This window comes from Trichechus manatus, unplaced genomic scaffold (genome assembly GCF_000243295.1).
Source record: "Trichechus manatus latirostris isolate Lorelei unplaced genomic scaffold, TriManLat1.0 scaffold00006, whole genome shotgun sequence".
NCBI lineage: Eukaryota > Metazoa > Chordata > Mammalia > Sirenia > Trichechidae > Trichechus > Trichechus manatus.
In genome coordinates, this window is record NW_004443942.1 from 10,340,531 (window position 1) to 10,408,063 (window position 67,533).

Here is a 67,533-nt window from a genome sequence, read left to right on the forward strand (position 1 = left end):
AAAATGTTATTTAGGAAACATTGCATTAATACTTGAGCTTATTAAAGGGCTACATAGTTGTTACTATGAGCAAACACTGTTTAGAACTTTAGAACCTTTTTATTCTAAAGTCACTACAGTGACTACAAAGATGAAACAGTTTGAGGAATAAGAAAAACGCCACCCTAGTTAAATACATGGCTCTTTTCCACAGGTGAGTTTGTTTTTTGCTTTTTCTTAATCATTTGACTACTTCATTTTTAGTTATATTTTCCTGTGATTAATAATAATTGAAATAGTGATTTAACTATACCTAGCCTTAGATTTCATCACAAAATGCAAACATATTCATTATTTGCACAAGCAATTACAGATCATAAAAAACACAAATTAGGAACTTTAGAAATTTATACCTATGAAAAATATTTGAGAAAAAATAGATAAAACAAGGAGTTAAAAAGCAAAATTCAGGCAGAAACAGCCAATAATGCAAATAATAGAGGAAAAAGAAAGGACACCTAAAAGGGGAACATAAGACTCTTGCCTTTAACACTGATTCATGAGCCCCTACCTAAGGAGCCCTGGTGGCACAATAGTTAAACGCTTCACTGCTAACTGAAGGGTTGGTGGTTTCAACCCACCCAGCGGTTCCTCGGGAGAAAAGACTTGTCGATCTGCTGTATTAAACATTACAGCCTAGGGAACCTTATGGGACAGTTCTACTCTGTCATATGAACAAGACACAATCTGGGACTTCTAGGAGTTAACATTAACTGATAATTAGAAGACTATCTGGTAAGTGCTTATTAGCAATACGCATGAATGCCGTGGGAACTCAAAGGAGAAACTCATAATCCAGTGTATGTGAAAGAGGATAGTGGGTCTCTGAAAGCCTTCCCAAAGACGATCCCTGAGCTAAGAGGAGTGGAGACAGCAGGGTGGAGGATAGAGATGACAGAACAAACAATAGCACAGAGATGAGAAGCCACACATAGTGCCTAAGAAAATACAAACAAATGTTGCTGGAGCTTGGAGACTGAGGTGGAGCAGGTCAAGAACTAGTTCCACAGCCAAACCAAACCAAACCCACTGCCATCGAGTCAATTCCAACTCATATCGACCCTGTAAGACAGAGTAGAACTGCATCATAGGGTTTCCAAGACTGTTAAATCTTTTAAGGAAGCCACTGCCACATCTTTCTCCCGTGGAGCGGCTGGTGGGTTCAAACCACTGACCTTTCAGTTAGCAGCCGAGCATTTTAACCACTGCACCACCAGGGCTCCCTTGAGAACTACTAGTTAGGGCCCTGTTAATTAAGGCTCTGTTAAGGAGCTTGGATTTTAGCTTTTGAGTAATGGGAAGCCATTGGTGACTTACAAAAAGTAACAGCTTTATTGGAATATAATTCACATACCATAAAATCACCTCTTTAAAGTGTGTAATTTAATAGATCTTAATATATTCACAGAGTGGTCCCGCCATTACCACTATAACATTTTCATCACCCCAAAAAGAACCACTACACCCATAGCAGACACTCCCCTTTTGCCCTCACCCCCCTCATCCCCTTCACTCACCAGTTGTTGTCATTGAGTCAATTCTGACTCTTGACAACCCCATGCGTGTCAGAGTAGAACTGTGCTCCATAGGGTTTTCAATGGTTCTCTTTTTGGAAGTAGCTCGCCAGACCTTTCTTCCGAGGCACCTCTGAGTAGACTCGAACCTCTAACCTTTTGGTTAGTGGACAAGTGCATTAACTGTTTGCACCACCCAGGGACTCCCTCTGCCCCTAGTAACCAGTAATCTACTTTCTGTTTCTATGGATTTGCCTATTTTGGACATTTCATATAAAAGAAACCATATAATATGTGGACTTTTGTGACTGGCTTCTTTCATTTATCATAATGTTCAAGGTTCATTCGTGATTAAGCATGTATTGATACCTCATTTCTTTTAATAAAACCCATCGCCGTCGAGTTGATTATGACTCATAGCAACCCTATAGGACAGAGTAGAATTGTCCCATAGGGTGTCCAAGGAGCGGCTGATGGAATCGACATGCCGACCTCTTGGTCAGTAGGCAGTTAGCAGCCAAGCTCTTAACCACTGTGCCACCAGGGCTACATTTCTCTTAATGGCCAAATAATATTCTATTGAGTCTACCAATTGCTCCTTGGAAACCCTATTGGGCAGTTCTACTCTGTCCTACAGGGTCAATATGGATTGGAACCGACTCGATGGCTACGGGTTTGTTTTTTTCGGTAATGCTTCCTGAAATCAGCATTAAGACAGGATCCCATTTAGTCTAGAATAAGCATTTTCTCAGAATTAAATTGCCCTTAATTTTTAGTTTTGCTTTAAATTCTTTTTATGAAAATATTTATTAGAAATATTTACAGGATGGTCCGCATCTAGTTCAGATCCATACATCAGAACTCTATTGGCACAGTAGTCAAGGTCAGAAATCTTCTTTGGAAACCAAGGAACAGTTTCCATACCTGCAAAAATACAAAAACCACTTAAAGTTGAAGAGACAACCTTAAATAATGCAGTAAGAAATTAAGAAAGACTTAAATGTATTTGGATGAGATTTTTTGAGTTAGGTTGATTTTCAAAGTGTTGGGGGAAATGCTGTATTTTAGTACCAGAGCAAAAGTTCCCCCCAAAATTTTTAAGTCATGCATTTAGTTATTCTAAAAGAAGGAATAAGGATGTACAACTCTATTTACAGACCAAGGTGCAAATTTAATAAGAACTTCGAACGTTTGCTTATTTTTGTTGCTGAAAGGATCTTAGAGGTCATTTGTGTCTCTGCCACCTAGATCGTCTCACCACTCCTCAGACATATAAGTCTTCATAAGACTCTGGGTTTTTGCATATGCTGTTGGCACAGACAGTTTGCACTCAACTACTAACCTAAAGGTTGGCAGTTGTAATTCACCCAGCAGCACCACTGAAGAAAGGCCTGGCTATCTGTTTCCATAAAGATTACAGCTAAGAAAGCCCTATGGAGCAGTTCTACTCTGTAACACCATGAGTCAGGATTGACTCAATCAATGGCAAAGGTTTGGGTTTTTTGTTGTTCTTGTTGTTCTGTCTGGAAAACCCATCCCTGCCTCACTTTAGTCTTCTGTTTTCCTGAGAATATTCTTCTCACTCTTCAAGACCCAAATCAAACGAGACCTCCTTATTTGGCAAAGCCCTCCCTGACCCTCTAGGTGAGCCAATTCTCTGTCTTCTGAGTTCCCAAGACACTATGTTTCTAACTCTCTAAAGGCTTTTACTGGTCTTTTAATATATCTACTTGTATATCTATCTGACTTGCAAGACTGGAAACTAGGGAAAGGATTATACGTATTTTTGTATTCTCATTTCTTAGCAGAAATATCTGACACAAGTTGGTGTTCCTTAAATATCAACTGAACCATCTATCCAAACTCCTCATTTTAATAATGAAGTAGCCAAAGTCCACGGAGGTAAAATAATTGACCCAAGGTAATTCATTTCTAATGGAAGAGGGAGGATTAAAATCCAATCTTCATGTCCAATCTAACACTCTTTCTAATATATCCAAGAGTGACGTTCAAGAGATTTAACAACAAATACAACAGGGGCATGAAACACTTAAAAATAGACACAAGCAGAGTCCTAGGCTCCTTCTTTGCCTTTAGTTGCTTATTGTGGACATGGGACTCCTAGGAGAGGACCTGGCACAACAGTGGGGAGGGGGGACTTCAGGCATTGTGGGGAGCATTCAGGGGACTTGGGGAAACAGCTATCTGCTAACCAGAATAGAAGTGTATCAATATTTTAATAACTGGTACAGCCATATGAATACATGGCAGATGAATATCAGTGCAAATATTGTGATATAATCTGAAGGAATTATTTTAAATTGAGTACCATATATAAAATATGGTTGAATTATCCACTTGTTTTTCGCCCCCAACTAAACTACAAAAATTTTTCACAAATGGAAGATCTTAGCCTATGTCTTTGCTATCTGAGTATCTGAAAACTTAGAAGGCTTTATTGCTTTTCATTTGCTTTTGGTGGGGGACAGAGAGGAATGCTGTACATAGTGTATTTCACATTATGGTTGTCAGCAACTGTCAACATTCTTAACAAATTCAAATATTTCCCTTAATATCTGCTAGATGTAAATAACTATGATAAGCTCGGTGAGAGTTATTACATGTTTAGGAATTGCAAAATGGAGATTTTATAAAATGAAGAAATGGATGACAATTTGGAAATAGAGAAAGAAAAATTGATTGCTAATGATTCTGAAGTCTTTTTCATACTCAAGGTTTCTTTCTCACCCCTCTTGCACTTGATCAAATATTGGTTTATAATTTTTCTTCAGTATTTTGAGCAATTATATTTTGTGTTCCCTTCCCTACCTGACTGTAAGTAAAAGACAGTGTTTTATGATTCTTTAAATTGTACTTTAGATGTAGGTTTACAGAGCAAACTAGTTTCTCGTTAAACAATTAATACACATATTGTTTGGTGACATTGGTTGCCAAACCCACGACATGTCAACATTCACCCCTTTTCAAACTTGGGTTCCCCATTACCAGCTTTCCTGTCCCCTCCTGCCCTCTCATCCTTGCCCCTGGGCTGGTGTGCCCATTTAGTCTCATTTTGGTTTATGGGCCTGTCTAATCTTTGGCTGAAGGGTGGACAGTGTTTTATTCTTACTTCCATACCTTCAACATAAATATAAGACTGGACACATTAGATACTTAGACTTTTTTTTTTAAGTACTTAATCTTATGAGTAGTATTTTCACTTTTCAAACTTACCATCTTCCTTCACAGTAAAATTATCTGATGGATTCACAGAGAGAACATTAGTATGAGACTTCAACAGATGAAATATATCATTCAATTGTTCTCTGTTGGTATCACAGTCAACAAAAATATCAAATTCTGAGTTTCTTCTCTTTGATTTTCGTGACTCGATATGTAACAGGTTCACATGCTTCTCCTGTGTAAAGCAGAGAGTGAAGATTGTATGTAACTTCCTCAAATGTTAGTAGTCTTTGAGCAGATTAATTTCATTACCATGAAAAATCAATTTCACAACAGAACCAACAGAATGGAAATAATCAGAATATTCACACATTGTGAAGAATGTAACCAATGTCACTGAACAACTTGTGTAGCAATTGTTGAATGCAAACCTAAACTCTGTGTAAACCTTCACCAAAAACACAATAAAATATATTTTAAAAAAAAATCAATTTCCCTACTGCGGAAGCCAGCACAACTTGTACAAGGCAAGGTCATGGAAGCTCCATAGACACATCCAAACTCCCTGAGGGACTGAATTACTGGCCTGGGGGTTGTGGGGACTGTGGTCTTGGGGAACATCTAGCTCAACTGGCATAATATAGTTTATAAAGAAAATATTCTACATTCTATTTTGGTGAGTAGCATCTGGAGTCTTAAAAGCCTGTGAGCAGCCATCTAAGGTACTCCACTGGTCTCACCCCTTCAGGAGCAAGGGAGAACGAAGAAAACTAAAGATACAAGGGAAAGATTAGTCCAAAGGACTAATGGACCACAACTACCATGGTCTCTACCAGACTGAGTCCAAGTACAACTAGATGGTGCCCGGCTACCACCACCGACTGCTCTGACAGGGATCACAGTAGAGGGCCCCGGACAGAGCTGGGGAAAAATGTAGAACAAAATTCTAACTCACAAAAAAAGACCAGACTTACTGGCCTGCAGAGACTGGAGAAACTCCGAGAGAATGGCCCTTGAAAACCCTTTTAGCTCAGTAATGAAGTCACTCCCGAGGTTCACCCTTTAGCCAAAGATTAGACAGGCCCACAAAACAAAATGAGACTAAAGGGGCACACCACCCCAGGGGCAAGGACTAGAAGGCAGGAGAGGACAGAAAAGCTGGTAAGAGGGAACCCAAGGTCGAGAAGGGAGAGTGTTGACATGTCGTGGGGTTTTTAATCAATGTCATAAAACAATATGTGTACTAACTGTTTAATGAGAAGCTAGTTTGTTCTGTAAACCTTCACCTAAAGTACAATTAAAAAAAGAAATCAATTTCATGCTTGTCATAATAGCCAAAAGGAAAAAAGGCTATTTTTAGCGAAGCCAATAGCAAAAGAATTCCCCTTAAATACTAGGTACTGTTCAAAAAACTCTGGAAAAATTATCACACCCTCCAGAAACCAATAAAATAATATCCACTAGAGTTTTTTTTTTAGAGGTCATCAGATTGTCAGAATTGATTGCCAATCAAATCAAAATACCAAGTGTCCTGAATAAAAAGAACTTTTTGAAAATTCTCACAAGTAAAAGCTAGTTTTCAGAGACATGATATTAAAGTTATTCCTTTAGAAAGAAAAGTTTACTTTGCACAAAGGCATTTAATACATTTAGATGAACAGCATGAACATAGTGTTTAAGACCTCAAGTCTCCTCAACCAGAAACCTAGCAACCAGCTGCACCAGATGGCCTCGTCCCATCTCTTCCTGTGTCCATTTGAGCTGTGGGTCCCATGTGAACACGTGGGAGGAGGAGGGTATCTTCTCTTACAATTTGGGTAGTTGAGATAAGGCATTGGTGAAACATGAGGACCAATCACCCAACACTTTTTTCATTTAAAAAAAATGAGAGGGTTGGGGTAGACAGGAATTATCAATGAGCCAACAAGAAAGGAGGGTGAGTGTTAGTGGGTATTGGGAAATTGGAGTAAGCAGGGATTGTCCTGGAACAGAGACTTTATCATAGAATCAATAAATGACAGCCAGTTAGAAAATATACAGGGATTGACTGGGAGTAAAGGAGAACTTCTTTTCATCTATTTCTTATTAATTTTTACAAGAATTCATTCATAACATTTCCTGCAATTAGAAACATAATTTTAGAAAACAGATTAAAATAGTGATATGTATATTAATATATAAGTAAAGATTCTATTTAAAATAACAATAAAAATTGTAAAATAACTAGAAAATTCTAAAGAAATGTATAGGACACATAAAAAATAACTCTACTAAAGACATAAATGACTTGAATAAATATGGAGCTAAACTATGTTTTGGGGAGAAAGAATCAAAATATCAATTCTTCCTAAATTTATCTATAAACTAAATGCTATCAAAATGAAAATCTCAGAGGAATTTGGTGAGGAAATGTAACTAAATAATTTTAAAGTTCATCCAGAAAAAAATTTATAGTAAAAAAATCCAGGAAAATTCAGATAAATTTGGAGAAATAAATGAGACATTCCCTATCAGATATTTCCATTTACAGAAAGAAACAAAGGCACAGAGAAGTTAAGCCGTTTGCCCAAAGGCACACACACAGCTAATAAGGGTCAGAGCTAGAATTCAAACTCAGCTGTCCAGCTCTATAGTCCATGCTTTTAAACACTATGTTGTAATCTTCTTGAACAAGAAAGAGTCAAAATAGTGGATCATATGGCTCTTCTTTGAACAATATTTGCATAAACTTAGTAATGAAGATATTGAAGGCTAATATAGGCAAAAATTGGACACAACTACTTCTGGAGGATGGGGGGAAGGGAAACTGAGGGGATTGTGTCAAGAAAGCTAAATCTTTACTTCCATTGTAGGAAGCCAATAGATAATATCTACAATTGAAAAAAAAAAAGAGAGAAACAGCAGCAGAATAAATATATTATTAAGAAATATGGAAGTAAATGCTAGAAAAAAGAGTTGCAAAATGGTTGTTGCATCTAGGTGTCCATTATCGGGGTGAGGATAAGTAAAATGGGGTGGTGGCACCCCCAGAACACTGTGCAGCAGTTAGAATGAATGAGATGTACACATGGTAGCATGGGAAGGTTTTAAAAACATACCGCTTAGTGGAAAAAAAACAGTCCTTACAATAACATTTATATAAATTCCTAAGGTATGTACATACAAAAACGCTACATATTCTACAAGTATACATAAAAATGGATGTACATATCAAACGTATTAGAGCAGCTGTCTACGGTGGGGGCGGGGGGAAATAGAGCTGAAAGGGAACAGTTAAATAAAACAAGAGGAGATTATATGGGTCAATGATGATGATGATAGTGTACATGTAATCTAATAAGTATGATTAATTCAATCCCCAGCACCCAAAGTTAACAAAAAACTTCAGTGGAATTTGGGGATGAAGAGAGATGGAGAAAAGGATTGCTGGGGGGGGGGGCGGTTATTTGTTTATTTTTGTTTTTTAATAAGTTTTACAGTTTGGATTGACTTTTTAACCACATACAAGTATTCTCTGATTAAAAATAAAAAAGAAAGTTGACGGAAGAAGAAATATAGATAATTTAAATACCCAATGGTAATCAATAGCATAGCTAAAAATAATAATATAATTATTGAATTTTGGGAGGAGGAGGGGAAAGGGAGGGAGGTGTTATCAATAAGTATCAGTATTCCTAGAAGGGAGTAAATGAATATTGTGGTGTGAAGTTGATAACTTAAATAACTTAAAGAGAAATGTAAGAGCAATATTAAGATTTTTAAAATTCACCACTAAAAGAACTAAAGAACAGAAATAGTTAAAAGAGGCTGCCTCTAGAGAGCAGGACTGAGGATATGTTGTGTTGAGTAGGAAAACCAGTGCTTTCCATCACAAACTCTTCTAGACCATTTGAGTATATAATCTGTTAAAATTTATTTCTTTGAAAATATGCTTTTAAAATAGCTATATATTACTATGTCATATGGATCATAAACTTGATGTTTTTTAAATAGCTAACATTTACGATCATTCACTTTGTACTATCCTAAGCACTTTACATATATTACCTCTACTAATCCTCACAATAACCCTATGCGGTAGGTAAGGTCCTCATTTTATGGATGTAAAAACTGAAGCACAAAAAGATTAATGAATTTGTCCACAATCACCCGGCTAATATGTGACAAAGCCAGGATGTGGACGCAGGAGGTCTGCATCTGGAGCCCACAGCCCTAACCACAATGTCACTCTAGTAGCATAATTTAACCCACCCCCTATCTTAGCACAAACCTGGACCCTGACTCATGGCAACCCCATGCACAACTGGATCAGATTGTTGTGATCCATAGGGTTTTCAACGGCTAATTTTCAGACATAGATGGCCAGACCCCTCTTCCTAGTCTATCATAGTTCAGAAACAGCATCACAGCAACTGGCAAGCCTCCACTGACAGACGGGGAGAGGCTGCACTTGAGGAACATTGGTGAGGAATTGAAACGGGTCTCCTGTATGGGGAAGAACTCAACCACTGAACACCACCGCCCTCATCTGGTACATACACGCCGTCGAGTCAATTCCAACTCATAGTTATCCTGTAGAACAGAGTAGAACTGCCCCATAGGGTTTCCAAGCAGCAGCTTGTAAAGTCAAACTGCCAACCTTTTTGTTAGCAGCCAAACACTTAACCACTGCGCCGCCAGGGCTTCCATCTTGTACATAGCAGGTACTTAATAAATGCTTACTATTAATAAAAAAAAAAACTTGCCTGACTGACTCCTATTTCCTTAATATAGATTTATACTGAGTCAAAACATATAAGCATTTTAAGGTTCATAAGGAGCCCTACGGTGCAGTGGTTAAAGCACTCATCTGCTAACCAAAAGGTTGGCAGTTCGAATCCACCAGCCGCTCTCTAAGAGAAAAATGTGGCAGCCTTGGAAAACCTATGGGGCAGTTCTACTCTCTCCTATAAGGTTGATATGAGTTGGAATCGACTCTACAGCAGCAGGTTTGGGTAATAATATCACCAGATTGTTTCCCCATATGGTTGCACCAATTGATCCTCACACAGAAAGGTGTATGTGACTACCAGATGCAATAATGGTAGGGAACGTATAATCTCTGCTCTTTTACTATATGACAAACGGTATCACAGATTTCTTAAAATTTGTTTCTTTGAAACCTATGAAGTCAATCTTTTCTCCTCCATTTCTTTATTAGCTTTTTGTAGCTCCTCTTCTGTAAATTGTTTCTATCCTTTGCCCAATTTTTAGAATCAAGTAATATTTTAAGTTCTTAACAAATTGCTGTGCTCCATTGCTAAATAACTTATATCTTAAATATAATTTTAGAGACTCGTGTTTAGGTGTCTTATGCAGAAATATGGGAAGTGTTTACCTGGAAGATTTTCAGTGCTTTTATAAGTCCTCCAACTTCATTCTTCAAGGAAAAAATGAGAGTTGCTCTTCCCCTTTCTAGGGAATGGTCTCTGTTCTCCTTATTGTCTTCAATCATGATGAATTTGTTTTGCTTCTCTAAAATTAAAGTATGAAAATATAAAAGGCTAAATAAGCTGTACAGTGTAGACAGTATTTGGTAACTAAAGGACACATTAACTTCTTCTGGCCTCAGTTTCCTTATCTGTAAAACAAGGATATGCAGACATGTTTTGTAAGACTGTTATGAGACCAAAGTAAGATGAAATGCTGCCTAGCATAGGGCCCAGAAGTAACAGGCATACAACACACATAGTTCTCTTTTCTTTTTTATAACCCAATCCTTCATTCAGGGCATGATTCAAGCCAACTGGCTTCGTGCAGGCTCCCCTGACTATCGTAGCCTGAACTGAGCTCTCTTCCTCCATGAAGTTCTACCCCTTACACAGTTTTAGAACTTGATTATATCAGGTCCTCGAATTGCTCTTCAACTGTTTTATTCATGCTTGTCTTATTCATGCTTTTTCCCCCAAGCCAATTAGAGTACAACATCAGTGGGGAGTTAATTTTAAACCTCTGAAAATCAAACTGTCAGAGTCAAGGTTAAGTTTACCTGGACTACACACTGGATCTGATCTACTAGGACCTGTGTCTCTGCAACTGTAACCTTGTGCCCAAGCTCTTAAGGAGCCCTGGTGGAGCAGTGGTTAAGCACTCAGCTGCTAGAAAAGTTGGCAGTTTGAACTCACCAGCCACTCCACAGAAGAAAGATGTGGCATTCTGCTTCCGTAAGGCTTACAGCCTTGGAAACTCTGTGGGAGGTTCTACTGTCCTATAGGGTTGCTATGATTCTGAATCCACTGACGGCAACGGGACACAAGCTTAGTCCTTGTGTTGGAATGGAGGTGATGAAGTTGGGTGTGATGCTGCAAGGTTTTGCATCTGACACTCCCTTTTTTGGGCGGGGGAGATGTCTAAGGGAGGGGTCCCATCTATGGGGGGAGAAGGAAAGAAACAAAAATGTTGTCCTTTGATGAAGAGGAAGGAGAGGAAGAAGAACGTGTCTGCTTCTGCTAACACAGAGGAGTCACACGGACTTGGGTTCAACTCTGAACCCCAGTTTCCTCATCTGTATAATGCAGGAAATATCTGCCTCACAGGGTTTGCTGTGAAGGTAAAATCAGAGGACGTGTAAAGTGCCCTCAAAAAATAGTTTTTTCCCCCCAAAGAGGGTAGGAAGAAAGAAGAGTGAGCGACGCAGGGGTACAACTCACAACTCCCAGACTCGGCTCCGCATGGGCGTCTACCTGCTGGGAGGATGGCCCTGCCCCTGCCCCTGCCCCTACCCCGTGCCAGCCTAGCGCCCCCAGCTCCGCGACAGTGGTCCCTGATCCCCGCAGGAAGGGGCCACCCACTCACCTCAGGCGCCTGTAGCTGTCAGCTGGCTCAGCCAGCGTTCGCGCGCTGCCTGCCTTTTATAGGAGCGGGGCGCTTTGGAGCGGGCCAATGGGCCCCAGAGGCAGCCGAACAGTGGCCAATGAGAAGGCAGGACCGACGGGCGGGGTTGGGGTTCCCTGCTAGCCGGCAGCCTCCACTGTAGCGACCTCCGCTCGGTGCTGACGGCCCCGCCAGCCTGCGCCCTGAGACTCACCCATTAGGTATATCTGACCGGTGTTTTTAATTAAGCTAACGTTAGGCCATCCTTAACTACAGAAGTCGGACTAATACTAAACAGTGCAAAGGTGGAAACTCCCTCCAAACCAAGATAATATCTATTATCAACAGAATGACCTCCTATAGGCCTGTACTGCCTCTCACGGTTGGTGACCAAAACAGGAATCCCCTACTCCCCTGCATAAGGTCACCTTGAAGGAGTGAGCAAAGCAAGAACCTTCTCTAAGCCTCTCTGAACATGCCCAGGCCACCAAGACCTTGGGAGACTCCAAACCTGTGAGCTTTCCCACTTCTCTGACAGAATTTTAAGAAGACTCCGACCCTTCCCAAAACATCTTCAGCATTGTGGCTGGAATTCCACCAATTAAGAATTTTCACATACTCTGGGAAGGCTCAGGGAAAGGACCATCCTTTAGATAAACTTTGCATATATTTGCCTAATTAAAAGTGTTTAATTACCTCCTAGTCCCAAACTGATATTATAAAGTGGAAAAAAAAATTCCATGGAAGTTATAGAAAAAGCAAATTAAGACATTTGAAGAAAAGAGGGCAGTCCTTAGGGAGTGTATTATTTTCCTATTGCTGCTGTAACAAATTACCACAAACTTAGTGGTTTAAAACAAACCAAATTTATCATCTTATCATTCTGGAAGTCAGTTCACTGGTCTAAAATCAAGGCGTCAGCAGGGATGCATTTTTTTCTGGAGGCTCTAGGGGAGAATCCATTCCCTTGCCTTTTCCAGCTTCTAGCAGCTGCCTGCAATCCTTGGCTCATGACTCCTTCAAAGCAAACTGTGTAGCATCTTTAAGACTCTTCTGACCCTCCTGCCTCCCTCTTTCACTTTAACGCCCCTAGTGATTATGCTGGATGGACTGACATATTCCAGGATTATCTCCCCATCTCAAGAAAGAGATGTTCAGAAGATGTACATGCTACAGTATGGATGAATCTCAAAAATGCGTCATGCTAAATGAAAGAAGTCAGACATAAAAGGTTACATATGGTATGATTCCATTTATATGAAATATTCAGAATAGGTAACAGAATGCAGAGTAGTGGTTTCCAGAGACTGGAGGAGAGAGGAATGGGAAGTGACTAATGGGCAAAGGCTTTTATTTTGAAGTGATGGAAATGTTTGTAACTGGATAGAGGTAGTGGTTGCACAACACTGTGAATGTACTAAATGCCACTGAATTGTTTCCTGGAAAATGGTTAACTTTATGTTAGATGTTATATGAATTTCACCTCAAAAAAGTGAACTTGATCTCTTCAGCCTCCAAACCCTCCTTGCATGTCCACTTCTCTCACCTCCTACATTCCATGAATCATCAAATTTGATCCACACTACCTCCAATATGTACTTGAATTCATCCACTCCTCTCCATCTTCTCAGCCACTATGCTAGTTCAATCCACCATCATCTCTTCTCTGAAATACTGCAGTTTCTCCTCACTGGTTTCCTTTTTTCCATTCCAGCCCCTCCTCCTATCCATTCTGATTTTCAAAATATGCTAAAAACTGTGGTGTAGAGTTTACACCAAAATTTTGTCGTATTTTAAAAATGCAAACATGATCACATCACTCCTCTGATTAAAACCATACAATGGCTTCCCATTATCCATAGGATGGAGTTTGAAATTCTTTACATGACCTGTAAAGTCCCCAAATCTGCCTCCTATGCACTTTTCTGGCCTCTAATCCTATCACTCTCCCATTCCCCATTGCATTCCATGCCCACTGGCCTGTCTTCTGTTCCTCTAATCCAAACTCCTTCCCACCTCAGGGCCTTGCCATATGATCAGATCTAAACATCGCCACCCCTACACACCTCAACTCTGCCTCTTCACCTGGTTAACTCCTTCCTCATTATTTAGGTTTTCATTTAAGTCAATTCCTTCCCTGAACTAAGACTACCTCCCCAGGCTAAATCAGGTTCCCCATCAACCTCCTTTGTACACTCTGCCCTTTTACTTTAGAGCACTTATAACAACTGTTATTACACGACTATTTGTGTGATTATTTGTTTATCTCAGTGCCCCTCACAGATAAAGAACTACCTGTTTTTTCTTTCTTTTCGTCATTATATCTCCATTAGCCAGTCTAGCACCTGGCACATAGGCATATAGTAGTTTCTCAATCAATATTTGTTGAATTACAATGAATGACAGAACTTACATTCTATGAATGATAGAACTTATGTTCAAATATGTGTGTATATATGCATTCATTTTAGCATTTCTATAGGACTGATTTCCAGATGTGGAAGACTGCCAAACTGCCTTCCGAAAAGATTACACCAATTACGTTCCTACTCAAAAGAATACAAAACAGTGTCCTTGTCCTTACCAACAGTGGATGTTATTAACCTCCTTAATTTTTGATAATCTGAGTAACATAAACAAGTACAGTAAAGCCAGTGAAAGCCAGTACCTGTGTAAGGCAGAAATCTGTCAGAGAAGGAAAACTAAAATATTTTTCACTAAAATGAGTGATAGAAAAGTGGTAAGACTGCACCCTGTCGAAGGTGGAAAACTTGCGAGACCCGGAAAAACACGGTAGTCCTGTTGAGTTCTGGCTCCAACAGGTTTCACTGCACTTGTTTTTTTAGTTGGCATTTCCTAAGTATTAGCAGAGATGAGCATCTTTTCATTTGTTCACATGTGAATATCTAATGTCACCGCTCATTTTTCAATCATTTTTTTCTCACTGATAAGTAGGCACTTACTAAATGTTATAGACATTACTCCATCTGTTATATTCATTGCTGTTATCCAAGTCTTTCATTTGTCTTTAACTTCATTTAAGATTTCTTATACTTTCCAACTTTTTTTGGTTTGTTTTTATAAAGTCATAGCAATCTTTGATATTGGAGTTTAAGTTTATTTCTAAACCAGACAGATGGAGATTGTTTGGGGTGGGGGCAAGCAAGGAGTAAGAGTGGAAGCTGAGACTGGATGAAAGGCTATTGAAGGAGTATGGGTGAGATATGATGGTGGATATGGGGTAAGTGGAGATGAAGAGAATGGAGATGAGAATCTGGAGATGTAGTCAACAGCATTAGCTAATGGCAGGGAATGGTAAGAGAAAGAGGTTTCAAGGATGATTCCTAGACTTTTTATCTGGCAATTGGGTAGGCTGTGGTTTCATTTACCGAGAGGGAGATTAGGGAGAGAGCAGGTTTCACAGAAGAGGGGAAATTAAGAATTGTTTCGGCTTGTTAAATTTGGCGTGCCTCCTAGTTATCCAAAAGAAGATGTCACTCAGGCACTAAGAAATGGGAGTCCGAGTTACGAAAGAGGCCACAGGCAGAGATATAAACGTAGAAGTCACGGGCATAATGATATATAAAGATAGTACATAAAACCACAGGTCGGATAAAATTTCCTAGGGAAAGAATTATCAAGAGACTAGAAGCAGGCCCAGAACTAGGCTCTTGGGCACACCAATGTTCAGAAGTTAAGAAGAGGAAAAAACCAAAAAAAACAAACCCACTGCCATCGAGTTGATTCCAACTCATAGCGACCCTATAGAAGAGGAGAAGAAACCAGAAAAGGAGCTGAGCAGGCGTGGACACCCAGGAGGGAAAAAACTCAGGCAAACATGATGTCACAGAAGCCAAGAGGACAAAGTGCTTTAAGAAAGAACTTCAAGTTGAGGACAGAAGTGTAACCACTGGATTCAGCAACAGGAAAGTCATTGGGGTCCTTGACAAGAGGAATTTCAGTGGAGGGGTAGAGGAAATCCAGTTTACCTGAGCAAAAGTGGAATTAGGCCATAGAAATTACATCAGTCTTTTAAGGAGTCTTGTTGTGAAGGGAAACAGAAAAATGTGGCAGTAGCTGGAGGGGTCAAAGGAGGGATTTTTTTTTTTTTTTTAAAGAAAAGAGACGCTACAGAGAGAATGATCCAGTAGAGAAAGGAGTGATTTAGGAAAGTAGGAGGGAGTGAAGTCCTTCCTACTGAGCTCTTATTAGTTCTAATGGGTCAGTCAGGTGAGTCTCTTGATTTCCTAGGTATATAATATAACAACCTGAAAAAAAAAAAAAAAGAAGGCACTTTTCAAATAAAGGATTATCATAAAAGTCAGGTTGGTGATTTGCTTTAGGCGAAGAGGAGGCATATAGAGGGGCTTCTGGCTGGCTGGCAGGCAAATTTCTATTTCTTGACATTGGTGGTGAATAAAGAAATATTAGCTTTTTAATAATTCAGTAAGATGTACATATGTTTCTTGCAGATTTCTGTTTTATTTTACAAGATTAATAAAAAACAAAATAATGAAAAAATAACAGTATTTTTTATCCTTTCTTCTTAATACCTATATCTATTTGTTTTTCATTTTATTGTATTAACTAGGATGTCAGAACAATATTCAATAATGACATCTTCGTTTTGTTCCAGCATTTAATGGGAATGTTTCTGATATTTTAATTAAGAAGCATGTGTGCTATAGGTGTTTGGAGGGTTCCATTTATCATGTTAATGGAGTTTTCTTCTATTCCAGACTACAAACAGGTTTTTCTCAGAAATAGATATTAAATTTTATCAGATGAGTTGGTGGCATTTATTGAAATAATCACGATTTTTATTTTTTAAAACCTATTAACATAGCAAACAACATTAAAAGATTTCCTAATATCCTTACATACCTGGGTTAAATGCATCTTGGTCATGCTGTTTTTTAAATTTATATTTTTATTACATTTTTAATGTCATACTAAACTTTATTTGCTGGTATTTTGTTGAGAATTTTTGCGTTCATAATAATAGATGAGACTGGCATTTTGTTTTCCTTTTTCGGTAAGACTGTTTATATCCGCTTTGTTATCAGGGTTATGTTCTTCCTGTAGAGTTAATTCAGAAATTTCCTACAATTTCTTGTTGCCTTGCGGTAGGGATGGAAGTGGTTCTTATACTACATTTTCAATGTCAGTGCTAGCCTTTTAGTGTTTTCTACCTCTTCCTGGGTTACTTTTAGTATTTACTATCTTACCAGAAAATTATGTTATTTTAAAATTTCCATGTGATTATTTTCTTTTGGCTTTCCTTTTTTGATTTCTTCCTTTACTTCCCTGGAATTGAAGAATGTGCTTGTATAGTTTCTACTCAGGAAAATTTATTAGGATGTTCATTGTGGACCATCCTATCTTCTAATTTTATGGATGTTCCATTTACATTTGAAAAGAATGTGAATTCTCCGTTTTGGGGTATGTAAAAATCAGGATACAAGTAAGCAATCCTGCAATAGCAAATTAGCCCTTTATAATGTTAACACAACAAAGGTTTATTTCTCTCTCGCTCTAAGACTAGCACATGTTGGATGACTCTCCAGGACAGCTCATCTCCATCCAGTTTTTTGCTGGATTGATGACATCTTTGGTTCCTTTTTTTATCTAGTGGTTTGAAAAGTCTACATCTTTTTTCTGTTTTAATAACGATTACCTTTAAATGCTTAAGAAGCATATTTAAATTCATATAGTCCTATCAACAAGGAGCCCTAGTGGTACAATGGCTAAGCACTCGGCTGCTAACTGAAAGGTTGACAGTTCAAGCCCACCAGTGGCTCCACAGAAGAAAAGACCTGGTGATCTGCTCCTGTAAAGACTGCAGCCTAGGAAACCCTAATAGGGGGCAGTTCTACTCTGTCATATAGAGTCACGATGAGTAGGAATCCATAGGGTTTCCTAAGATCATGTTCATGTCTTAGAGCTGTAGGAAAGGAAGCATTGTTAGGTAAGAAAATGGGCTTTATAGTCAGACAAATCTGAATTCAAATTCCAACTCTTCCAGTTATCATTTGTGATCACTGACACACTTCTTAACTTCTCTGAACCTTTCTTCATCCAAAAAATGGAGATGATATTATCTCCCTTGTAAGACTGTTGCATTAATGAGATAATCTATATACATTTCCTAGATAAGGTCCTAGCACAAAATGACCAAAAACCATTGCGGTGGAGTCCAATGAGCACAAAGTAAGCACTCAGTAATTGCAAGTTTCCTTCTCCTTCCCTTTCTTTATGGCTTTTCAGTGAAATGCAATAAACTGTAATATCAACATAGACAGAAACATTTATTTTAAATATATGTTTTAACCCCAAATCCTTATATAAATGCCTTATCAAGGTTTGAAAAGCAACACTAGCATTTGTGACCTACACAATTATTTTCAAAAGTTATAGTCCCCAAGATATGATACTTCTATAATAGCAAAAGCCATACTGAATTTTAGTGTTGAGTCATTAAATAATATATCAAATGTGGCTATATACTGTATGAAAAGTATGGCGAACTTTCTGGTTTTCTGTGCAGTAAGACCAACCTAAAGTGCAGCCTTGCCACTCAGTATGCATGCCTCAGAAAGAATCATTTTCTGCAAAGTTATCCTCGGGTTGATCTATGGGGACTTTAATACCATGTTACACACAAATTAAAGGTTTAAAATACATGCTTTCTAATTGTCTTGTGACTGCACACTTAGATAAAAGAAAAAAATTGTTCTGGATATCACAAAGTGATTTACGTGTATGATAAAGAAAAAAAAGGCTTTCAGGAAAAAAAGTTAGGCTCAAAGTAAAAGTTGTACTTATTAATTTTTCAGCGTTATGATGCATTCCTGTGTACATGCAGCAAACTGAGGTTTTTCCTAATAATAATCTCTTAAATTTATCCAGCACTTTACATTTTACGAAGTCTTTTTATTTAGATCATTTAATTTAGTCTTTAAAGTAGCTGAGACTCAGTGACTTGTCCAAAGTTACATAGTTTATAAATGGTATGACAAGAACTTGAAGCCAGCTGTTCTCTCTCAGTCCTCTGCTGTTCTATCCAACACCATGCTACCACTTCTAAGAGGAAATTTAGTTTGAACTCTAGTGAATGAATATGTGCTTAGTTCAGATTTTATCATTTAATTGAAGAGATCCCTGAAACAAGCTACAACCATCCTTCAGAAACCACAATAGCAGTGACAAAAAAGCTTACTTTTGTCTATGGCATTGTGATTATTTGTTTCCTTTTTTCTCTCCTTGACCAATGATAAACTCTTTGAGGTCAAGGACTGTGCCTTTCATGTCTATGGCCCAAGATCCAGTACAGTGCCCCTTACAGAGAAGGTGCTCAATAAATCATTATTCAATACGTTTGCTGAGAATGAATGAATCCATAAATGAACAAGTCTACATGAGAGAAATGAAAGATGTGATAACAAAACAAAATGCTCTCTGTAATCCTTAATCTGAAAGGTCAAAGCCCCATTTATCTAACTATTCCTATGAAACAGGGGCTGCTTCTACAAGAACTCAGATATTAGAGGTCATATGGGATTCTATCCATGTTCAAATGGAAATTAATTTGATGAGGCAAAGGGATGGCGGAGAGAGATCAGGCCAGAGCATAATCTCTTGAATCCCCAAAATCCAAATCTACTAAATCTTCCTCCAAAAACCACACTAATCTTCACAACATGATGCCTTCGGTGAGAAGACATCTACAAATAGCACCTGAGAGGCTTTAATCAAGTTTCATTCCAGATCTGCGTCCATGCACAATTACACTTTTAAAAATTACAATTGGAAACTGTTTATCATGCTTTGCTTCCACACATTATCCCAAGAAATGCTGGCTTGTAGTCATTTCAAGCACATTGGGCAAAACAGCCCGATTAATATGTCATGACAAAGCCTTCCATTTGCTGTGCGTTACCATTTGTCTAAGGTCACACAATGAGAGAGAAGAACCAGAATCCAAGGTCTCACTTACCCCAGGGAATCTTTTACCTTGTTGTACCACAAAACTTCAAAAAATGGATGAAGGCACCCAAAGGATTTGTTTCATTTTTAGTTTCTTCATTAAGGTTGGCTTCTGAGTCACATGGAAACCTCCCAGTCCATTATTAAGAGATAATTAAGAAAACACCCAGTACTATTTGGAAGAGTCAAGACATTTTAAGTCAGGGAGCACCATTTACATAAAAGTTCATGTGAATGGTGGCCCCTGGAGTTGTGTGATATTATGTTCCTGCTGAAGTTAATAAAGCAAATTTTCTGAAATACAGAGACTTCTGAATCATTAGAAGTGCTCGTTATTAGGATTTTTAGGATGAGGGAGACTATCTTACACATGAGAAACAACTGTGCTTGGAGAAAAAGGCCCCGCTCCTTGGACACATCTGGTTAACCTCCCCAGTGTCTGCTGTTTTAATGTTTGCTTTGTGCTGTTTAAAGAAGCACACTGGTCATTCAGTGCAACTGGTCCTTATTCCTACAAGTCAAACAGCATTTGTTGGGTCTGCAGAAAGCAAAGCCAGTTCCATTTGTCTAACTAACAATCTCTGAAGCTTTTATGAAAGGGTATCACTAAGTCTGCATCGGGGAAATGAGCAAACCTGATGATTAACCTTCCTCCTCCTTTGTTTTACCAAGCTGAGCTAAAGGTAGTGTGGCCAAGCTTTCACAGTGATCAGGAAGAGTCTAAGAAAATCCAAATGTGACCACCTGGAAAAGTCAAGGCAAGAAAATAAATCTGTGGAGAGACAAGGAATGCCACTTCTGGAGTTCTACACGGACAGATAGATCTCCTCTCATCTTTGGCAAAGTTCTATCTACATGACATTAATGTCCCAGGCCCCAGAGGTGCCAGACATTAGAAGACTTTACATGTTCCATTGTGGTAAAAATCACTCAACAAAGCCCTAGTCTTTCCCTATAAACAGCCATGCCCTTAATCTGCTTTTAGTCATCACTTTATTCATCATCTGGCTTATGTATGTATTATGCAACATTTTCCTCAGTGGAAAACAAAGTCCTGGATAATTAGATGTGTAAATAACCTGGATGTGACTTGCTATTGCAAGTGTCTGATACCCGGAAGGGGCCAAGAGGACTCACAACAAAGTGTGGCCAGGAATAGGAAGCCTCAGAGACGCCTGGAGCGGCCTTTGTACTTTGCAGATGATATGGATAAGCACTCCTCACACAGTTACTTAGCTAGATTGTAACTTGGCCCAGTTACACAGCTGAGAGCGTCTTGTCAGCTCCTGCACACTGGGCTCCATTCTTTCCTCTTCAGGCCGTATTCATGGTCACCCCACTGAGTCACTGAGACACAGTCCCAGGTGTGCACCTGGCCAAAGGCAAAGAAGAGGAAATTCTATACATGGCCATCCTGTCTGCCAACCTGCCCACATCTAGTAGGAATGGTTATTGTTTGCCTCTATAATAAAATCATTGAATAAACATTATAGAGCTTTAAATTAGCCTCGTAAGAGTCACTAGGCAACTCCTCCAGGGAAAGGGAGTTGCTGATAGTGACTAGAACTCCAGGGACACAGAAAAGGGCCACAGTGTATCTCTTTTGAAGGCCTTGCACAGAAAATGCTATGAAATTATAATCAATGACCATGAAATCCCATCAATACAATGCCAATCCAATAAAACTATAGAATCCTGCCACTTGCAGCAACAAATTCTTCCACTCTACAGTGGAGTTCCTTCTGGGAGCATGGCAAAAATTACTATTGAGGTCATGGGCCAAAGAAAGAGAGGCAAGATCACAAAAAGTGACATCTGTTGTTTGTAATGGTTTAGCTTCCCTGTGGTGGTAGCCATGAGAGAGGACGGTTAATCAGCATCTTACAGCCAAATTACACTTCTGAAAAGCTATGAAACCAGCGGGCAGAACTAAAACTGCCTCAAGGATAGAGAAGGGCAAATCCAGGTTTCGTGGTACCGAAGTTTATTCAGTTTGGGGTCCTATTCGAGAAAAAGAATACAAAATGAATTCAAAATTGCTAGGCCCCTTCCAGTAGCTTGGAAGGGGTCTGAGCAAGTGAGAAGTCCTTAAGTCAGAGGTTCCCAAACTTTGCTGTACATCAGAACCACCTGGAAAGCTTTAAAAAAATTTGATGCCCGGTTTGCTCCCCATACCAATGAACTCAGAATGTCTGGGGGTGGGAGCCAGGCATTAGTATTTTCTGAAGATCCCTAGGTGATTCCCACGTGCATCACAGTTTGGGCGCCACTGCCCTAAGTTTAAGATTTATTAGCTTCAGGTGAGTCTGCCTCTGGGTAGCGAGCATAGTTCTCATTCATTTATTCAGCTAACATGTGTGGAGCAATTGCCGTACGTCAAGCACTGTATCCCCAGTGCTTAGCACTGTGCCTAATGTGTAGCTGACAATCAGTAAATGCTTGTTGACTGTATAAATGAACGTTACTGGCTAGGCAATCTCTTGTGTTTCACACTGGAGACTGGTTTATCTCTTCCTTTAGATATGTCAGCATTTTAAAGGAACACTCTGGGTTTCCCCCAAGATAAAGGTGCTTCATGGTTCCACTGTGCATATTAGAGGGTCCTGATGGATTTTGGATTTAAAAGAAGCCAGTCAGCAAATCCTGATTTCTGAAAAGTAATGAAATCTTTTTCATCTATTGTCCTCCTCTTTGTTTTCTTGGAAATGAAACCATATATGTGGGAGGAATTCTGAGTATATTTGCCTGCAGAGATTCCAAAAGAAGTCTGTAAGGGCTCTCACTTACCTGCTAAAACATTGGCAACTTCATCTCCTCTTACCCTTTCCCCATATTGCAGGGTCTCAAAATTCAACTCACTCTGTTATTCACATACGGAGAGAAAAGGCAACAGCTTCATTTTGTCCATAATGAATCTGATCTTTTTCTGGAACCCACAGCTGTTAGTAGCAGAGAAATAAATAAATCAAAGATCTGATTCAGTTTAAATTTACTCTGGCTGAAAAATTGCCCAGTTTCTGGTTGAAAAAAAAAACCATCAAAAAGTTTAGTGCCTTAAATGGCCTCCATTTGCTCTTGTATCTCTCCGTAAGATGGTGTTCGGGTATATGGAGGAGCAGTGTAGCTATGAGACTGCACGATGGGTGTAAAGAGAATTGTGTTCTTTCCAACTCTGGCCTTTACTTTCCAGTATTTGAGGCTGTATCCTGCAGGTAAGGTAAACTCAGGATTTTGTCTCTTTTGGCGTCGGTGAGGCCTCATAGTATAACCTGAGATGAGTGACTGTGCCTCATCTCAGCTTACATACACCCCATTCCTCCAGCCTCCTGGACCAGCACCTCCCCTCCCCTTCATCCTCTGCTGTGGACCTATCTTGCTCTGCTATGGCAGGCCTGTTGGCATATACACTAGCTCTCAATTCAACATTGACAGTACATGGGGACTTCAGGTAGCTTGAGAAAGCTACAAGTAAGTCTCTCTCTGCAGGTGGGATACGGCCAAGCCCTAGGTTGGAATGGGAGGTAAACTCCCACAAGAGGATTGGGGCCAGCATTTATTTGTCCTGTCCTTAAACGTCATGGAGGGTGGGCAGTGGTGGAAGAGTGCTGTTGGGATTGCATATAAACTGCAGAGATATCTTCCCACAAAAGGACCTACACATCTCTTACTATCAATTCGGTAAGACTGAAGAGAGCCTCAAATCTCAACTGGATTGTAACTTTGACCAGTGAAAGTACATCACTTCAGGGGAAGTGACATGGACTTTGACTTTCAGAAGCTGATGAAATGAACAGCTATTAACTAGCTCCCCCTACCCTTTTTTTTCCCCTCCTACTTTGAATTTTCACCTTTGTATTCCCATCAGCTGAGTACAGTGGTGAGCTCACAGCAGCTTCTCTGCAGTAAAAACCAAAAAACCAAACCCGTTGCTGTCGAGTCAATTCTGACTCATAGAGATCCTATAGGACTGCGTAGAACTGCCCCATTGGGTTTCCAAGGAGCTGCTGGTGGATTTGAACTGCCAACCTTTTGGTTAGCAGCCATACTCTTAACCACTGTGCCACCAGGGTTCCTTCTCTGTAGTAAATAAAAATAAAAATGATTAGGCCAATCTAATTCTTCTGATGACAATCACATCATCTACAAAACCCCCTTTCCACTCCCTCTGCACTTATTTCCAGGACCAGATGTCCAGGCTCCACAGGACGTCCCTCCACATGTGTACTGGGTCCACTGCCCAGTTTCAATTCTCTTATCAATTATTCAAGCATAGCTGGACCCTTCTCCCTGTGCCTACCTCCTCCCCATCATCCAGTTGCTTTCTTTGGTTGCTTTCTTTGGTTCTTTATATCTACATTGCAAAAGAAAATAAACATGTGGGTTCCCACTGGCAACTAATCTCTGAATTGCTTTCTCATCACTTCTCTAGATGAGAGGCTTGGAGAGGAGACAAGAGAGGAAGAGAGTCCTCCCCCACCCCATTTTCAATTAACTTCACTTCTTTCAAGTTTGAGTAAACTCTGGGTACAGAGCAACCAGGATGATATGATTATGGAAACTATTAATCTTCATCAAAGGAGAGCAGCTAATGGTTACGGAGCAGCTAGCACGTTCTTCCAAAGGGCTTCTGCAGTACGATCCTCCTGGTTTTCCTCGGGGCCACAAGTACACAGGGTGCAACCTATGGTAACTTCCTAAGAGACAAAATAACCCTTAAGTCCCTCATGAGCTGTTCTGGGAAACTGCATGTTTTCCCACAATTGCTCTAAAGAGAGAAATGGCTAAGCCATATTAAAACATATCCAAATAGAATAAATAGAAAAATCAACTAACAGATTTTCAGGTCACTCAATACTCATCTAAAAATGTGAAAGTTGGATCTTTTAAGACCATTCAGATATCACTTGATGTAGGCAACTAGCAAAGGGGTGCATTTAGAGCAGGAAATCCCTAAACAGTGTTAAATATTGGATACTATACTCCTACAGATGTAAATAACTCCTAGAGATCATTTAGGACAAGCAGGACAGTTATCTGGTTTGTTCAAACATGAGACAACCATTAAAAAAAAAAAAAATTAGAGAATTTAATTTAGAGACTCCATTCCAAGGCTCACAACAACAGATTGTTTTTTTCCCTTCCAATGATGAGAGTACAGAATTGTCTGTGAAGGGAGAGTTAAAGGACTTAGGAGTTTCCTCCAGAGGTGCCTGCTAACTGGCCAAGAGAATGCTTATTCCTGGGATATAGGTAGGAAAAGCCCAATACCAACTGCATTTTAAAGAAAGCACACCTCAAGGATTTACAAATGCCACCAGCCTTCCCAAATACAGTCCCAAACGTAGAGTGCACTTCCAGAGATGCCAAACTCCTCAAATGGTACAGGGTCAACAGGCAGCACTGAAAACAACACGATGCTACGTTCATTGAATGACATAATAAAGTCACTGTATATACATTCTCTTGAACTGGGGACTATGATAAATATGCACTCCCTCTCACCCACCCACCCACCCACTATGCCTTCAACATTCACTCCTTCCTGGAAGCAAGCCCATACTTTAGGAAGTCAAACTCCCCCAGGAAAACAGAGAAAGCCTTTTCTTTCTCTCTTTCTACTACCTCACTGTTGGAGTCTGTATGCACATTGCGCCTAAGCAGGAAGGTGTCACTTCTGTGAAAGGACTATTCCCCAAACTTTTCCATCTCTCATGCAATCATATAAACCCTGAATGGTAAGGGGGAAAACCCATTAAACAGATTTCCATGATGTCAAAGGAAAAACAGCTAGAGAAAGGTAGTTTAATAAGCAGCTTTCTTTTATTACAGTAGGCTTGACGTCACTGATTATTATTTCCAACACTAAAACACAAAGCCGTGTGCTTACATTGTGGAGCAGGATAAAAAGGATGTGTGGACTTTCCTGAGTATTTTAATATCCTCCTGTTGACAGTAGATAGAAGATCTGAACAAGGACAGGGAACAGGAAATGATTTTAGTGATTACAGTAATAGAGAAAAGCATTTCCAACACTGGGTCTGGCAGATGGTCTGGTAAGGCTTCAACTTCTAAACAGCCTTCAGGTCAACAAGCCCAATATTGATACACGCGCAGTATGTAATCAACAAGGTGTCCTAGCAAGCAGAAAAGTTTTATAAATGTATGCTGCAGCCCCAGCAGTGGGACACAGGAAGCTGGTGTTTAAAGAAGTTAATTTAAAACCATTTCACAAGGACGGTTATTATTTAGAGGGACCATGAGGTATACAGTATAAGACCACAGCTAAAGAGCCCTTGATGTTCTAGTACAAATCATGATGTTCTAGTACAAATCAGGTTTGCAAGGATATATCGAGTATGGTACATCTTCTTCGCTTCGTTCATCGCTAGTGAAAAATGAATGTGGTTGTATAATTTTCAGATATTGTTCAAGCAGACTTCTCAGCTCTCATTCAAGACGATCTAAATAGCAATCAGTCCATTCTTTTAACAAACATCAAGCATCATTTTGGTGAGGTCCCTGAAAATCAGATTTCCCTGGAACAAAACATTAGCATTTGGAAGCTCCTTAATGTTAGATTTGTACAGACCTTTACAATTTCTGAAGTGCTTTTATATGATCTCATTTAACACTTATAATAATCCAGTAAGGTAGGCACAGTTTAACACCACCGGTAGAGGATGCTCAGAAAGGCTAAGTGACTTGGTCAAGGTACTAATGACCCTAATCAATCGTTTTTCATTTTCACCATTAATATGTGATGAATTTCTAGTCAATATTCTATGCATTTTAACATAATCGAAATCATACTTCATAGACAACATGCTACATCCTTTTTAAAAACATGATTTCCACTATGCTGTAACTAACTGCTTAAACATGGGTATAAAATGTTAGATCCTTATAGGAAAGTCGTTCTGTAAGAAGGTTGGTGGTTTTGAGTGCCCAATGCCCCTTCATCACTCAGAGCTGTTTTTATTGAGCTCTTGGTGGAGCTGTCACTCAAAGGTGGGAGTGGCTGATGGGGAGTACAGCTTTTTATTATACTGTTTCCTTGAAAACCCAGTCAGCTGTACACCTCCTCCAATTTAGTCCAACGTCTCCCTGCCAATTCCTATTTCTCGTGTCGACATTGTCAGTCCTTTAAATGTTTGTGCTCCTCGGGGCTTTGTCCTTAATCTCAAATGTGTATCTCTAGTCCCACTCTCTAACAAGAGTTCCAGGTCCACATGTAAGCTGGACATCTCCATTTGGATGTTTAACAGGTTAAAACCTAACAAGTTCCAAAAAGGACACATCTTCCACCCATCCTCCTCAGTTACTTCCCAATTAGAGTGAGTGATACCATCATCCAGTCACTACAGCCTGAAGTCTGTGAATTATCTTAGACTCCTCACTCTCCCTTGCCTCAAATCAACCACCAAAACCCATTGATTCTACTGTTTAAATTTCTCATCAATTCTCTCCTCCTTCATAAGGGTTCCAGAGCATGATCATGACACTTTAAGCTTCACATCCGTCAACAGCTTCTCACTGCCTTCAGGGTCAAACTCTTAGCATAGTGATGTGCCACTGATTCCTGGAGAGTATCTTTGCCACCTCCATCAGCTATTACCACCTACATAACTTTGGGCAAGTTATTTAACCGCTCTGAAATGTCACTTCCCCATCTGTAAAATGGTAACAATTACTTTATGGGATTATTACCGGGTTAAATAATAGATATAAAGCCCTTCATCGAGTACCTGATACATAGTAAGCCCTCAATAAATGGTGGCCATTTCTACTTAGCATGGAGGTCTGGTGTATACCACACCCTTCTGTGTCCTTAGGCAGATTTTGTATCATATTCATTTTAATTTTAGCTTCAGTTGACTGTACTAGGGATGCATACTTAGGCCAAAGTAGCCAATCCACAGGCTGGTCTGTGACCCACAACTGCCTGATACAAAAGAATAACTAGTAACTAGGCAAGAATCCCTCTCTCACAAATTTAAAGAAACACCAAGAGAACAAATGATTAAGCAGGGAGAACACAATCTCAGAAATGACAGAGGCTGGTATGGCTTTGATGGTCTATATACGAGCTGATGTCCTAACATAGCAGGAACCGTGACTGAACTAAGGAAGTCAAGTGATACCGGGACTTGAAGAAGCAGACCCTATCAGTAACTCCGGATGCCATCCACTTGGGAACAGATCTCCTCTTTTCCAGGCTGGTTTCAGTATGGCATGGCACTCTCCCAGAATTGTGTTCTTGCCAGGGCTCTGAGGCATGGACAATTAGAGTAAAATGAGAATGGCCCAGTCTAAGATGTCAACTTAGGGGAATCTTGCAGACATGGACATCCAGGGGACAATATAGCTGTTAAGAAAGGGTCATTGTGGACACAATATATACTGAAACCTGTGAGAGCCGGAACTGGACAGGGCTGCCTTGTTTTTCCAGGTCTTGCAAGTTTTCCACCTTTGACAGGGTACAGTCTTACCACTTCCTATCACTCTGTATAGCAGAAAATACTAGTTTTCCTTCTTTGACAGGTTTCTGCTTTACACAGGTTCTGGCTTTCGCAGGTTTACTGTAGTTGTTAAGAAAGGGTCAACGCAGGCACAATGAGGTAAGGAGTGGCCTAATATTCCAAAATCTTTGGCTTTGAAAACTAAAAACTCATGGAGGTTCTTTAGGTTTTATATTACAGATATTCCCTGAGTTATGCAAATCTGATTTAAACAAATGTGACTATACACAAATTACCTAAGGTACTTCATAACGTTTTAGCAATGCAGAAAACTTTGTACTCTACACAGAAATACGGAGCAGTCAGATGATGAATGAATACCATGAGGTGAGAGTGGAAGGCTAGCAGCAGCCACCATAAGGTGTCCCCTGCCTCCAGTCTCACCTGCTTTCCTTTGGCTGCTGCTTTAGCTCTGGCCTGGCCTTCAGGACGACACTGGCCCAGGCTCTTGTAGGTTGACTAGCCCAGTGAATAAAAACTGGACATAGGTGATTTCTAAGAATCTGTCCATCTTTAAAATTCTACGATTCTGCTTCCTTTCCTTAGTAGTTCTCTACCTACAAAATACACCATTAAAGATCACCAATAAAACATTTGTTAGTAAAAGTACCTCACTATGGTGCTAAAACATGTATGACATCAGTTTCCTACCTGGTTAGTAGTCACTAACATTCCTCATGCCAAAAGCAGAAATGGCAAAAAGCCTCCTTGTCAAGTCCGCTAAAACAATGAAGTAAAGTAGTTTTTATGGCATCGGTTATATTGATAATAATCTTTTCTATCAAGAATTTGTACAGGCTTCAATAATATTTAATGCTAATACAACAGTTTGAGTTTTATTTAGACATAAAAGAAATAAGCATCATTCATAATTAAATTCAGGTTTAAAATTCTGTGATTCACTTTTTTTTTGGTGTTAAAAAACAGAAATTTATTTTCTCACAGCTCTAGAGGTTAAAAGCACAAATCAGGGTCTCAGCAGTGTTGATTCCTCTGTGGGCCTCTCTCCTAGTTTCTGGTGCTGCCCCAATCTTTGGCATTTCTTTGCTACTTGTAGATGTATCTGCCTCCTTTGTCACATGGCATCTCCCCTGGTGTTTCTCTGTGTCTTATTCCCCTTTTTAAGACACCACTCAGAAGGGATTAGGTTAAGACCCACCCTACTCTTACATGACCTTATTAGCATAACAAAAGAAAACCCTATTTCCAAACAGGGTCACATTCACAGGCACAGGCATTAAGACTTCAACATCTTTTGGGGTACACAACTCAATTCACAGCACCTTCCTGATGGATCCTTTTCTACATACATATTTTTAAATTGTCATTTAGGTGAAAGTTTATAAAGGAAATTAGTTTCTCATTAAACAGTTAATACACAAATTGTTTTGTGACATTGCTTGCCAACCCCATGATATGTCAACACTCTTCCCTTCTCCTCCCCAGGTTCCCTGTTTCCATTTGTCCAGTTTTCCTGTCCCTTCCTGCCGTCTTTGCTTTTGGGCTGGTGTGCCCATTAGCCTCATATATATGAATAAATTGTGTGTGATTTACTTTTTAAAAACTTTTTATAATAGGAAATTTAAAACATATACAAACATAGAACCGTATAACAGACCCCATGTAGCCATCATCAAGTACTATGGATTGACTTGTGTGTCCCACCCCCCCACCAAACATGTTGAAGTCTAACCCCTGCACCTGTGAATGTGATCTTGTTTGGGGGAATAGGGTCTTTCTTTGAAGATATTATCAGTTAAGTCAGACTGGAGTAGGATGGGTCCTGGTGCTAATCTTTTCTGACTGGTGTCTTATAAAAGCATAAACCAGAAGCAAGGACAGAGCTGCACATGGGAAAACAGATGCCATGTAACTATGGAGGTGGCTGCATCTACAAGCAGCAAAGGACACCAAGGATTGTCAGCAGCCACCAGAAACCAGGGGAGAGGCATGGAGCAAGCAGCTTCCCTCTCAAAGCCCTCAGAAGGAATCAACAAAGCCAATACCCTGATTTAGACTTCTAACCTCCAGACCTGGGAGAAAAGAAATTTCTGTTCTATAAAAACTACCCACTTTGTGGTATTTTGCTATGGCAGCCCTAGGAAACTAAGACACCCAGCTTCAACAATTTCAATTCATGACCAATCTTGCTTCATCTACTTCCTTAGTCCATTTCTTTCCCCTCACCCCAGACTATTTTGAAGCAAATCCAACACATCATATAATTTCACTATAAATACATGACTTTTTAATAGTGGCTCTTGGATTAGATCTCATATCAGTAGCAGGAAAAAAAATTGGTATGGCTTAACTAAAGAAGGTGTTTACCAATTTTCCCTTTCTTAAAATTTCTGCTAGGAGACTGAAGTCACAAAGTGGTAGAAGAGAACATATGCTCAACTAGAATATGTAGTTCAGTTCTAAACTAATATAGATTTACTTCTTGAAAAAATAGGGTAGTCTTAATCTATTGATAAAATTGTAAAGAATACTAGTTAAAACAGGCAAGATCATCTATAGTCCCAGGATTCCTCTTCTTCAATTTACTTAAATTCACAGCTAGCTCTCAGACACAAAATTGCTACACTCAGCCCTGAAGAATAGAAAATGATGTTCAACACATCATACATATAAGATTTTCTGAAACCCAGATTTTCTTAGTGTCTATGGATGATTTCTGCATATACTTCATTAAAAGAACAAAAACAAGTATATATTTGCTGAGAGGAGCTTTTAAACTTTCTTTTTCCATCTACATACCAAAGTTATTCAGGGTAACTGACTCAAAGTCAAGGCAATGGGAAATACTAAAAACAACGTGAAAAGTCTTTTGATCTAGAAAGATGGATCAGCCAAGAGAACAACAGCCTAGCTATATCCCATTAACTGCAGGAGACAAATAGCTTTTTAAAAAAAGCAGGGGTGGGGGGCAGAAGGAAACATGCTGTCTTTTTTCTACGTGGTTTAGATACTTACAAATTAAACTAAAGTTAATTAGAAATAGAATGACCTATGTCAAATACTAATTCAAGTTCCTCTTATAATTCTTTGCCTCCTCAGCAAAAAAAAATGGGAAAAGAACAAGTTTCTATTTCATTTGAACATATAATTCCAAATTTCATATTTATGCTTCTGGAGAAAACAAAATACCAGTATAACTGATTCAAGTAGTATAAAAAAATTTTTTTTTTGGTGAATTCTTCATATCACATAGCATTTAAAACCTTTTGGTGACCCAATTATTTTCTGCTTTGAATTTTTTGTTGATACCATGTGTTTTCACTAATGGAAGGCATGCTGTTTAAAGGACCAATTCAGAATTTTTGTAATGAGTTATGGATTCTGATACCCATTATCTGGGATCACATATGTCCCAGCAGACTCTGAATGTCGTAAATCCTACCAATATGAGTCAAGGATAAAATCATTCTTTTAATTTTATTTCTTGAAAATTTACAAAACATAAAGGAAAACATGAAGCGACCTGGCAATGACGGCACATACATTTTATTCTCCTTCTTAGCTTTTTTATAAAGCTTTTCAAAACATGATACAATACATTCTTCCTTACTGCAAAAGCAGTACTTACAGCCCAAATAAACAAAGCCAAGGAATTTTTTATCTCAAGAAAATTACCACTACAATGCATTATACCTTATTGCAAAAGCTGTACTGACAGGCTAGATAAATGAAACTAAAAGAATTTGAATCTTAGGAAAATTACCACTACTATGTATTCTTCATTAAAACGAAAGCAGTACTAAAAACTAAGAAGCAGAAACAGCTGCCCTGGAATACTGCAGAACTGCTCACAGCGGTACATTCACCTGCTACACATGGAAGCAATGATTGGGCCCTAAGACTGAATACAGGGTAAGAATAACTTATAGGAGTTCGAGTCTCTTGAAAAGTACCACTACAATGCATTCTTCCTTATTGCAAAGGCATTATTTACTGTTCAGAAGTTAGAAAAGCAGAGCGCCAGTAATAACCTAGAAATAATGAATGGCACCAAGGAGAAAATGGTCACTATGACTGAACAAAGACTGTGAATAGTGTACTCAAGAACATTCACACAAGAAAATAATAAGGAGGCTTATCTCACAGAAATAAAGGCAGACCTATCAAAAGTCTAGAAAATTCACACATCCATGAGGCATCACCTAAGACAATGCTCAATCTACATAAAAATGAGGCTCCAACTCAAGGTTCTTGAGTTTTACACATGTCAAAAGGCTCCCACCTTGAGGCTACATGAGTTAAAATTGGGGCACCTCCTTCCCAAAGAACTCCAGAGGCATAAAAAGTGGCTGCGATACAGTATGTCCCACAGGTCACCAAACGGTTAAAAAAAAAGTTTTTAACACTGCTCATGTTTTGTATTTAAAAAAAAAAAAACAATTTATTATTATTGGCAGATTCAGGAAGTTTTCAAACATATCAAAATACTATGAAAATGCCACCTCATAATATTACAATAGCAAGAAGTAACAAAGTAAACAGGGCAAGCTGGAGGCAGAAATGTGAAACAGACAAACAACTTGGACATGCCCAGTCTTCCCATGATGTATCCTTTCTCTGTGCAACTTACTCTTTATGGGGAGAACTCCCTTCCTCAGATATCCAAGGTCCTTAGGTTCCCCTTTTTAAAACATGCTCTCATGGAAAAAAATGTGAAATTCATATGCACACAGGCAATCAAAACTAACAACTTGAAGTATATTTGCATCTTGAACAACTTACAGGAATAACAAGTGTGGAGATTTTAATATCAGTTAGCAGGCAGAAGAGTGCTTTCATTGGTGCCTTTGAAATCTCACCTTAAAAACAGTCACATATTCAGCCAATAGTTTAGGCCACTGCCAAAGACAGGCAAACGCACATAAAGTAAACCTACTAATTAGGGTTTCAACTCTAAGATTTGAATTTTACAGTTCAATTTTTTTCAGCAGTGACACTTTAAAATAAAACTACCTCCAAAATGAAAATTGTGTATCTGTTACCAATAATGGTATCTGTGTTTTATCTGCAAAAGTAGCTCAAGGAAAACAAAAGTGTGACATAAGAGCAATGCTTCAAAACCAAAAACGTCCTGAAATAAGTTCGGAAGAGGCTAAACCAGAAGAGATGTTTAAAAAGTTGGCTTTGTTATTCGTAACTGATATTTTCTTAAAATCTATTAAAAGTTCAATTTTAGTAATTAAAATGATACAAATGGCTACTTTTGTTAAGTGTACCTGGCTATATTCTCTGAGTATGTTTCATGAGGAAGCACTATAAAGAAAGATGAAGTATGAGGGGAAAATCATGTACTGCACAGTTTGTGAACATTCAGAAGTTATTAAACTTCCTCAATCTTAATTTAAAAATCCTGAATTCACTGAAGTAAATAATTTTTTGAAATTCTACCACGGGAATCATGCTAAAAATAGAGAATTCTGTTAGAGAGTTTTAATCAAAATGTTAGTATTTCTACTTTCATACTGAAAAAAGAATTTCTGAAACGCAACAAAGCTAAACTAATACCAATAACTTTCGAGCTGTTACTAATAATCTGGTGTGGAATCAACACAAATTATAGTCACAAAATGGCTAAAATATGTTTGCACAGTTTGCCAAACACTGTGGATTGACAGTCTTGCCTTTTTCTCCTATAGAGTCTAAAAAGAAAAAAGCTCTTAACTTCAAATACTTATAGCTAATGATGGCCATACAACAGGGTTCTGGCTATGGTGAGCTGTTCTTCCCAAATAAAAAGGTAAAGACTTGCTAGGAGAAAGCCCCTATACTTCTTTCTCCTTTTTCCTCCCTGAATGTGGACAAAAGACCCTGAAACGGTGAAGTCCCTTTAACCATGACAAAAAGAATAAACACGAAGGTCTACATGGCAGACCATGTGGAAAGGTAAAAGGAGTCAGGGTCCCTGAGCTACCTTATCAGGCCTGGACCACACACCTCTGGATTTCTTATTGCATAAGATACATAAAAGCTATCAGTTTAAGCTACTATAGTAGGGTTTTCCATTAGTGCAACCGAGTGCACTTTTAACAGATACAAATACAAAATTCTCACATAAAAATCAGAACCACGAGTTACAAAGAAATCCTCACCAACCCCTCAAATACCTTAAAAAAGAACCTCAAAATAAGCTTGTATTTTTGTTTTCTTCACGTAAAGATAATAAATACCACATAACCAACATAAAGAAGAGGGGGGATGGTGGTGGTTTATGTTTTTAACTATGAAAAAGTGATAGAGGTCTGAAATTCCAGATCCTAATGCTAAATAAACGTGAGACAAAGCTGGGGGAGGAAGTAGGGCATGAGTGTACCACCAGATAATTATGGTCTAATATGGGCTTTATCTGATATTTCCTATATATCAATTTCAACTGTCAGTGAGGAAAAATAAAGTTTATTTCTTGGGCAGAAGAAATTCCAATTCAGTTTTAAGTCTAAACCTTCAAACTTGGGAAGCTTTTCTCCAGGTCATCGGCAAGGGTCTTATCAACCTCATGTAGGATTTTAAGAAAGTCTTCCACCTGTGAGTCAAACAAAGGAACCAAATAAATATAAGTGGAGGAAAGGGTGGTTTAAGATACTGATTGTTGACTGTAAAAATGCTGTCCCTTTGGTATCTACATAGTCCAACTGACAAGTGTTGACAGATTCCCAAATGACAAGAACAGTACTTCTTTAATCTTCTCTGAAACATCACAAAGTGACTATCCCTTATCAGTTTAGTTATACTCTTGAGCTAGTACTTCTCCTCCACTGCTTCCCCTTTAGGGTCCATCACTGGGGTTTTGTTACCATCCTCCTTGCTTACATGACCCCTCGCTCTCACATACTGTACTTCATTTTCCTAAAAAAGTTCCTATTTTGGAATGTCTGACAATTGCTGGCATTGACTTGACAGCAACTGGTTTAATGGTAACAAATAGAATGTTACTTGAATAATTATCAAAATTTATTAACTATTCCTAAGAATCTTACTTGTGCATAATATATATGTTATCAACTTCTCAGCAGAAAAAGTATATAAGTTCAGTGTTGGTTCCCTTCTTTAAAAGTTAAAATTGTTACTCAGTCCAGTCCCAAGAATCAGCCATTGAGTCAGCTACCCAACAAAGGCGTTAAGTGGTGTGAATGGTATGCACTATCTTCTTTAACAATGGCCTCAAAGATCAAGCACTTACTTGAAAACATTGTACACAGTTATCCTCTTAAGCTCAGCCATCTATACACTTAGGCATACTCACCGCGGGGCTGTACAAAGGAAGAAGGTTTTGAAATGCACAGGAACACTTCTGTTTGCTTAAATGGCCCTCCTTCAGTCCCTGAGCCATAGTCTCCTAAAACAAAGATTTAACATCATCAGAGGAAATTTCTAAAGCTGTATCAGATGAATAAAGACAAATCAGTATATACATTTCCCTACTGATCCCACATGCATTTCAAATGTCCCAAACTGAACCCACCACCATTCTTCCTTCCATAACTCAAAAACGTTCTCCATCGCAGTCCTTATTTTAATGAACGGCGCCACCACCCATCCTGCCGCACTAACCAGAAACTTGGGTCACAGCCAAGACCACTTCTCTCCTGCTGCTGACCCCTCCCCCAAGTGTTCAACACATTCTACTGATTTCATGTCCTAAATCTCTCTCTTACCACACTCACTCTCTCCATTCACACTTCTATTGCTTAGGCCGTCATTATTTTTCAGATTATTTCTGCAGATTATCTGCGAAAGCCGGCTGACTGGTCTCCTAGCCTCCAACCTGGACTCTATTCCTTCCTCTCTATTGATTTTGGAATAATCTTTCTAAACTGATCATATCATTTGCTGCTTAAAAAAAAAAAAAAAACCTCTAGTGGCCCCTCGGTCTCATCAAGATTAAGTCCAAATTCCATAAGAATGGCAAATAAGAATTTTTATGACAATTTTTATCATTGGCATATTCTCAGCACACTTTCCTCCTGTCACTTGATAATTAAGAAATAATTATTATTCTCCTAACATAAAACCAAAGCGATGGCAAAGAAAGGGAAAAATACTTTTAATGAATATATTAAAGATATATTATTATCTTAGAAGTTCATATGAATTAATAATCCCAATGGATAAATCTATAAAACAGGAAATACAAGTAATATACAAACATATGGAAAGATGTCTAGCCTCATTAATACTTTAAAAATGCAAATCAAAATAAGGCACAATTTCTCACCTATTGAACTTTATATAAAAATCATAATATCCACTAATAAGAGTCAAGTAAAACCAATGCTCTCACATGTCAAAAGCATTTTGGCAATACACATTATGCTTAGTCATTTTCACTTTTATAACATCAAATCCAGCAATCTAACTTCTGAAAACCTATGCTAATGTAATAACCCTAAACCTGGAAAATACAAAAATGTTTGCTGAAGCATTTTTAAAATAGAAAAAAAAAAGATTAGAAACTGCCTAAACAATGACCAATAAGGAATAATTAATAAAGTATGGTAAATTTATTACATAAATATTATAGGGGCATTATAAACAATGGTTATTAAGACTATATAGCAATATGGAAAAGGTAAGTAGGACAACTCATCAAAAGACAATTCTCCAGAATAACAGAAACTTGTTTTAAGGAATATTCTTCTTGAAAAGAATATACTCTTCATAGTTATACTCGTGCATATATTTTTTCCTTAAATATATGGATAAAAAGAGTATTCTCAAAGGGAGAAAATGCTCAATAAACATTCAGGAAAAACATACCTTAAAACAAGTTTGAGATAAATTCTGAAAATCAATTTTTTGGCAAGTCGAACATTAAATAAACTCAGTTACAGAAATGCTTTTCAGTGAATTGATCTAGAGTTAGGAAAAGTGCTTATAATATAATGTTAAGTAAAAAAAGCATTTTACAAAAATTATATATACTGGGTTATATCCATGTAAAAAATGCATATATAAATACTTGAAGGAAATTATACCAAAACACAACACTTGCTGGTTTAAGATTATCAACTTATGGCTGATAAATTTTTCTTTCCTCTATTTCCCCAAATTTATGTACTGTAGTTCTACTATTTTTCTATATTAAAAAAAAATAAAAATACTAATAAAGTTTGGAATGTTAAGCAATCCATACTTTCTTTTGCTGAAGAAATCATCAGTACTTCTTCCATACCTTTGTTAATGCCTGAAAAATATTAGAAAGAAATTCACACGAAATGTCCTTTAAGATTTTCAAGTGTAACTCATCTCGCATTAAGTCAGACTTCTTAGTCTCGTCTGTGTTAGACTCTGCCGAGTTCTCTGGTTTCTTCTGACAACGTTCCACATTTTGTAAGACCCGAGTCAGGCTGTCAATTAGAGGAAGATCTACTGTACAAATAAATAAGGAGGTATAAACTTGACCAGTAAATTTTGGTTTTTCATTTACTCATTCATGTATTTATTCAACAAATACGTACTGAACATCTACTAGTGCTAGGCATTATATTTTAGGCACTACAGATACAGTGGTAAACAAGACTATCAAGTCCTCAGCCTCTGAATGTTTATATTTTTATACCTTTAAATAAGTAAAACAGATCATTTCAGACTTTGGTCAGTGCTAAGAAGGAAATACCATTCACATCCACTGCCACTGAGTCAATTCCTCCTCATAGTGACCCTGTAGGACAGAGGAGAACTGCCCGATTGGGTTTCTAAGGCTGTAAATCTTTAAGGAAGCAGACTGCCACATCTGTCTCCCACACAGCAGCTGGTGGGTTCAAACGGCCAACCTTTAAGTTAGCAGCCAAGTGCTTTAACCACTGTTCAACCAGGGCTCCTATGAAGGAAGTAATGAAGGAAATAAAAAGGGTATACAATAAGGCAGCTGGGCAGGGAAGACACTCTGAAGACGTGACACTAAGTTGAGAATTAAAGACAAGAAGCAGTTCAAAGAAAGTGTTTCAGACAGAAGGAATAACTGCAAAAGCCCAAAGAGATATATCAGAAGGTCTGAAGAACAAAAAGGAGGCCAGTGTGGCTCGGGCCTAGTGAGCAAGGGGGAGGTGTGGCAAAAGATGAGGTTAGGGAGTCAGGCAAGAGCCCTATTGTGCAGGGCCTTAGAGGCCATACTAAGAAGAGAATTTCATACTTCAACTATCATAAAAATCTTAAACAAAGCTTTTAAATTTTGTTTTCTTAAGTCACACATAAAAACATCCAGTACGATCTCTTAGAAGACTGAACCGTCATTCTAATTAGCCTATAAAAGCTGAATATAGCACTAAACCTCAGTCTCAAAAAAAGTTACAGCATGAAAATGCTAACATATCTCACTCTGATTTAATCACGGATTCTAACTTCATAATTTCTGCTTGATAATTACAAATCCCAGGAAAAAAAGTTTTCTGTAACACTGAATCAAGATTTTATAAGACTTAACTTCACTTCCAAACCTAAGTCACCACAATACATGCAAATTACATTAAAAAAATAATAATAACAATAATAGCAGGGGAATTCAGTTGACCTCTGTAAATATTCTTAACTGATAAACTCATAAACACTAGAACTCATATTCTTGTGTATTTACTCTTTCACTTGTGTTATTATCACTCTTGACACTAATGACCCAACTCTTTATTCCACGACCTTCCTATAGGTCACATCAGTCTATACCAGCCTCCCTTCTCTCTTTCTTACCTCAACTGACTATGGAAAGTTCTTTTTTAAAGGCTAGGAAAGGGTGAGGGGTTTATCAGTGGCTTACAGTTAAAGAAGCATCTTTATTCTTTCTCTACCAATCACAAAAATTATACATTAAGTTTTGGGCGGGGGAAAGAAAGATAAAGAATTCCCAGACCCTCGATATCAGGGAAGATGTGTTCCTAGCATTCCAAACAAACACTCTATATATGATTTTCAACAGAAAGACTGTATGTGTAAGGTTAGGAAGAGCACTGGGGTTCAAAGTCAGCAAGCGTCACACACAAGCCATATATGCAGGAAGCAAATGGCAAGGGGAAAGGTAAGAATTTTGCCATAGCTACTTCTCATCTGGGAAAAAACGCTAAAAGACTCATAGGTCAAATTCTTGTTAGCCTACTTCTTGCAGAGCTAGTCCAGAAAAAACTCAGTTCAAAGATGAGTATTAAAATGGAACCAGAACAGGAGCAACACAAAAATACTAAAAGAAAAAAGAAAGGACCAGGAAAAACAAATAGCACATAAATAGTACTCACCAAAAAACACTGACGTGAAGCTTATGACTATTAAGGTAATAATTAGCCATGAGTTTTGAAAAATAACATGTAAACAAGCACAAAGCAGAGATACAAGAGCTCACTCAGACTAAGAAATGAAAGACAACAGGAAGGGAAACCTGAGCTGGGAGAGCTCAAGGAGGAGGTTTACAAAGAAATTTAAGCCACCACCAAAATGAAGGTAAAACTGGCAGCAGCACAAAGGAGAATAGACCCTGCTGAAAACACACTAAGGGACACAGGGGTTAGGAAGAAGGAAAGGAAAAAAAAAAAGGAATGGAAATACAGAGTTAAAAAAGGATGGAGAAAATAGTTAATGAAAGACAGGAAAGGAGATCTCTCTCACATAAATATAATTCAAGCCCTCAAAGAAGAAAACAAAAATGATGGAACACAACAATATTTACAGATGTAACTCAGGGGGAAACTTCCTCCCAAAAACTTGAATATGCAGTTTGAAAAGTACCAGGGAAAACTGACAGGGAATGGTCAACACTGAGATGTATCTTTACTAAGTCATTACATTTTAAGAATAAAACAAAAAATATATGTTTTTGGCTGTTATAATTATAAAGGTAACCACCAAACCAAAAATATAAATCTCCCTAAATGTTAGAACTATGCACAAAAAACAAAGCAAATAAACCACATAGTAGAATATTTACATGTGTATATTATTATTGTTGTGTGCTGACAAGACAATTCTGACTCATTGCAACCCTACAGACACCATACAGTGTCCTAGGCTGTAAATCCTTACAGGAGCAGATCACCAGGGCTTTTCTCCAGTGGAGTGATGGTGGGTTCAAACTGCCAACCTTTCAGTTAGTAGCCAAACTCTTAACCATTGCACTACCAAGGTTCCTTCTAAGCAGGTCTATACATAATAGAAAATATCATATGACAGCACTCAGATCAAATGTATCTATCATAACAATACGTGTAAATGAGTTTAACTCACCTGTTAAAAAGAAATGGACACACCTAAGACAATTTAAAAAGACTGAAAAGGATAGGCAAAGGTATCAGTGGCAAATGCAAATGAAAAGAAAATAGGGGTGCAATCTTTAGATCTGATAAAATAGGAATAAGGGGGAAAATAGTATTAAAAGAGACAAAGATGAACAATTTATAACAAATGTCTATACACCAAATAACATAAGATGAACACTCATAAAGCAGACTATAAATGATAAAAAGAGAAGCAAACAGAGGTGGGGCCAAGATGGCAGAGTAGTCAGATGACTTCCTATGTCCCTCTGACAACAAAAACCTGAAAAAACAAGTGAACTGATTGTATATGAATATCTAGGAGCCTTGAATAAAAAAAGAGTTGCAGAATCAGAGTGAGTGACAGGGGGAGAGAGAGACGGTTCAGAGGCAGCGAGGAGTTGCCTGACCTGACCTAACGGGAGCCGCAGCCCTTCAGCCCAGATCAGCTCAGGGTGCTGGCAAACAGCTGCGTGTGTTCACTCGCTTGGGAGGCACTTTCCACATCGAGAAAGACCTGGCAGCTGAGAGTCTACTTGGACACTCTGAACCAGTGAAAAGCAGCACTCAAGTGGCTAAAGATAAGTACTTGAATGTGGTCTACCGCGGGGATTTTAAAAAACAAAAAAACCCATTTGGGAAAAACCTCTCTCCCATTTACCTCCTCCCTCCCTGCTCTGCACTGGGTCCTGGCCGGCTTCAGAGATCTGTGAGTCCCCTGGGCCGGAAGAAGATCCCATAAGGCGCCCTGACCCATTCTCCTGGCCTTGGAGAGAGAACAAATTAACAAACAGGGAAAAAATAAGCTACTGGCTCCCCTAAGCCAGGACCTCAGGGTTGGCACAGCTCCTTTGCCTAGGCACAGGCATAAGGGGTCTGCAGACTTTTAGTGCCTTCCACCCCTGCACAGACTTGTGTGGGCCCATCTCAACAGCGTAAGCCCTCACTACCACAGTACAATGGGGTAAATACCTGAAGTCTAACTTCAACTGTTTCAGCTGTGAAGTGGCAGGTTTGTGATGTGTGACACTGCTCTGCCCTTTAAGCAGGAGCCTTACCTGTCCACATCAGGGGCTGGCGGACTGGTGGCTCCACCCATGCCACCTAGCCACTTGCTACAGGGGACCAAGAATAAGTGGTGCCCCCCAGTCCTCACAGCCAACAGAGCAGGGTGCTCACAGTCCAGCTGCAAAACTCACCTACCTACTCACTCTAGGAAACAGGGACACGCTTTCCTTTCAGACACTCAGGGGCAGCCATCAGGCCCTGCCTTGTTCAGCTCGTGACCCCCTACTGCAGCCAGATACCTGTGCCTACACCAATCACCCACGCCTCTCTAAGACTGTAGGTTAGAGCCTGCACCACACACTTGATGACCGACTGCCTGGACACCTGAGCTGAATCCATACAGGAAAATTTAACAGACTCTTGGGCACACATACTTTGTAACAGACCTAACTACCTGGTGACAGGATGTTAGAGCTTCAAAGGCGCCAATAATCAAACTAGTGCACATGAGCAGCCTATCTGGGCATATCAAAACAAAATAAAACAAGAAGCTAGGACACAAAAACAAATATAAAATAAAATTATAATAACTTATTGATGGCTCAGAGACAACAGGCAATATCAAATCACATAAAGAGGCAGACCATGATGGCTTCAGCAAGCTCCCAAAATAAAGAATCAATAAATTTTATGGAGGAAGAGAATTTCTTGGAACTACCAGAGGCAGAATACAAAAGATTAATATACACAACTCTCCAAGAAATTAGGAAGGAAATTCTTCAACATGCAGAGACAGCCAAAGAACATACAGAAAAAGCAGTAGCGGAACTTAAAAAGGTTACTCAAGAGCATAAAGACAAATTTAATAGGCTGCAAGAATCCACAGAGAGACAGCAATCAGAAATCCAGAAGATAAATATTTCAGAATTAGACAACTCAATAGAAAGTTATAGAAGCAGAATTGAGGCAGTAGAAGTCAGAATTAGTGACACTGAAGATAATGCACTTGACACCAACTTATTTGAGGAAAAATCAGATAAAAGAATTAAAAAGAATGAAGAAACTCTAAGACTTATGTGGGACTCTATCAAGAGAAATAACCTATGAGTGACTGGAGTACCAGAACAGGGGGGATAACAGAAAATACAGAGAATTGTTGAAGATTTGTTGGCAGAAAACTTCCCTGATATCGTGAAAGATGACAAGATATCTATCCAAGATGCTCATTGAACCCCACATAAGGCAGATCCCAAAAGAAAGTCACCAAGACATATTATAATCAGACTTGCCAAAACCAAAGATAAAGAGAGAATTTTAAGAGCAGCTAGGGATAAAAGAAAAGTCATCTACAAAGTAGAGTCAATAAAAAAAGCTCAGACTACTCAGCAGAAACCATGCAGACAAGAAGGCAATGGGATGACATATATAAGGCCTTGAAGGAAAAAAATTGCCAGCCAAGAATTATATATCCAGTCAAACTGTGTCTCAAATATGATGGTGAAATCAGGGCATTACCAGATAGACAGAAATTTAGGGAATTTGCAAAAACCAAATGAAAATTACAAGAAATACTAAAGAGAGTCCTCCGGTTAGAAAATCAATAACAACAGATAACAAAACAAGACTAGAGCACAGGACGGACCAACTAGGTATCGACTCAGATAGGGAAGTCACAAAAATACATCAAAGCTAAAACACTGAAAATAGGGAAACAGAGGTATCAATATGTAAAAGATGACAATATTAAAACAAAAAAGAGGGACTTAAAAAATGTAGACAATTTAAAAGTAAATCCAAATCTTTTTCTTCATATTATCAATGCTGTGATATAGTCTTAGAAATACTGAGAATTTCAGGAATATGGATTTGTGTTCACTTCTGTTCAACCCATTTATATATTGTCATGTAATATTTTAATATTCTGTGTTCATCAAAGTGTTTTAGATATGATACTGTTTCTCAAGGGAAGTTGGGATATTCTGCACATTACTAACCACACAGAATGTATAAACTTGAGGCTAAGTGTACTTACAACTAATGTAGCATTCTTCAGTTTAATCAAAATGTAAAACTAAACTTCAATAGAATTACAAAAAAAAAAAGAGAAGTAAACAAATTAGTAGTAACAGACATTAATTAATTTACTCTCACTCCATATTAAATCAAGTCAAAAGAAATAACTAAGGATACAGAAGACCTAAATAGCATAACAACTGACAACTCCAAAACTGATTATCTCTAATTCAGGCCTCTCCTCTCAACTCCAGATTCATGAATACAACCACCTGCTAAGTACCTCCACTTGGACGTTGTCATGGATTGAATTATGTCCCCCAAAAATGTGTGCATCAGTTTGGCTGGGCCATGATTCTTGGTAGTGTGTGATTTTCCTATATGTTGTAAATCCTGCCTCTATGATGTTAATGAAGGAGGATGTGTGGAAGTTGTGTTAGTAAGGCAGGATTCAATCTACAAGACTGGATTGTGTCCTGAGGCTATCTCTTGAGATGCAAAAGAGAGAAGTGAGTAGAGAGAGAGGGGGACCTCATACCATCAAGAAAGCAGTGCCAGGAGCAGAGTGTGTTCTTTGGACCTGGGGACCCTGCGTGGAGAAGCTCCTAGTCTGGGGGAACATTGATGAGAAGGCCAACAGAGAGAAAGCCTTTCCCCGGAGCTGACGCCCTGAATTTGGACTTTTAGCCTGTTTTACTGTGAAGAAATAAATTTCTTTTTGTTAAAGCCATCCACTTGTGGTATTGCTGTTATACCAGCACTAGATAACTAAGACAGACATCTATTAGACATCTCAAACTTAACATGTTTAAAACCAGTCTTCCCTATCGCAGTAAATGGCAACTGTTAATGCCTCAAATTGCACAGCTATCCTTGACTTTTCTCCTCTCACCTTCCCATCCTATGTCAGCAAATTCTGTCAGCATCACCTAAAAATATACCAGAGTCTGACTATTTTTCCACCAACTCCCCTATTACCATCTTGATCCAAGTTACATCATTTCTTGCCTCAGTTATCACAATAGCCTCCCAGCTAGTCTCCTTTCTGTACCCTTGATTTCCTACATTTCTGATCAACACAGCAGTTACAGCGAGCCTATGAAAGTCACCTCAAATTCATTTTCTGCTTAAAACCCTCCATGGCTCCCCATTCTCCTTCAGAGTAAAAGGTAAAAGGGCCTACACAATCTAGCCCGTTACCTCTCTGGCCCCATGTGCTACTTGTCTTCCCCTTGCTAACTCCACCCCAGGCATGGGGGCCTCACTGTATACTTCTAGTTCAGGGCTTTTACACTTATTGTTCCTACTGTCTGGGATGATTTTCTCCCTAAGTATTCACATGACTCACTCTACAATTTCCATCAGGTCTATACTCAATATCATCTACTCAACAGATGCAGAAAAGACAGACGGAAATATTCAACGTTCATTCTTGATTAAAAACTCTTAATAAAATAAAATAAGAATAAATTACTATCTCCTTAAATGATAAAACATAAATAGCATAAACACAAAAGAATATCATGCTTAACAGTGAAACACTAAAGTCATTCCCAATAATATTATGAACAAGGTAATGATGTCTCCTATCACCACTTATATTTAACACCAAAGACACTAGGAAACCCAATTGGGTAAGAGAAAGAATTCAGAGTTAGAAAAGTGATAAAAACATATCTAACTGAAGCCTAAAGCAGTATTAGATAGAGTCCAAAATGATCACAGAACAACTATGAAAAACAGTAAGAGAATTCAGTATAGTTACTGGATGTAAAATTAATATATAGAAATAAGTAGCCTTCATATATGCCAAGAGCGATAACCGGTGGAAGAAAAGACGTCATAGACAACAGCAACCCAAAAGATAAACTATCTAGGAAGAAACAATAAAAATGCAAGATCTGTATGAAGAAAACCTTAAGACATTACTGAGGGACACGAAATAAGATACAAACAAATAGAAAAGCATAATGTATTTTTGTATACTCTGTAAATTGAACATGACCCCAATAAAAATATTAGGAAGATTTTCTGATTTTGGAAATTTCAATCTAATTCAGTGTTAAAGATGAATAATAGTTGAAAAAAAAAAAATTCTGAAAAGATAGAATGAAAGGTGACTAGCTCTAAAACATCAAAACCAAACCCATTGCTGCCAAGTTGATTTCCACACACAGCAACCCTACAGGACAGAGTAGAACTGCCCCATAGGGTTTCCAAGGCTGTAAATCTTTATGGAAGTAGACTGCCACATCTTTCTCCTGCAGAACAGCTGGTGGGTTTGAACCTTTTGGTTAGTAGCCAAGCACTGAACCACTATGCCACCAGGGCTCCCTGTGACTAGCCCTACTAGGTATCAAAACATAAAGCTTTGACAATTAAAACAGTATGGATAATGGCACATGAATAGAGAAATGGAGATGAATAAAATCTATATGGCAGTTTACAGTATAATAAAGATAAAATTTCAAATCAGTTTGGATAAGCTGGGTTATTCACTAAATGATGTTGAGAAAAATGGATAGCTATCTAGAAAAAAGTTGAAACTATATCTCACATGTGACACCAGAATAAATTCTAGAAGGATTATGGATTTAATTCATAAAAACCATTCTGCAAAAGAACATTTGTTTACATACAGAAATATTCATTTTATATTGTTAAGTGAAGAAAGCTAGCTAAAAAGCAGGACTTAAAATAATGTACGTGGAGCCCTGCCCCATCCCACCCTGCATCCTGGCCATTTGGGGAACCACGACCAGAGTCCTTCAGCTGCTACCGGAAGTCCTTGAGGCTCGGAGGCTTTCTTTGTCCATGCAGACAACCATCATCCTCAGGCCAGAGTGAGAGGTGCATTTAAGCAGGACAAGATGGCCCCAGCAAGTGACCGAAATAAAGAATCAGATGACCTTCCAGTAGAAGAAAAAGCAACAGAAATATCTGATATGGAATTCAAAAGACTAATATTTAGGGCTCTCGAAGAGATTAGGAAAGAGATCAAGGAAAATGCAGACAAAACCAACCAAAACATAGCCAAAATTAAGGAAAACACAGACAAAACAATAAGAGAATTCAGGAAAATAATACAAGAACAAAACATCAAATTAAATAAACAAGGAGAAATCATACAAAAACAGCAACTGGAAATCAGTTTCAGAAACGGACAACTCAATAGAAGGTTTAGGAGCAAATTTGAAACAATGGAGGACAGAATCAGCGAGACTGAAGACAAATCCACGGACACCCCTTTGAGGAAAAATCAGAGAAAAGAATGACGAAAACCTAAGAATTACGTAGGGCACAATCAAGAGCAAAAATATGCATGTGACTGGAGTTGCAGAACAGGGGGAGAAAATGGAAAATACAGAGAAGATTGTTGAAGATCTGCCGGCAGAAACCTTCCCAAATGTCATGAAAGATGAAAAGCTGACCATTCATGATGCTCGACAAACCCCATATAGAACAGACCCCAAAAGAAAATCACCAAGACATATCATAATCACACTTGCCAAATCCAAAGACAAAGAAAGAGCCCTGAGAGCAGCCCAAGAAAAACTGATTACTCGGCAGAAACTATACAGGCAAGAAGGCAATGGGATGACATACATAGAACCTTGCAAGAAAAGAACTGCCAACCAAGAATAAATCCTTTCAAATACACATCAATATATACCAAATATATATTTCTCTTAAATACGATGGTGAAATTAGGACATTTCTAGATAAACAGAAATTAAGGGAATTTGTAAAAACCAATTCATACTAACAAGAAATATTAAAGGGAGTCCTTAGGTTAGAGAACCAACAACATCAGACAACAAATGGAGCCTAGGACACAGGACAGCATCAGCCAGATACCAACCTAGGTAAAGAACTGTCAGTAATAAAACCAAGCTAAAAGACTTAAAACAGGGAAACAGAGATTTCAGTGTGTAAATGACTACATCAAAACAATAAAAGGGGGAATAAATGGTGTAGGTATAGAACTTTCAAATGGAGAGGAAGTCAAGGTGATATCCACTAATAACAGACTGGTTCAAACTTAGGAAGATAAGGATAAATTTCAAGGTAACCACAAAGAAGTTAACAAACCTACTCATCAGAATAAAAAAGAAGAAAAGCAAAGTCTCAGTAAACACAAAATGTATAATAACAAAGAAATAATCCACAAACAAAAGGAACTCAGCACAGGAAAGTAAGGGGAACAAAGAAAATGTCAGCACCACAAAAGAAAAAAAGCATAACAATACAACAATAAACTCACACCTATTGATACAAAATATATACATACTTAAAATATATATATATATAAATACACACACACATTGGTGAAGAATACTGAATACACCATGAATATACCATGGACTGCCAAAAAGAACGAACAAATTTGTCTTGGAAGAAGTCCAACCGGAATGCTCCTTAGAAGCAAGGATGGCGAGACTATGTCTCGCATACTTTGGACATGTTATCAGGAGGGATCAGTCCCTGGAGAAGAACATCACGCTTGGTAAAGTAGAAGGGCAGTGAAAAAAAGGAAGACCCCCAAAGAAATGGACTGATACAGTGGCTGCAACAATGGGATCAAGCACAGCAACAATTGTGAGGATGGCGCAGGACCAGGCAGTGTTTTGTTCTGTTGTGCACAGGGTCGCTACGCGTCAGAACTGACTCGACAGCACCTAACAGCAACAACAGCATATATGCATGTGTGTGTATAGTAACATCTCTGGATGATTGATTACAAGCACTATGTTTTCTTGATGGCTTTCAAACATTTTACAATTTTTTAACATGAAATATTTTTATAACTAGGGAATAAAAAATAAAATGGGAGAAACTATTGAACAACAAACACAAGCCTGGGTTTAAAATCTGATAGACTAAGATTTAATTCAGCATACTGAAATGATATTTACCTTTTTCTATCTTTAGATACTCCTGTGCAGCCTGGGAAGCATAGATGGCAGACAACACTGAAAAAACAGAGGCTAGCACAGTTTTCTGTTCTTGAAGGATGATGGGTGGATCATCAGACTGGCAAAATTCATGGCAGCCCAGGTCAAAAAGTAAACTCCAAGTGTCTTTTCCAGCATCAGGACACTGTACTTGTAAAGATGATAAAGAAAATAGTAATTTAAAAGCAGGAAACAATTAAATAAGTGCCTATAGTGCATCCCCATAAGCCATCTTACCAATTGCTTGAATTCCATCATCCACTGTGGTAAGTAGCTGTAAGATATGCATGTAAACATCCAGCCCTTCTAGATTTTCAGAACTAAATACAAAAAGCAAAAGCACTGAATTAACAACTTTACTGTTGAGGGGACTGCAATCACTCAGTCAATAATTCAACCAACAAATGTTTATTATCCTGTGCTAGCCACTGCCCTAGATGCTGAGGATAAAACAGAGGACAGGATGAAGTCTCTACGCTCATTAGACCTTACATTCTAACGGGGGAAGACAGTCAAAAAACCACAGAAATATCATGTAATCAACACACATAAAACAAGAAGTAAGAAGCCTCACTGGTCCTGTCCCATAAAAACAACAATACAGAAACCTGCTACATGATGCTTCGCCATCTGGCTTACTTGAGTAATCAGGACAAAAAATGACTGGGACCTTTATAATGTGAATGTATGATCCACCACATCAAGCATCAATAATAATGACGCTCTTAAAACATCACAGCATAATCCTAGCTTCCTAGCTGAGAACAGTAAAACCATGTAAGTACAATAAAAGCTGTGAAAGCTGGAACCCATGTAAGGTGGAAATCTGTTAGAGAATAACTCAAATATTTTCCACTAAAATAAGCAACAGAAAAGTGGTAAGACTGCACCCTGTCAAAAGCCGAAAACGTGTGAGACCCAGAAAAATAAAGGCAGTCCTGACAAGTTCAGTTCTCACAGGTTTCACTGTATAATTCTTGTGATCAACAATCTGGATTCCTAGAAACTCACACTCTTGGTTCTTCAAACAATTAAGGGAAAAGATACTGAACAATTCAAACGATGGTTTGGCAAATATTTCCTTAATCACCTACTGTCTTCAGGAATTAAGTTGGGGGCCGAGAAAACAGTGATGTCTAAGACACTGTCCCTGCCCTCATGAAGTCTAAATGTCTAAAATGAAAGATAATTAAAAGGGTAACTATAATAAAGTGCTATGAATGTCACACTAAAGGAAGTTCAAGGTTCTAGAGGACTACATAGCAAGCAGACTTAATTTAGTCTGGAGGGACGGCGAAGCCATCTTAAGAGACATGTTTATGCAGAAACCTGAAGCAAAGACATGCTTAAGGTAGAGGAAATATACTGTGCAAAGGCTAAGGGGTAAGAGAACTTGATTCATCTGATGAAGGAAATTTCATATGGCTCAAACAGAGTACAAGGAATAGGATGGAGAGGCACTATGCAAAACTTATAAGCCACATCTAAAAAGAAAAAAATCCAGAATTTATCTTCAGAAAAGCCATTGAAGAGTTTTACACATGCAAGTGAGCTGAGTGTGTTTTAGAAAGACTGCTCTAGTAGTCTCGGCTTGGAAGGGCAAGCCTAGAGGCAGGGAGTTCAGGTAAAAGAATGTTACATATAGTTGTCCAGTGGGGATGGGATCCCAGAAAAAGACAAGAACAAGGGTTGGAGGTTGATTGGCTGCAGGAATAGAGTGGGATGGGGAAGAGCAATGGCTTTCACATTTTGTTCACATTATCTACACAGATAATGAATGCATCATTTACTGAGATAGAGAATACTGAAAAAGCAGGTTCGGGGAAAAAGACAGTGAGTTTAATCCTCGCTTGAATTAAGGACAGAAAATTAATAGGGTTTACTATAGCTTATTAAGCATTAAAAATGCACTAGTCGTCATTAAACAGATAAATGCATAAAATTAATTTACTAAGTGATTAGTAATAAATAGTTTCATGACCTACAAGACCTAGTAGTCACTCTTTGTAAGACATTACAGCCCAAAAGTCAGTCACTTATCCAAGATGGGTGTATATACACAAGGAGCAAAAAAAAAAATGATACCTGACACTAATTAAGCAGCTGTTAAATGTTCAGTATAAAATAAAGCACAAGAAAACCGTTTCTCTGATATAAATTACACAAAATTGCAGATGATTTTAAGACAGTAACCACAATTTATAATGAACAATTAGCCTATAGCTAAATGATAGAGCAGTATTTTGTAACCATTATGATTCTTGCAAAGAGTAAATACATTGTCATTACAAATTCTGTAAACGTAACAAGCTTAGGTGTGTGCTATCTACCCCATCAAAAGGAAAGTTTCATATCTGGGGACACTTCCAGTAACTGGATTTTCCCCAAGCATTTTGCACAAAAAAGGCTCACCTACCGTAATTGTTTGGCAGCTTCCAGTATACAGGGCACAATCCTAAACACTGGTCGCTCTTCAGAATCTTGCTGGGGTTGGTCCAGAGGCTGAGCTGCCCCATTTCTAATCCATTCCAACATTAGTTTCTCATCCAAATCAAAGAGCTTATCTACAACCTCCCCCACCTTCACCAGCAAGTCAACTGCAGAGAATAAAACAGATGTTGAAATGAGAAACAAAATGTTAATGGTTAATCTAAATTTCTAAAGTTTTCCAAGAAAGTTATATCTTGCCAAACAAAGCATTATGTATTCTAAGGGTTGTCTGTTTTACTGCCTACACTGAAATTTGCTGTTTTCCTTCATTTTTAAATGGAGTCCCAGGAGTTTAAGAAAAAACTTTATATCTTGAATAGAAATACTTTTTCACCTTGCACTTAGCTTTTTTTTTTAATTAAAGTGAGCTTCAGAAATAGTTATATCCAAAAAAAAAAAAAAAAAGTTATATTGTTCCCCAACAATTAGAATAATCTAAAAAAAGTTTTTTTCTAGATTATGTGGTGACTTACCATTTGTTGAACTTGACATGATGAAGCAAATGCTATCATAAATAGCCGGAAGTTCCCGGATCATTTCAACCCAGACACTGGCCACTTCTGTCCGGGAAAGGCAAGTAAGCAACAACCTACATAACAAATGTGAGCTTAATTTCTAAGTTTCATAGACAGTAAAGAAAATTCAAGCAAGTAAAAATCTCTCACATGAAGAATTAACTATATTTTTCTAGCCCTTTTGAGTGAGAATATGGAAGCCATAAAAACAAAAGGGCATACCTGCTTGTTTCCAGCAGAGTCGGGGGGTCTGAATCATACAGACAGTACAATAATACCTGTCTACAAAAGAAAAACGTTAAGCTAGTATGCTTCATTTTTCTCTTTTCAAATATTAAGGTAGAGTTTTCATTTAATTTTTAAAACATTTTTATTGTGAAACACTGCATACATACAAAAAGCCTATAAGATACAAATCTATAGTTAATGAATAATTATAAAGCAAATACTCATGTTTCTAAGAGAACAGTGCTACACCTCTGTAGCCCGTGTGTCCCTTACAATTCCCTATTTCCCACCTAGAAACAACCACTATCTGCACTTTTCCAGCAGCCATTTCCTTGCTTCGCTCTATAGTTTTATCTATTTTGGTTTTGCTTATTTTTGAACTTTATATAAAAGAAATTGCCCTGAGTGTATTCTTTTGAATCTTAGTTCTCTTGCACAACATTATGTAAGAATCAACCATGTTGTTCCTGTAGCTGTTGTTCTTTTGATTCACTGCTGTAGAGCATTCTGTTGTGTGAATATGATACAATTTATTTTTCCAACCTACTACTAGTAGACATTTGGGTCGATGCCAATTTTAGGCTATTACAAGCAATGCTCCTATAATATATTCCATTAGCAATGGAAATTGTTCTATATTAATTCATGTTAAGGCAAGCATTTAATTGAATAAGTCCTCCCTCCCGATATACAAAACTTGCTACTATTTCTCATAACCAGATTTCTCATATGAACACCAGAGACCAAACATAATCCTGAGTCATCTACTCCATGAATATTGTAAACTACTGAGAAATAAATACCCTGAACTAAGATCTTAAAGTCCCTCCACAGCTAAAGAGATAAATCACTTCTTTTATAAATTGTTTTGGATTCTGGTCGGCTGTCCCCAATTCCAAGTTTTGCCCCACTATTTTTTATCCTATATATGACTCACCACCTGCTGATAATTCAGGTCCTCTATCTACTGATAATAAAATAGGTCTAAACTCTGAATCATCTCTATAAATAGTGATGAAGCCCCCAGCACCATCAACACACAATAAAGTTCCTGGAAAGTATTCGTCAAAGGAAAGAACATTTCACGATATTCTCCTATCTTTCCTATGTATTATTAGAATTTCCTGAGGGATATAAACTATGAATCTGTTAAAAAAAATTATTATGTAGTAAGACTTACCCAAGATTTTTATCATTGCTGATGGATATACATATTTCCTGGAAACAGGCCATATTGCCTAAAATTCCCACACAGATTTCCTGAAAAGTCAAATTTCACAGGTCACAATGGCTCTGAGGTAAAACACACACATAACAAAAATAACGTGAACAAAAACTTTCACTGCACCAAGAGGAGGGTGGACAGAGAGGAGAAGCGCCTCCAAAGAAAGGCCTGGAGGTCTACTTCTGAAAAATCAGCCACTGAAAACCCCATGGAGCACAGTTCTACACTTACACAGATGGGGTCACCATGACTTAGAATCAACTTGACGGCAACTAGGTATCAAATCTTTATATTAATATAATGACCCAAGGAAAAAGTATTTCATCAGGTCTCAAATCAAGTGGAGCATTCTACTAAGTAAAAATTTTAACTCAACATTAAACTGGTAAAAATATACGACAATTTATCAATATACTACAGATTTATCAATATACTACAGATTTACCCACGTTACAATCTCAAAGAGAGGCACTACAATACAGTGGTTACACTGGAGTCTCACAAGCCTACGCTCAAATCCCAGCTCCATTCTTTCCTAATTGTGTGACCCTGGACAAATTTCTTATCTTGAGATTTAGTTCTTTTATTTGTAAACTAGAAATAGTATCTACCTGTAGTAGTAAAACCAAATACTCAACAAATAGTAGTTATTCATAATCATGGGAGGTCCCTGGGTGGAGCAAACAGCTTGTGTTCATCTAACCTAAAGGCTGGTGGTTCAAACACACCCAGTGATGCCATGGAAACAAGGCCTGGAGATCTGCTTCCATAAAGATTACAGTCAAGAAAACCCTGTGAAGCAGTTCTACTCTCTAACACGTGGGGTTGCTATGAGTTGGAATCGACTCGATGGCAATAAAGCACAAGACCATTGCATAAAGACAAAATGAAAGGTACAGATGATTGTTCTTGGGAGTTTACAATTAGCAACCACCACTGAGAGCTCACTTATTAGGAAAGGCTTGGAAGAAAAGCACCACCTGGGATGACAGATGTGAATAACAACAGAAGATGGAAGGTATCAAAAGGGAGGCAGAGGGTTGGCGATGAGCACAGTAAACTCGTGAGACAGGGAGTAGCTAGGCCTGGCTCAACCAGTTAGGCTCAGATTGTGGCAAGTCTTGGGTAATAGGCTGAGTTTACAATGAAGGTTAGAAACCTTTAAGGGAGGATTTCTGTGAGTTAAAAGAGCAATGAACTGAGAAATGGGAGATCTAGGCAGTGTTCTCTTTTCTGCCAAACATCAGCAGCATAGCTTCAGTAAACTTAATCAACCTATTGGGTTTCCACAGCTGTTAAATCAAAGTATAGGTCTCCCAGGTCCAGTCCAAATCTAAAATTCTATGACTATGCTCATTCTAAATAGCACAGTGCCTGGCAGATGTGCAATAAACATTTACAGACTGATGTGCTCATTTATAGCCAGTAACGAAAATAAAATAAATTAATGTGAGAAAGATGAAAGACCACCTAGCACTATCTGAAAGGCTTTAGAAACGTACGTACTTACTCTTAATCGAGGACACTTGGATTTGGCCAATACTCCCATAAATATGTCAGGAGCATTAAATTCTTTGAGAAATAAAGCCACATCCTGGAAATAAATATGATTATTTATTTAGATGCTAAACATTGCTCTTAAAACCCCGTAACATAGGCAACAATAAAAAAATTGTAATTCTATATATACCTCCTAAGGTTAGGAATGGTGTCAATAGACAAGTATTATATTAGAGTCTTTGTGGTATCTGGTCCCAAGGCAATGGAATTATTCCATAAAGAAATCTAAGCTAACTGTGATACTCCAGAGAACTGTCCTTTTTCTGCCCTGAAGATATTTCCTTTATCTTAATGATTTTCCTACCCACCAGGAATTCCTATTCACTCATTCAAACACACTTGCTGATTTCCAGGTTTCATGCTAAAAGGAGGAAAAAAGTAAAACTCCTAATTCCTGGGCTCCAAGAGCTCAAAACAAATTAGGAGAAACAGGTGAGAACTACTATTGGATTATGTCCAAAATCAGGACCGATGTCTGCAAAATCCTCAACAAAAAGGAAATTCTGATCCCAACGTAACTATGCCACCTTCACATCTCCTTCCAAGAGAGTACGCCCAGTCCACAGTGCCTAAAGGGGCATACCAAACAGGTGACTGAATCTGGAGTGGACACGTGACCTAAACTGGGCAAATTTTGCCTAGAAATGTGGGTGACAAAAACCAAGTCAGTTAGTTGTGGAGATCTGCACTGTAAACTAAGTAAATAACATTAAGTTTCTGACTGTCCACTACCATCGATTTTCACCAAATTTGAAGTGTACATTTGGGATGGTTTAACTTAAAATACAGGCTACGTGGCTTAGGTTAAAATTCACTTTGGAGGACCCTGGGGACACCTCAAAGAAAGAGGCAGTTATCCCCCAGAACAGCTGAGACTGAGGTAACCTGTGTGACTGTTGACTGGGAGAGACATACTATACATATTAAGAGACCATGGTCAGAGAAAACAATGTTTTCAAAGATATGCCCCAAATTGAAAGTCACACAGCAGACGTTCTCCTCTGTAGGAGATAAGCTGTTTCTCAAGTGGGCAACTCTTTGTAGTATGTGGGGAATTATTTATTTAATGATGGTTAAAAATGTCTGCAGTAACACAACGGTGGCCTAATGATATTAACACCAACAATAATAATGGCAGTTAACAATTACTGAACAAGTATTAAATGCCAGGAGTAAAGTGCTTTGTATACTACCTCATTTCACTGTCACAACAACCCTATGAAATCGTTATTATTATTAGCCCCATTATACTATTAAAGGGCCCTGGTGGTGCAGTGGGTAAGCGTTCAGCCGCTAACCAAAAGGTATGCAGTTCAAATCTACCCGCTGCTCCTTGGAAACCCTACACACCAGTTCTATTCTGTCCTATAGGGTCACTATGAGTCAGAATTGACTCAATGGCAATAGACTTGGTTTGGTTTTATACTATTAAACTGAGGTTTTAAAAGGTTAAGCAAACTGACGACGATTATACAGTCAATAGGCAACAGAGCCAAGATTCGAACCCAGATTAGTCTCACCTGAGGCCATGCTCTTAGCCAACATACCATGTTACCTCTCAGATGTACTCATTCATTCATGCATTCTTTATTCATTAAATACCTTCTGAAAAACCTAACTAACAGAAACTGTTTTAGGCTCTGGGGACACATCAGGCAACAAGTTAGGTTAAGTTGCCAATCCCATGGAGTTTTCATTCTAGAGGGATGAGACAATCAACACAAAAAACCTCAACTACACAATTTCTAAGTACTACAAAGAAAATAAACAAAATGGTGTGTTCTAGAAACCAGGTTAAGGGGAGCTACTTTAGATTTGATATCAGAGAAGATACTTCTGAAGAGATGACATTAAGTTTTGATGAGAAGGAACTCAAATCTATCAGGGGACAGGAAACAAGCACTGTAGTATGGTACAGAGTGAATAAGGTTCCATGAAAGCACAAAAGAGAGAGATTAATTGTACCTGGAGTGCCTGGAGAGGCATCACAGAAGAGGTGACATTTAATCTGGGCCATAAAAGATGAGGTTTTTGCCAGCCACAGGCCATTCCAGGCAGAGAAAGTGGTCTGAACAGAGCATGGCACAGGACCGGGCAATGTTTCATTCTGTTAGACATGAGTTCTCCATGAGTCAGAGCTGGCTCAATAGCAGCTAACAACTAGACAATGCAAACTAATCTATAGTGACAGAAAGCAGAATTTTCTGTGGAGAAGGTGGATGCAGGGAGGCACAAAGGATTACAAAGGGGCATAAAGAAACTTTTGGGGGTGATGGATATGTTTTCTATCTTGATTATGGTGATGGTTTCATATGCATATATGTATGTCAAAACTTATCAATTTGCGCACTTTTAACACAGGCAGTTTTTGTGTCAATTATACCTCAATAAAGTTGCAATATTGAAGGATTCTATGGGGAAAATATTAAACGACACAGGAAGCATCAAAAGAAGATGGAAGGAATACAGTGTCACTATACCAAAAAGAACTGGTCAATGTTCAACCATTTCAGGAGGTACCATATGATCAGGAACCAGTGGTACTGAAGGAAGAGGTCCAAGCTGCACTGAAGGCACTGGGGAAAAACAAGCCTCCAGGAATTGATGGAATAACAACTGAGATGTTTCAACAAACAGATGCAGCACTGCAAGTGCTCACTCATCTATGCCAAGAAATTTGGAAGACAGCTACCGGCCAACCACCTGCAAGAGATCCGTATTTATGCCTGTTCCAAAGAAAGGCGGTCCAGCCAAATGCATAAATTATCGAACAATATCATTAATATCACATGCAACTAAAATTTTGCTGAAGATCATTCAAAAGCAGCTGCAGCAGTGTATCAACAGGGATCTTCCAGAAATTCAAGCTAGATTCAGAAGAGGACATGGAATCAGGCATATTATAGCTGATGTCAGACGAATCCTGGCTGAAAGCAGAGAATACCAGAAAGATGTTTACCTGTGTTTTATTGACTATGCAAAGGCATTCGACTGTGGGGATCATGACAAATTATGGATAATACTGTGAAGAACGGGAATTCCAGAACACTTAATTGTGCCCATGAGGAATCTGTACATAGATCAAGAGGCGGTCGTTTGAACAGAACAAGGGGATACTGCATGGTTTAAAGTTAGGAAAAGTGTAGGTCAGGGTTGTATCCTTTCACCGTACCTATTCAATTTGTATGCTGAGCAAATAATCTGAGAAGCTGGACTATATGAAGAACAAGGCATCAGGATTGGAGGAAGACTCATTAACAACCTATGTTATGTAAATGACACAACCTTGCTTGCTGAAAGTGAAGAGGATGTGAAGTACTTACTGATGAAAATCAAAGACCACAGCCTTTAGTATGGATTATACCTCAATATAAAGAATACAAAAATCCTCACAACTGGACCAATAAACAACATCATGATAAACGGAGAAAAGATTTGAAGTTGTCAAGGATTTTATTTTACTTAGATCCACAACCAACACCCATGGAAGCAGCAGTCAAGAAATCAAACGACGCATTGCACTGGGCAAATCTGCTGCAAAAGACCTCTTTACAACGTTAAAAAACAAAGATGTCATCTTGAAGACTAAGGTGCACCTGACCCAGGCCATGATGTTTTCAATCGCCTCATATACATGTGAAAGCTGGACAATGAATAAAGAAGACCAAGGATGAATTGATGTATTTGAATTATGGTGTTGGTGAAGAATACCGAATATATCATGGACTGCCAAAAGAACAAACAATCTGTCTTGGAAGAAGTACAGCCAGAATGCTGCTTATAAGCAAAGATGGTGAGACTTTGTCTCACATACTTTGTACATTTTATCAGGAGGGATCATTCCCTGGAGAAGGACATCATGCTTGGTAAAGTAAAGGGTCAGCGAAAAAGAGGAAGATCCTCAACGCGGTGGACTGACACTGTGGCTGCAACGATGGGCTCAAACGTAACGACTGTGAGGATGGCACAGGACTGGGCAGTGCTTCGTTCTTTTTCACACCGAGTCACTATGAGTTGGAACCGACTCAACAGTACCTAACAACAACAAAGCTGCTAAAAAACATGGTCAAAGACAATTAGCCATTCACAATTTTTAAGACAGAATAATTAAATCTCTATTTTGGAAAAAAATATAACTTCAGCAGCAATGTGGAAGACATAAGGGAGTTAAAAGAGACTAAAATGAGGATTTTAATCAGGAATCTATTGAAAAAGTCCAAGTAATAAAATGAGAGATTACGTAAATCAATAATCTCTTTTCCCACTATTTTCTTACCTATAAAATAAAGATATTATATCACAGAGTTATTGTGAAGATTAAACGGAATATGTATGAAAATGAGTACAATATGAATATTAAAATATTATTATTATTGCAATTATTTACACATAATTCTTTTTTGTCCTTTCCTTCTAAATGGATCATGGTGCATTAGTGGTCTCCTAACTCTTAACCTGCTATCAAGTGTAAGGCCAGAACTCTCTTTAGATGGGTAAATATCAAAACTTGCTGGGCTGTAAGCATTCTAACATTCGTGAGATCTATATATTTAACCTAAACCAAATGAGTGTTAGCTCAGACTCTATCCTCAAAGACAAAATTTTAGCATTTGTAGCTCATGAGACCTCATTCCGTGCACCATAAAGGGGAGTGATTATAGACACTAAAGATTGGGGCCTTTCCCCAGAGACTGAGTGAACCTTTTTGAAAATCCATTCACCACCTTGTCACCCAATAGTTTTTTCAGAGTTTCATTTCCAACAGCTTATTACCCCATACCTCATCCATTGACATATCCCATACTCTGCAAATTTCATTCTCCATTTCTTCATCAAGCTCTATCTGCTGCTCCTCATCATCTGAGCTGGATTTGGTATTTTCAGGGTTAATAATCTTCAGAAACACAAAGGAAGAAAAGGGATAAATAAAAGCTATCCATAGTACCCCCCAAGTTAATATTAGCCCATAATTGTTAAGAAGTCACAAAGACACTATCCTCAAAGTTTCTTCTCTTGCAAAAATTGTAAAAAAAAAAAAAAAAAAAAAGTATTGCCTTGGGTATATCCATTCATTTAACTTTCATGGAGGACTCACTGTTGCTAGACACTAGGTTAGGGACACAAAGATATAAATCCCTGCCTGTAAGCAGCTTAGATCTAGTGGACAAAAGACATATAAACAGACAATCACAATAGAAAGGCTAAGTAATTCAACTGAATTGTGGGTAAAGAGTTGTGGGAGCAAAATGACAGACCAATGACCTATACCTGGGAGAAGTTGGTGAAAACAGCTCTTAAAAAGTGATATTTGAGTTAAGTCTTGGAAGAATAACAGGAGTTTGCCAGGTGAGAAAGGGGAACAGAGCATACAGATTAGAGGAAAGTAAAGGGTTCAGAATTAGGAAAGGGCCAGGCATGTTCAGAAAATGGTGAACAGTTTAGTGTTGATGGAACATAGGATGTGATAAGGCTGGAAAAGCTGTAAACAGTCTTGGATTCCAAGCTAGGAAATCTGCATTTTTCTCCTGTAGTCAAGGCAACTAAAAGGAGTATTATGAACAGTGTTTTTTTTTTTTTTTTAATGGAAGATTATTCTGGCAGCTGTAGAGATGATGGATTGGCGAGGAGACAGACTGGGAGCAAGAAAATCAGTTAGGGAAAAGTGAGCAGAAGAAAATTCACATTTACTGAGTGCCTGCTATAAGCAAAAGACAATGCTAAACACTCTATGGCCATCATAATCTCATTTTATGTAAGTTGAGAAAGAAATTGAGACTCTGAATGGTTAAGTGACTTGCCCAAGGTCACGCAGCTACTAGGTAATGAGGTCAGGTTTTTGATCGCAAAGCTGTATAACTCCAAAGTCACCATGCATCTACTACAACAAAAGTCCATGAAACAGATTAATTAGAACCTGGGCTTCGGCAATGATAATGGGAATGAGGAGCAACAAGCCGAGCAATGTATTTACACGGTCGTATATTCTCGTAAAACGTGCAAAAATGAAATATTTTAACATCACACATTCCAGCATCCTTGCCTTCGTGCTTCCCTTTGTGTTGAGGCGCACCGGAGTGGCCCCAGGCAGTTGTGGGGTCCAGTGGAGCCGCAAGAACGCAAAGAGTGAGGACCCGTGGCGCGTGCCTGGGGAGAGGTCGGCGTGGGGACTGCAACTCCAGGGAAGGAGGGGGCTACGCAGAGACGCGGCCGGTGTGTCTGGGGGTGCAAGGAGAGTCGACCCGAGGCGCAAGTTCACGCACCTGGAGAAGCCCACTAAGGACGCCGAAGAGCCAGTGTTTGCTGTAGACCGTGCTCCCTATGCAGTCTCCTCTGGCCACCTCCTCGTCCTTCTCCTCGTCCCAACTCAGCACCGGAGGAGATGGGTTGCGGTCCATGCCTCCGCGGTGATCTGCTGACGGGAACCGCGCCGGAAGTCACCAGAGGAAGCAAGAGTCTGCCTGGTTCCAGATGGCCCGGCACGCCTGGCGCGGCTCCTGCCACAGCGCCCCCTGCTGTCAGAAACCCGGAAGGGCGTGGAGGCCCGGCTCAGCCCAGAATGCTCCGCCAGCTTCCGCCCTCACATGGCTCGATGTCCCCCACCCCACCCTACCAAGGGTCTTAATCATTACTGCTATTTGTTATCCTCACTGGACCAGATACTCCATCTCTTCAGGAGCTCTTAGCCTGATTTGAGGGAGACCGTAGAGGGCAGGGAACAGGCCAGTGTCTCTGGGAAGAGACGTGAATCTTGAATCTCTTGGGGCCTCTTGAATTTTTCTTTTATTCTCCAGACTTCTTGGAGTTAAAAACGCTCTTTGAAAGAGTTAGAGAGTCTTGGATAGCTCCACCTGACGGCCCCCCTTGTTTGGAATTCCTGTCAGCTTTGACCTCATTGGTATCCACAACGTCTCTACTTGAAGTTTTAGTTCAAACATTAAACAGATTTTTGAATAGATAAGTTTAAATGTTTGGGCTCTCATTTGACCTAATGATATGTCAAAATATATGGAAGTTCTTTCGTTTTCTTTTGTTTCTCTCTCTCTCTCTCCCTCTCTGTCTCTTATATCTTACAAAAACTCCCACCTTTTCTCTGTCCGGCTGAGCATGTCTCATTATATATACTGGTTCATGCTACTGGTTCATGAACCTTTTCTGAAACCAAAATAAACTCTATAAACAGGCCTATTCCACTTGAACTCACTTATTTGCCGCCTGACCCTAGAATCTTCTGATCTCTGGCCACCGTTTCCATTCTTAAGGACATCAGTAACCAACCAATCAATCAGTTGCTGTGGAGTTGACTGGAACTCATGGCAATTCCATGTATGTCAGAGTAGAACTGTGCTCCTTAGGGTTTTAAATGGCTGGTTTTTCAAATGGAGATCACCAGGACTTTCTTCCAAGGCACCTCTGGCTGGACTGGAACCTCCAACCTTTCAGTTAAGCCATTGAGCATATTAGCTATTTGTATCACCCAGGGACTCTGGTGCTCATTGTTCTCCCAGGTGTGATTGGAATCTTGGAAACACAAAAATCACCAGTAAGAATGCCAATATCCCAACTCCCTGGTTCTATTTAGTTCAGTGGTACACAACTTCAGACTCAATGTCCTCCCCCTTAAGAGAGATTTTGGAACACCCACTTTCCTATAATGAAATGAAATTTATAGTGATATAACCTATCTCCATCCATAATTTCGAGCATATCAATATAATGCCCTAACAGGAATAAAAAAGAAATAAAATTAATTTATAATAAAATAATATGTATCTTAACATCTTAAATGCTCAGACACAACTAACTATACTAGAAGATGTAATAAAGGTGTCTGATGCTTGCACATATACATACAATCACTGTGAACCCAACAGCTACAAATGCAGACTGATATAAGCATGGTGCTATCAGGGACATAGCTTCTCAAAATGATGAACAGCTAGTGGCAAAGTTTCTATTAAAACAAAGTTCCAATTTACACAGGAGTTGAATTTCTGGAAAACTTAAGGCATATTAAAATGGGACAAAAATACTTCGTGTTAACATATAAAATGTAGTTGGGTCCTAGGCTCAGATAATCATAAATAAGTTTTTTACCTTATGTGCGGGGGCAGATCCAGGGTTTGTGAGACCTGAAACTTAAGCCATTTGAGGAGCCTTCTTTAGGAAAAACAGTGCAAAATTACAAATATTAAATTAGTTACAAGAGGAAATATTTATTTAGGATGGGAAAAAAAGAAATCACAGCAAACAAATTTTAAATAGCTGACAAGTATTATAAACATCCCAAAAATAGAGAAAAATAACAAGATATTTTTATAATTAGCAGCCTGATACCTCTACAATACATTTTTGTGTATAATTTTTGGCTGAGTTCTCTTTCAACATCTCTTAGCACAACAATGATTTTGTAAAATTATTTTCTACAGAGAAAATAGGAAGATAATTCTGTCTTTATTCTAGTAGAAAACTCGGAGATCATCGAGTCCTGAAACTTGATTTTATAGACGTGGAAACTGAGATCCGCAAGGTGCTGTGAAGGTCACGGTGTTGACTACAGGAGCATTTGACATATTCTGCATCTTCCACTAGGAAGTCAGGTTCTGAAAACGTTTCATTATACCAATAACTCAAATCAAGGTATACATCTCACTAAAATAATTAACCTTGAAAATAAAGTCTGAAATGAATGAAATCACACACACAAAAAGACAAGGGCTACATAACATTTTGAAGGCAGTCATTTAGTTACTTGGTGGGTGTCTTAGTCATCTAGTGCTGCTATAACAGAAATACCACAAGTGGATGGTTTTAACAAAGAGAAGTTTATTTCTTCACAGTCAAAGTAGGCTAAAAGTCCCAATTCAGGGCATCAGCTCCAAGGGAAGGCTTTCTCTCTCTGTCAGCCTTCTCATCAGTGTTCCCCCAGACTAGGAGCTTCTCAGCACAGGGACCCCTGTCCAAGGGTCGCGCTCTGCTCCTGTCACTGCTTTCTTGATGGTATGAGGCCCCCTGTCTCACTGCTCACTTCTGTCTTTTATATCTCAAGAGATTGCCTCAGGACACAATCCAGTCTTGTAGGTCAGGTCCTGCCTTACTAACACAACTGCCACCCATACTCCCTCATTAACATCATAGAGGCAGGTTTACAACATACAGGAAAATCAGACAGTACCAGGAATCATGGCCTAGCCAAATTGATACACACATTTTTTGGGGGACATAATTCAAACCATGACAGTGGGTTTTTGCTAATTTATTCAACACATCTTTTTTGATGTCACTAAAATTGGAGACATAACGGGGTAGAAGACAGGCAAAGACCCTGCTCTCAAAGTGCTTATACCTGGCTTGCAAGTGTGTTATGGATTAAACTGTGTCCTCCTAAAATATATGTTGGACTAAGGATAAGGGTTTAGGGATTGACAGATTTGTTGCATAGAGGAAGTGACGTTCTATCATGGCCTAAAACAAAAAGTGGAGAAAGAGTAGAGAAATGGCTTTGAAAGGTATTTCTTAGTAACACGGACAGAAACTGGTTAACAATTCGATCAGGATGAAGTACGTAGGAAAGGGGAGAGACTCTTGGCACTAGGACTCTGTGGCAGGGAGAGAGACCACTGATGGACCTAGATTCCTCAGAGGCAGAGAAGGGAAAGGACACAGCTGACTGGGCAGAGAGGAGGTCTAGACACAGAAGGGCCTAGAAACAGTACGTCGCAACCAGTGACACTTAAGCCAGCAAGAAGAAGGGGGGAAGGTCTGATCTGGGGAAGAAATGGTATGGGGTGCCTGGGATTGAAAATGTATCTTGAAGATTCCACCATCTTCAGGAATCATGTAAGAGGTATAACCTCAGGCTGCACTTTGATCCCAGGAAGATAATCATTGCTGAGGCCAATCCACAGTGACTCATAGTATTTGTACTTTCTTTCACTTTTTTTGGTGCCAACATTTTCCTATTCTCATGGAAACTGTTGGGTGGTATTTTCTCTTCTAATCTCTGAAATTGTTTTACCATATTGGAATTATTTGTTCTTTGAAGGGTTAAACTTGCCTATAGAACCATGTGGGGCTGATGTTTTCTTGGTGGGAGGATTCAATCTTTTTAAATAATTATAGGACAATCCAGGTTTTCATTTCTTCTTGAGCCTGTTTTTGTAAGTTGTGTTTTTCTAAAAATCTGTTGTTTTTTGTCCAGTTTTAATATTTATTGCTTAAGTTGTTCATAGTATTCTCTTATTATCTTTTCCATGTCTGTTGTATCTGTAGTTGTGTCCCAATTCCTAATATGTTATTAGCACCTTACTCCTTTTTTTAATAAAAATTATGATGTTTATTGATTATTCCTGGGTTAATAAACAGGTCCATGTTCCCAGGAAGACTGTCATATACTGTTTCCAGGTCCCAACAACAAATTGGATTTCACAGACATTAATCACTTTTATATGCTCTATATCAAGTACTACTAGGGATACAGAGAAGATAGACAAATAACTCTAGCTCAACAACTATCCCTTCCCTCAGGGGCTCACAGCCTGGTGTCTGAGAACAAGTGAAGAGGAAGCTCAGTAGTTGTCAGACAGCCCAGCAGGTCTAAAGTGATTGGGGTCTTTGCTGCTCCAGCCCCATTCATTGGCATCCTGGTCAGCCCTCTACTCCATGGCCACTGTCTCCAAACTTTAAAAAGTCTGTGACTCTCAGGAGATTAATCACCAGGCTGATGTGCAACAGCCTCACCCTCTGTACCCTCTCCTATTTCCAAGGGATGACTGTGAGAGTAGACAAAGAAAGAGGGGCTAAAATACTGACCATGTCTGGTCAGAGTCCTGCTCAGCCTAGGCTGATCACACATATGATGGATGAAGAGTGTCCTGGGACTCAGCAAGGGAGGACTGGGAATCACCCATCCCATCAGCCATGCTCTGGCTCTGCTGGCCACTCAGACCCGACACTGGGCACAGAGGGGAGGAGTGGATAAGAGTACAAGGGACCATAGCCCCTACAGGAAACTTCCCCAGGGCGTGTTCCCTTCTGACTCTCTAAGCCCACCCAGTTTTGCTCATCCATCCCTGAAATCTGTGTTACCTGATCACTTTCGCAGCTCAGGCGCCCCCAGGTCCCCTTTGGGCAGCATCATAGTTCCCTCAAGTAAATATTTGTCTGCACCTATGAAATTGGCTTCTCGCATGTCCCTGTAGGCGCTAAACATATATCCAGCTCCTAGAAAGGAAAGAAAATTGTTTAATGCAGTCCCTGGGTTAAATCCTGCTCTTCTTCGGGACTTTTGTCAGGTTTCCTAATCTCTCTGTACCTCAGTTTCTCTGTTAGAAAATAATAATGATGACTACATTATATAATTAAAGGACTAAGCCTGAAGATTAAAGCTAGTTGATTTGTACATGCAAAGCATTTAGAACAGTGTCTGGCACATATTAAAAGCTCAGTAAATCTTAGTTGTTATTACTGTGTGGATGGGGACTGTTGGCTCAGGCTCAGTGTGAACACTCCTCATTTCATAGCTATCCAAGACATGAGCTGTCTCTGATTATCCACTAGAGGGCAACTGAACCCATGGGTGTTAAGGGACCGGACACCCTTCCCCTCCACCCCTTCAACTCCAAACCTCTCCCACACTCTTGCTGAAAGTTTGGGGTCCAGACCTTATTTGGCCTCAGCCGAGGGATCCCCACAGGAGAGTGCAAAGCTGGCAAGAAAGGTAAAGGGAACCGATATCATGAAAAACTAGGCTCCTTCTTTACCCGTTTGTGGCTTCACTAGCATCTTTGCCTGGTAGGGATACCTCCACTCAAGTGAATCCTTTGGGCAGCCAGATGCAGCCTCCCATCCCCATTCTTTGGTCCTTACCTTGAACTGCCTCTCTGAAGAAACTTATCCATCTTTGGCTGCTGACACCCTGGGCCAGAGAACAGAAAATGATGCTCCTGAAAAGCTTCATCCTGCTGCAATGAAAAAAGAGAGTCGAAAAGGCATGACTGAGGCTATACATGAGTTTTACCTTTTTGTATTTTGCAATCTTGACCCATCTTTGAATTCCAAGAATAAACTCCACTCTCTAAATTATATATACATACACATACATTATAGAATGTATAAAACCAAACCAAACATGTTGCCATCGAGTCGATTCCAACTCACAGCAACCCTATAGTAGGAAAGAGTAGAACTGCCTCCATAGGGTTTCCAAGGAGCAGCTGGTAGATTCGAAATACCAACCTTTTATTTAGCAGCCGAGCTCTTAACCACTGTGCCACCAGGACTCCATAGTATATTACCTGTAACCTGTTGCCATAGAGTCAATTCTGACTCATATATACCCTATAGGACAGAGTAAAACTGCCTCATAGGGTTTCCAAGGAGCAACTGGTGGTTAGCCTAGCTCCTCTTAATCACTATGCCACCAGAGTTCCCCATACTATACACACACACACATATATATCCACCATGTGTCTGTCAGTATGTCATACTGTGGTGGTTTGTGTGTTCCTGTGATACTGGAAGCTTTGCCATCTGTATTTCAAATACCAGCAAGGTCACCCTGGGTCGACAGGTTTCACCTGAGCTTTAGGACTAAGAAAGACTAGGAAGAAGCACCTGGCAGTCTACCTCTGAAGAAATTGGCCGGTGAAAACCTTATGAATAGCAGTGGAACATTGTCTGATATAGTGCTGGAAGATGAGCCACTCAGATTGGAAGACGCTCAAAATACGACTGGGGAAGAGCTGCCTCCTTAAAGTAGAGTCAACCTTAATAATGTGGATGGAGTTAAGCTTTCGGGACCTTCATTTGCCGATGCGGCACGACTCAAAATTATAAGAAATAGCTACAAACATCTATTAATAATCGAGACGTGGAATGTACGAAGTATGAATCTAGGAAAATAGGAAGTCAAAAATGAAATGGAATGCATAAACATTGATATCTTAGGCATTAGTAAGCTGAAATGGACTGGTATTGGCCATTTTGAATCAGACAGTCATATGGCCTACTCTGCCAGGAATGACAAATTGAAGAGAAATAGCATCGAGTTCATCATCAAAAAGAACATTTCAAAAAGTAAAAAAATAAATAAAAATAAATTTAAAAAAAATACATATTGATTGATGAAATCAAGCCATTGAAAATAAGAATCAAAATAAAGAACTCAGGGATGGAGGAAAAAAAAATACATATTGAT

The 67,533-nt window shown here is 38.9% G+C and overlaps 3 protein-coding genes across 5 annotated transcripts in view; all 3 read right to left on the reverse strand.

Annotated features, from left to right (window-relative positions):
- Positions 1-10,250, reverse strand: part of TPH1 (tryptophan hydroxylase 1) — a 21,248-nt gene extending 10,998 nt beyond the window's left edge. The window contains exons 1-3 of the mRNA XM_004369689.1: positions 10,114-10,250; positions 4,788-4,971; positions 2,377-2,477 (exon numbers count right to left, since the gene is read on the reverse strand). Coding sequence (XP_004369746.1) covers positions 2,377-2,477; positions 4,788-4,971; positions 10,114-10,230 — 402 coding nt within the window. The 5' untranslated portion in view covers positions 10,231-10,250. The remainder of the gene's footprint in view (positions 1-2,376; positions 2,478-4,787; positions 4,972-10,113) is intronic.
- A 21,176-nt stretch (positions 10,251-31,426) lies between these two features.
- Positions 31,427-60,738, reverse strand: SAAL1 (serum amyloid A like 1). Of its 3 annotated transcripts, none has more exons than XM_023737599.1 (12): positions 60,599-60,738; positions 59,119-59,232; positions 54,289-54,372; positions 52,734-52,813; positions 51,548-51,607; positions 51,284-51,399; positions 50,737-50,917; positions 48,558-48,640; positions 48,282-48,470; positions 37,284-37,477; positions 35,355-35,447; positions 31,427-34,634 (listed from the first exon to the last, which is right to left on the reverse strand). In XM_023737599.1, exons 1-12 carry the CDS (start codon positions 60,731-60,733, stop codon positions 34,548-34,550), a joined length of 1,416 nt encoding a protein of 471 aa, XP_023593367.1. In that variant the 5' UTR covers positions 60,734-60,738; the 3' UTR covers positions 31,427-34,547. The 3 variants fall into 3 exon arrangements, with proteins under 3 accessions (XP_023593367.1, XP_004369747.1, XP_023593372.1); XM_004369690.3 differs by having other exon boundaries at positions 37,284-37,480; XM_023737604.1 differs by lacking the exon at positions 54,289-54,372 and having other exon boundaries at positions 37,284-37,480.
- Positions 60,739-64,903: 4,165 nt separating this feature from the next.
- The window catches only part of SAA2 (serum amyloid A2), a 14,121-nt gene continuing 11,491 nt past the window's right edge, over positions 64,904-67,533 (reverse strand). Inside the window, 5 exon segments of the mRNA XM_062566782.1 lie at positions 64,904-64,991; positions 64,993-65,055; positions 65,424-65,484; positions 65,487-65,558; positions 66,204-66,298. Coding sequence (XP_062422766.1) covers positions 64,904-64,991; positions 64,993-65,055; positions 65,424-65,484; positions 65,487-65,558; positions 66,204-66,298 — 379 coding nt within the window.

Bases quoted from the DNA above. Each gene is read 5' to 3' on its own strand.
- SAAL1 (XM_004369690.3), bottom strand. From the start codon at position 60,733: ATGGACCGCAACCCATCTCCTCCGGTGCTGAGTTGGGACGAGGAGAAG. The intron at 50,918-51,283 runs GTAAGTCACCAC...TATTCTCTGCAG, and splicing joins CATGTCAAGTTCAACAAATG to TTGACTTGCTGGTGAAGGTG. The intron at 35,448-37,283 runs GTATGGAAGAAG...TCTTTGTTTTAG, and splicing joins TTTTTCAGGCATTAACAAAG to GAGACTATGGCTCAGGGACT.